Below are 71582 nucleotides of genomic sequence, written 5' to 3'. Positions count from 1 at the left end.
AAGACTGAATGTCCTCGTGCCTTTTCCCTCTCTGTCAGAGATGCCATAGTACAGTACGAGTTCCCCTTCAAATGCCTTTTGCCACCATTTTAATTTCTGTTTATTTTCCTATAGCTCAGACAAGATGCAGACCTAAGCTGAGCCTGACTCCTGGAGGAAAACAGGAGCCATGTTCATGAGAAGCAACTCCCATCACTCCTCTGCCCAGCCAATACTGCAGCCTTCCCAAAATTAGGTTTTCAAACAGGGGCTTTGAGCTCCTGCTTTTTCTTTGAAAACAGACCTTCTGTTTGAAAACCTCCCTTCAGGGAGGGAGAAGCCCTTCTGGTTTTGCTGTTCCCTTCCTGCAGCTCCAGCCCTCAGGCCACATCACCCAACCCTCCACGGCAGAACTGCCTTCCTGCACATTGGAAGCCTGCTTAAATCTGTCGCAGATTCCACTCAGGAGAACTGGCCACATGGCGGGGTCCAGAGCCCAGGCCCAGTGTCAGCATGTCTGAAGTTTGAGTTCTAAGTGCACAAGGAGCAAAACCAAACCCTATGCCCAGAACCACCTGTAATGGTTCTGTTCTCATTGCAGACAAGCCCAGTGTCTCTAACACAATGTTTTCCCCCCTCAGTGAACAATAAAAAAGCTTTTGAAATATTACACAGTATGTAGTGGAAGCACTACACACTTCCAAAGAGCAGCCTTTTCTGGGTCATCTTCAGAGCAGAGAAGCATTCCCATCTTAATTCAGCACCTCACTTCCACCAGTCGCCACCACCGAGTCTGAAACAGGAAGGCGAGCACAGCGCTCCACTGTGCCATCTCCTCTGGCCTGGGACTGGTCTGCCCAGCTACAAGGCAGCATTGGTCAAGTCCCACTTCCTGATCACAGCACAGTTTCTCCCAGATCCAGCTTGACCGTCAGCTGCTTTCCAGGCTGGAAGAAATGCCATAAAAGCCAGTCAGTTGGGATCTTCTACTGCCTGATTTCAAGTCCAGAAGAAACAGCCACTCTTTCTCACCCTACCAAGTTACACCGGTTGGCAGCAAAGAGAACACCACAAGAAACACAGGAAAGATGCAGTCTGGTGACTTGGGAACCGGTGACTCCTGGAGACTCTTGGTGCCCGGAGAAGTCTGTTTCCTTCATCTCCTCCTCTGCAGGACAAGCTGAGGAGTGCCTGTCTTGGAGGGGCATTGCAAGGACTTGCTGTTGAATGTTTTGAATAACAGGATTGTGACAGAGCCACTCAGAAAAAGTCATTAGTAGCACAAACTAAATAGCTTGTGCTCTCTCATGCTGCCACTGAGAAGGATGCACTCCTCTTCCAGCAGACAGCTATTTTTGTTTGGCTCTGAATGAGACAGCCAGCCTTTGGCAACACGATCATGATTGCACATGACAACAAACTCATCAAAAAAAGTGTAAATGAGGTCATGTTTAAACCATGAGACCACACTTGCCCCCCTCCCCCCCATCAGAGGACAGGTTACACCTGATCTGTCTGGTACTCAGAGGCTTCTGATAAACTTTCAGAAAAGCTCAGAAAGTTTTCCTGGTACTCAGAGCAAACAATCTCAAATCTGTAGTGCCTAAACTCCACTGCGAAGGTGCCAAAGTAACACAGGAAGCACATCACCAGGCCCCACTGGATCCTGGAAGCATGCATGTGGATGCCCTGCGCCATGAGGATGAAATCTGGATGAGGAAAGTCAAGGAGAACTAGTGGGAACAGAGACACCGACCAAAATGACAGAAAGCCAACAGGGAAGACAATAAAATCTTAACAAAGTCACCCAGATGATAGTCAACCCAGCCAGCCATCCTCAAGAGAGTGTGAATACAGTGCCAGAGATGGAAGGGATGTCAGGTGTCCAACAATGCCCATGGAGCGCAGCAGTTCTCCTATACAGACCAGGGCTTCCTGATCCCAGTTCAGGCTGATAAACATTTAGAGGGAAAGACTTGGGCGCAAGAGAAGTCAACAACTTGCTTGAATGTCGAACTAGCCTGTGACAGAGCCAGCAAGCTGGGGATCTGGCTGTGGCCCCCCACGTAGCAGGAGCCTCCCAGTGGAAACTGGATCAGATCTCTGCATTGCAGGCAATGGGAACACCTTTCAACCTACACTGTGTAATCTTTCATTCTCTTTAGATCACCTGCAAAATCATCCTTTTCTGTGAAATCCAGAAGCATCAGTCTACACAGTACAGCATGTTATACTGAAAGGAAAAAGAGCACTGTCAGAGCCAGTAACTGTCCTCCAGGCTCATATACCTGTGTGCTTGGACCGCATATTGCCTGGCATCAGGGTCTCACTGCTGTGCCTCAGGTTGTGTTGGAGTACTCCATAAAAGCTATTCTCAGCTCCCCTAAAGCAGAGGACACCTTCCTGACCTGAGGACCTGCTCTAGCCCAATGCACATCTCTAAACCTACCAGGTCTCCTGTCTCTCAGGATTTCCTCTGCACTCAAGAATGCAGGATCATACTTTTTTCACAGGTAAAACAAACAAACAAGCAGCCTCTCCCATGCTTTAACTGCACAAAGCAGGTAATCAGAGACTTTTAATCTTGGGCTTAGTGTAAGCAGCCAAAGCTTCATTTCAGCAAACAGCATTCTGTGTCGGGCTTTAAGGATCTTCTACTTTCCCTGTAGTGCAAAGGTTATGCACAAGCTGCATGGGATGGGGAACCAGCCTCAAGCCTTTGCAAAGTCAGTGTGGGGTGGGAGGGGAATGGGACTCCTGCTTCAGCCAGCTGCCCTCCACAGAGGGTCCAACGCCTTCGGTGCCAAGGAGCCAGCTGGGGAGGGCTGGGTTGGGAGTACCCAGCATGTCAGTACAGGAGCAGCTACGCCCTGGCTTACCTGGCTGCTCCTGCTCCTGCTCCCAGCCTGGCAGAAACCTCCGAAGACAGCAGTGCAGCAGGAGCCTGGCCCAGACACATCCTGGAGGAGCTATGGGCTTGGGGCAAGCAGAGGAGGGGAGCACCACAAGAACTGGGCAAACTCCCACATTACATACACCAAATGTGTATCAGCTACAAACTTCCAAGGAAGCTTAAGAGGCGATTGATAGTACATCTTCACACCAATCTGCTATTCCTCTGGACACTGGCTGAAATGCTCAAAAACAGCCAAGTGACTAAGGAATTGTTTTAAGAACAGGCAAATCCCCCCAAACAAGGGGATTAGCTTATTGCTTACCATTTATTCCTGCCCTCTTGCTTATCCCAGCACTAACGTTGATGCAACTATGCAGTGAATGCATCCACCCTAAACAAACACCCAGGGCACATGAGTGCTGGTGTGAACAGAAAGGCTGGAGGGGGGCTGACAGGCACAAGGTGGAGAGGAAGAGACATGTACATCCAGTCTGAGTCACCACAGACCCCACATCCCAAATCCCATTTGTAAAGCACGTACTTTTACCCAAAGTCCACATGACCGAGCAGCTTTTGACTGTGATAACCGTCTTAAAAGGCAGAGCTGGATGTAGCACCCTGGAGCATTTCAACAAACAAATCAAAGTCTTCTCATCTTCAGAAACCTTCTTCCCTTGTTCCTTTGTTCTCCTGAGAATTTTTATCTCAGTATTTTGCATACTCTTAAATGCTATTGTGTAGGTAAGCAGTGGTACCATTAAATCACACAGATACTATTCAATATTATAACCACTTTGGATATCACTAGGAAGTTTTAGAAACATTTATGAAGGAAATGAGCCCATCTGTGAAGCAGGGCATCCTAGTAAAACACAAGTAGCAAAATGAGACAATGAGAGGATCATGCCATGAAGACAAGCTAAGTAGCATTCCTAAATGCTTTGAGATCCTAGGACAGGTGTGAGAAGAGCCAATGTTCCCTGCTGCAGAGTGTCGGACACGTATGATACCTGGCTTCCTAGGGAGTGGGACAAAAGGATACAGAACACAACGCAGAGGGTGATGCTGGCCGACAGGGCAACTCGTGGAATACCAACTTTCCGTCCCTCGTTCTTCAGGTTGATCTTGAGGGTGAGGACAGACTGGATCCAGCACGCCAAGGTCCCAAAGCCAAAGGTCAGTGATGTGCCCACATTGTGGATCTCCTCATCATTGGAAAGCTAGGAACAAAGAAAATGGTGATTGTTTGGACACAACAGGAATTATCTGCTAGCTACCTTGGATTGCCGCTGGGGTGGGATAAAGGAGTGTGGGAGTCACTGGGGTGTGAGACAGAGATGCTGTATCATTTCTTCTGGCAGCAGTCCAAGCTGTAACATAACCAAGATGAGTTGACAGCTGTCACAGTGAAGCAGATCATCTGCCCAAAGCTCAAGCACAGTGGAAAATGCAGTTGCCTGGGGACTGCCTCCACAGCTCCCTGACAAGACTCACCAACACAGAGCTCAGAAAGAAATCCTTCCCTGGCTTGATGTGATGGCCAGGGCAGGCAAGGACAACCTGCTGGGGTATTGTACAGCTCCCTGCAATGGATCCAAACTGTGCAATCTTCAGTGCCAGCTGCATGGAGCAGTGCTGCCTGGGGCAGAGAGTAGCCAGAGCCCTGACACCTCCATTGAGCTAGCACAAGCCAAAACACAGACACATGCTCCTGGTTTGGCAAGTTTCTCCCACCAAAAAGCTTGACTGCCTGTTCCCCTCCTGCCCATTCTTGACCATTGGAGTCTGAGGCAATATGAACCCAACCCCTCTGGAGTGCAAGTGCTTCTCTGTTCCTTGGGCTCCTGTGCCTCACGGGGCTCAGTGACTGTGCAATACTGCAAGGCAGAAGGACAGACAATTTCAATGAGCAAGATTCTGCAAAGAGATCCGTTGAGGCTGCAAAACCATTCAGAAAGCCCAGCATGGACAAGACTTAAGCCAAACTTAAGCCTTTTCCCTCTGCCTCTGAGGCTTTTCTAGAAAAGAAACCAGCAGCCTGTAATTCCTCCCTGCAGCCTTGATTTGTTCAGTGATTTAACAAATTCTCACCAAACAAGACACAATCTACAAGGTAACAGTCTAGTTACTGTGCCTCCACTGACCTGTCCCTCTCCTCCCTTCCTTGAGGTTTTTTTCAAGGGTAGGTTCAAATCATAGTACAGGCAAAAATGGGATTGAGCTAACTTTCTCAAGGTAGCCTGCACTGCAAGGGACTCACAGCCATAACGTCCCTCTAACACACCCAATCTGTAATTTTCCAGAAATATGACTTAATGCCACATCCAGCTTAGCAGTCAGGCAGGGAAAAGCATGGACTAAGGTCTCATTACCACACGCTTTCATGGTTTGGCAGAAGTTCTAAGCAAGGATACAGGTAACTAACAAGGAGTGCATAATTAGTTGAGAATTTACAACCAGCAATGATTCACAGTATCCATTTTTAAATAAAAATAATTTGCTCTGAGGAGCGAAAAATGGAAGGAGAGGTTGAAACTGCTTTCTAGTGCCTGACTGGTACTAGAAATACTGACACCTAGACAAGGCTGTTACAAAAGTCTCACAGCTCCTAGCTGGGAGGCTCTAGTAAAAAAAACAGACTCCAAGTTTTTGGCTTGTGCTGTGGAGTTAGGAACACCAGGTACAAAACAGTCAAATTATCTCATACCTCATTAAAAAAAAAAAAAAAGAAAAAGACTGTAAAGGACACAAAGTTTCTGCAATTGCTCCACAAACCAAACAGGTACTCTTCACACAACAAGTACCTTTTCTGTATTGGCAGGAAAAAATTTCCCTGTCTGCAAAGCCAGGAAAGAACCCAGCCTACACTGACCCTTCTCAGTTCCTGTCATTACTGGGGGTCATCACTTGCACCCCAGTGAGAGACAGAGCATCAGAGACCGTAAAGGGATGGGGAAACCAAGTGCCACTGACTCTAATGCCTTGATTTTCACTGCAGAACTAACAGACACACTCGTGATCACAGTGGACACCCAACCCTGCAGAGCAACACTGTGGCACTGACAGCTTGTTTGTTTGCATTATATTGCTGAACAGATCGAGAATTGGATGGACCTCATAGAATCATACAATAGTTTGGGTTGGAAGGGCCCTCTAAAGGTCATCTAGTCCAACCCCCCTGCAGTGAGCAGGGACATCTTCAACTAGATCAGGTGGCTCAGAGCCCCGTCCAACCTGACCTTGAATGTCTCCAGTGGTGGGGCATCTACCACCTCTCCAGGTAACCTGTTCCAGTGTTTCACCACCCTCATTGTGAAAAATTTCTTCCTGTATCTAGTCTAAACTAAAAGAGGGTAGATTTAAAACCATTACCCTTGTCCTATTGCAACAGGCCTTGCTTAGAAGTCCCCTTTAAGTATGGAAGGCTGCAATAAAGTCTCCCTGGAGCCTTCTCTTCTCCAGGCTGTGAACAACCCCAACTCTCTCAGCCTGTCTTCATAGGAGAGGTCTTCCATACCTCTATCATTTTTGTGGCCTCCTCTGGACCCTCTCCAACAGGTCCATGTCTTTCCTGTGCTGGGGGCTCCAGAGCTGGACGCAGGACTCCAGGTGGGGTCTCACCAGAGCAGAGTAGAGTGGCAAAATCACCTCCCTCCACCTGTTGGCCATGCTTCTTTGGATGCAGCCCAGGACACGGTTGGCTTTCCGGGCTGGGAGCGCACATTGCCAGCTCATGTCCAGCTCTTCATCCACCAGTACACCCAAGTCCTTCTTGGCAGGGCTGCTCTCAATCCCTTCATCCTCCAGCCTGTACTGATACCGGGGGTTGCCCCAACCCAGGTGCATGACCCTGCACTTGGCCTTGTTGAACCTTATGAGGTTCACATGGGCCCATTCCTTGAGCTTGTCCAGGTCCCTCTGGATGGCATCCTGTCCCTCAGGTGTGTCAACCGCACCACTCAGCTTGGTGTTGTCTGCAAACTTGCTGAGGGTGCACTTGATCACACTATGTCATTGGTAACGATATTAAAAAGTACTGCTCCAAATATGGACCCCTGAGGGACACCATTCATCACCGATCTCCATCTGGACATTGAGCTGTTGACCACTACCCTCTGGGTGTGACCATCCAACAAATTCCTCATCCACTAAACAGTCCACCCATCAAATCTGTACGTCCAATTCAGAGAGAAAGATGTTGCGGCCAACCATCTCAAAGGCCTTAACAGAAGTCCAGACACATGACATCAGTAGCTCTTCCCTTGTCCACTGATGTGGTCACTCAATCATAGAAGGCCACTAGGTTGGTCAGGCAGGACTTACCCTTGGTGAAGCCACGCTGGCTGTCTCGAATCACCTCCCTGCCCTCCATGTGCCTTAGCATAGCTTCTAGGAGGATCTGTTCCATGATCTTCCCAGGCACAGAGGTGAGGCTGACAGATCGGTAGTTCCCAGGGTCCTCCTTGCTACCCTTTTTAAAAATGGGTGCAATGTTTCCTTCTTTTCAGTCTCCAGGGACTTCACCTGACTGCCATGACTTTTCAAATATCATGAAGAGTGGCTTGGCAACTACATCAGCCAATTCCCTCAGGACTCTGGGGTGCATCTCATCAGGTCCCACTGACTTATGTATGTTCAGGTTCCTCAGGTGGTCTTACACCTGATCTTCTCTTACGGTGGGAGGGACTTTGCTCCTCCAGTCCCCATCTTGCAGGCCATCCTCTCAAGAGGTGTGGGAAGAGACTCAAACTGAAGACTGAGGCAAAGAAGTCATTGAGTACCTCAGACTTCTCCTCGTCCGTTGTTACCAGTCTGCCGGTCTTGTTCATCAAGGGGGTTACGCTTTCTTTGACCGTCCTTTTCTGTCTGACATACCTGTAGAAGCCCTTCTATTATTCTTTGTGTCCCTTGCCAAGTTCAGCTCCAGCCTCACCCTGGCCTTCCTGACCCCATCCCTACACAACTGGGCAGTGTCCCTGTACTCATCGCAGGATACCTGTTGCTGCTTCCAGTGCCTGTGCATTTCCTTCTTGCCCTTTATTTTGACCAGCAGGTCTCGACTCAGCCATGCTGGTCTCTTGCCTTTGTTTCCTGATTTCTTAGACCTGGAGATCAAGAGCTCTTGCGCTCTACTGAAAGCACATTCCAGGCACCCATCACATTATTAGTCGTAGCGCTCCTCTGCTGTGTCCCTCTCGTGGCCAATCTGAGGACAAGCAGGAAGTACCTTTAAACAACGTGTGTTTTAAATGAAGCACACTGAACTGTCTGCTATATCTGTTTGGGCAGCTGTGCATCTGTTCACACAGATGTGTACATAAAGTTTCAGCTCAAGACTTTTACCCAGGACCATCTGTGCCAAACCCCAGGGCTCGAGAGACTCAACAGGTTCCCTGCTCTGGCTTTCGGCAGGTCAAGTGTATGCATGCAGCTGCATATCCTGCTGGGAATACGTGAAAAATGATTGTGACCCTTCATCTCAGCATGTCACTGGAGCCACGTAAGCAGCTGATAGAGGCGGCAGAACAGGTACAAGGAGGGCTGGGGCACAGCTGGACATGTTACTTCCTGAGCTCACACCACAGGTAGTTCAAAGACCTAAGGAGATCTGCTAGAAAAGCAGGAACCTCACAGCATGGACACAGCAGTCGAAGCCTGGAGTGCAGTACCTGAAAATTGCCGAGTAGGGTCATCCCAAAAGAGGCCAAGCATAACGCCACCAGGCCGCTGATGTTCAGCCAAGGGTTTAACACCTTTGGCTTCAGCTGAATGAAGCGCAGGACAGCCACGACAAGCGCTGAAAAGGAAACAGAATGCAAGGTGCATCATTAGGTAGAACATGCTGCAGTAACGACCTAGCTGGAGACTCACGGACCCTTCACCCTCCTTCCATCCAGAGGGGAGTACTCCCTGCAGGCTGGCTAGCTTAGTGCTTCTGCATGGCCCCCTCCTGCTTAGTCATGGACAAGACTAAGCACAGGAAGCATTTCTCTTGTAATGCAGTTATGCTGAGCTCCCACGCTTCCTTTTCTCATGATGTTTTGTCTAGGAGCTGGGTTGCAAATTTTCTGGAGGAAAGAGCACCTTCCTATTTGCCTGTGAGGTTCCCAGAACACAGTCTCTCACATACACACCATGCATTCATATTGCAGCAGCTGGGCTTGCATCAAGTTTCACTCCACTCACGAGCACTGTGCTCTCTTGGAGGAGATATATCAAACCCTACCTGTATTAGAAAATGTATGAATGACACATACGTATTTCTGCAAGTTTTACCATAATGCCCACTGCCTCTTCTCCTCCTCTGGAACAAGTTGCTGGTGCCACAAACATAAGCCAAAATATTGTACTAATTTTTCGTGAAGACTGGGAGAGCAGTCCTTCCAATCTTACAATTAGCCCAAGTGCTATGATATGATATATATGATACATGATGTCATATGATATGACACAATCCCAGGAGATATTCTTACCATCCCTAGGGAATGCTGCATGGAACAACACAGAAAACCAGGCAATCAGTTGGCCTTCAGATGGCATTCAAACCAGACCACTAAAAAGCAATTTAATTAAACAGGGAAATTTGCTGGTTGCTGCTAAACACCTTCTTATTGCTTATGCTCAGACTGATAGCATGCAGGTCATATTGTTGTAAATTTTCTGCATTATCAAATTTAATCTATATTTTCAATAAAAACCCTGGTGTAATACCAAAAACATGGCTTAGAAAAATAAGGGCACTCTAAGTGAAAAATATCCACTTTTATCCAAACTGCAAAGACGTTTTATTTCATTCTCTCACAATTTGCTATAGTGAATCAATCCACTCCAAATCCTTGAAAATGAGAGAACATTGCTCCCCCAAAACAGAATTTCTGTTTTTCATCCCCAGGTAATAGTTTGGGACAACCATCCTGTGACTACTTGAGCTCATGTGCAGGAACCTTTAAATTTTTATTTCTACAGGACAGGATCCTGAAATTATGCAATCTTTTCCCAAAACACTGATGGGAATCACAAAAGGGAATTAAAAGATCACCTTCCAGCATTACAATGGCATTTTCAATATTCAGTAATGCCTATGTTTCTAGCAGGATTCTGTAGTTTACCTCTTCTATAGCAAGGGCTTTGACACAACTAACGTGGCCAGAGGTACAATGTAAAAGCAGTTCTCAGAAGCACTCAATACAGAGAGGAAAGCTTGGCTTTATCCACAAAGCAGAGATAGAATAGAGTATTTCATCTGGAAGGGACCTACAACAATCATCTAGTCCAACTGCCTGACCACTTCAGGGCTGACCAAAAGTTAAAGCATGTTATTAAGGGCATTGTCCAAATGCCTCTTAATCACTGACAGGCTTGGGGCATCAACCACCTCTCTGGGAAGTGTGTTTGACCACCCTCTTGGTAAAGAAATGCTTCCTAATGTTCAGTCTAAACCTGCCCTGATGCAGCTTTGAACCGTTCCCACATGTCCTACCACTGGATAGCAGGGAGAAGAGATCTGCACCTCCCTTTCCCCTTCCCCTCCTCAGGAAGCTGTAGAGCGATGAGGTTGCCCCTCAGCAACTTTTCTTTTCTCCAAACTAGACAAAAGTCCTTAGACGCTCCTCATAGGATATTCCTTCCAGCCCTTTCGCCAGCTTTGTTGCTGTCCTCCGGACGCATTCAAGGACCTTCACATTCTTCCTGAATTGTGGGACCCAGAACCACACACAGTACTCAAGGTGAGGCTGCACCAACACTGAATACAGCAGGATAATCACCTTTTTTGACCGACAGGTTATACTGTGTTTGATGTACCCACGATGCGATTTGCCCTCTTGGCTGCCCAGGGTACACTGCTGACTCATATTGAGCCTGCTGTCAACCAGCACCCCCGGGTCCCATTCTGCAGGGCTGCTCTCCAGCCACTCCTCTCCCGACTTATACCTGTGCTCAGCATTACTCCATCCTAGGTGCAGAATCCAGCACTTGGACTTGTTAAATTTCATCCCATTAATCATTGCCCAATGGTCCAATCAATCCAGATCCCTCTCCAAGGCATCTTGTCCCTCAAAACAGTCACCAGCACCTCCCATTTTGGTATCATCAGCAAACTTGCTAATGGTGCATTCAACTCCTGCATCCCAGTCGTTGATAAACATATTGAACAGAACTGGCCCTAGAATTGAATGCTGAGGAGCACCGCTGGTGACCGGTCACCAGCCACATGTAGCCCCATTTACTACAACCCTTTGGACCATGCCCTTTGGCCAGTTCTTCACCCAGTGCACTGCGTACCTGCTCATGTCACAGTTGGAGAACTTGTCCAGAAAGATGCTGTGAGGCAGAGTATCAAAAGCCTTACTAAAATCCAGAAAAACTACATCCACTGCTTCCCCTTCATCCACTAGATGGGTGGCCTTAGAAGGATATCAAATTAGTTAAACAGGACTTTTCCTTTGTGAAGCCATGTTGACTGTACCTGATGATTGCATTGTTCTTTAAATGCCTTTCCATAGTACAATGCCAAATTAGTTAAACAGGACTTTTCCTTTGTGAAGCCATGTTGACTGTATCTGATGATTGCATTGTTCTTTAAATGCCTTTCCATAGTACTCAGTATCATCTTCTCCATAATTTTTCCAGGAACTGAGGTTAGGCTAACGGTTCTGTGGTTTCCCGGGTCTTCCCTCACACCCTTCTTGCAGATTGCCAGAATAACACTGGCTAGCTTCCTGTCAGCGGGGACCTTCCCAGACTCCTAAGACCTTTGGTAGATGATGGAGAGTGGTCCTGCCATAACATCCACTAGCTCCTTCAGTACTCTGGGATGAATCCCATCAGGCCCCAGGGACTTGGGAACGTTCAGTTGATACAGCTGGTCCCTTCCAATTTCAGTGTCCGCAAATGGAAAGTCACTGTTCCCATACTTGTGGTCCTCTGACTCAGGGAATTGGGCAGTCCAAGGTCTATCAGTATTATTAGAGACTGAGGCAAAAAAAGCATTGAATGCCTCTGCTTTTTCTTCATCCCTATTTGTCAGATGACCATCTTCAACAAGTTTCAGTCCAATGTTTTCCTTAGACCTTCCCTTGCTATTAACATGCTTAAAAAAGCCCTTCATGTGTGACACAACACTGGCCAGTTTCAACTCTAAATGAGCTTTGGCCTTTTGTGTCTTCTCCCTGCGTATACAAACCACATCTCCGTAATCTTTCTGCAAAGCCTGACCTCACTTCCAGAGATCATACAGTTTCTTTTTCCTCTTGAGCTCCATGAGGAGTTCCCTGTTCAGCCAAGCTGGTCTTCTCTCCCCCTTGCTTGACTTACGACATGGGGGGATTGCCTGCTCCTGTGCTTTTAAAAGGTGGTTCTTAAAAACTGACCAGCACTCGTGGACTCCTAAGCCCTCAAAAGCAGATTCCCAGGGTACTCTGCTAAACAGCTCCCTTGAATAGCTTAAAGTTTGCTTTCTTGAAGTGGCCAAGACAGCCACCTACCATCACATCTCCCATGACACATTTGCAGTCAGGACGTTCCTAGGTTACATTTCTTCTTGCAATGGGAAGAAGCAGCCAATGAAAGCATACAGTACAGCTTAGCTTCAAAAAGCTGCATGTCTTTTGTTTGCCTGCCCTTCTTCACACCAGCTGCAACTGCTATCCTCATGTCCACGCAGATCACACGGTGAGTGATCATCAAGTCCATTCCTGCCCTTCCATAAAACCCTCAGACTCACTTGGACTTGGTGCAGGTGCACAGAGGCTGCCTGAACAGAGTGGTTTGCAGAAAAAATGGGACCTTACCTGGAAGCAGTTGAAAAGGCAGGTGTGTTTCACTACTGTCAAACAGCCATAAGAAGTAGCATGCTATGTACATGTTAAGTGGTTTCGCGGTCAGAAATTTAAATCATATCATCATAATCACATTGCACTGGGTGTCAGACATACAAATAACATGTGTGCAAGACCCTGCCTTAGCACAAACTGGAGCCAGAATTATTTCTACTAATTGAGACCCTGTCTCAATATGTAAATCAAGATCTAAACTTGAAACAAAGCCATACAGGGAAACAAAGTATAAGGATGCCTAAACTCCACCCTGAAGTGATACTTGAAAATAAGTCAAGGTTCGTGATTAAACATATTTTACCAAGTTTTACATCCCAAGCCTCATCTTCATTACATCGGACTAAGATTGTTAAGGTATCTTACTCATGCACATACAGGTCTGAATTAATTTCAAAGCTGAACTCAACTGAATTTCCCAGTTTTCCAAAAAGAAACATCATGCCTTTCACAGGCAGCAGAGGCAGAACCCACACTTCAAGAGAATAGCTCAGAGCAAAACTGAAAGCACAATAAATCACCCCATATAGGAAAAGATAAATGCAAGTACTACTAAAGAAGAGCAAATCAAGGTTAAAATAATGAATTATTTGTCATTTAAGTTTGGGATAATTTGTTCATAATATGTACAGGTAAAGGTAACAGTTTTAAGAACCAAACAGAGATCTTTTTTCAAGTACTTTTCAAGTATTTCTTCTTTTTGTGGTGTTTCCCTCTTATTTCCACTGCTGGAAAATGCCAGTAAACTTCCACAGATTTAGCAATGGAATTTAGGAAGGGGTGGGGTAAGGGAGCCTTCAGCACGGATGATATTTTGCAAAATCAGTTGCTGCATTTGCTGATATTCCCACACGATTATCTCACATTCACAGCATATAACAAAAACCCACCACAAAAAAACAGTCACACAGATTCAAGGCTAAGATGAGACAATTAAAAACATGACAATTATTAGAAATTACATGACAATGATTAGAAACAATGATTAGAAACATGACAATGATTAGAAACCAATACAATTCAAATGCATCCAGCTTCATTCTGTCTTTCTACAAATGAAGACAAAAGAATACTGTCTTAATCAGTAGTAATCACAGTTGAAATTATTTCAGATCATGAGATTCCAGAACAACATGTATAGGATATTACTTATGTTTCAGTGACTTCTTAAAACAAATTATGAGAGAGAAAGAAACATTCCCCTTGTGGTTCCTACCTAGAAACGCTGCCATGTTCATGACTTGGCTAAACACGCAGCTTGCAGGAGGTGTGTCACCTGCAACACTTGGAAAATATAAAGTGTATCATTGTAGTTCTAGGATGGTAAAGAGACAGAAATAACAACCATTAATCAGAATAGTAATTGGAAGAAAATCAGTCACTTACTTACCTTATATAAGGTGGTCTTTTGGAACCAGGTTTCCTAAGAAACATAAACGCATAAGAACAAAGATACAAGATCTTCTTTCCCATTTAGATTTCATTGGTTTACTATTTTAAAGAAACAAGTGATTGACCATAAAGCCCACAACCAGCTCTTACCTATCTGGTACATTTAGTGGGAGAATTTTGTTATCCTCCACTGCTATAAAGTACCTGTCAAAAAAGAAAAGAAAAAGATTAAAACAGTGTAAAACCTCATCCTGCCTTCAAGTCCAAATACACTCAAATAACACAGTAAATGTCTCAAAGCCCAATGGCAGGATCTGCTAAAGGCAGCCTGCGTTTCTGCTCAAGCAGGCAGTTTTTCTCACTTCTCAGCCTAACTATCTGCCTTCCTTTGTGTTGCATCTGTTTTGCATGGTCAGGTAGACAAACAGGATCACTGAACTGAGCTGCCTTAAAAATAACCAACCAGGGGAATGTTTCCATTTTTAATCTGAATCATTTGATTCATCTGGTTTACCATGGTCCCCACTTCGCAAAAGCTGTTTTAATACAGAGAGAGAGGATGGGACAAGAAGAACAACAAGCAATAGGTGTCAAACAAATGGCTTAAGTTGTCCCTGCTGCTGAAAAACAACATTCACAGACCATGGCCAAAGCCAAATCCTACAATATAACTTGCCTCTCAGGCTGAGCATAGCTGCTGATCACACATTTATTGCTCCCAAAGTCATGCTGCAGTTGTCTGCCTACATGCTTGGAGACAGCCCAGCTCAGGGAAATATATGTCTCCTGTGCATTTTGGCAAGAAGTGTTAGTGAGAAAGTGAGGTGTCAGCATTAAGCTGCTGGCAGGTTGTCACTACAGTGTTGAATGCTGGGGATTTTGAGTTTGCACCCCAAAGCAGGGCCTAAACACTCTCCAAGAACTCTGCTGAGTCATTTAAAGAAAACATAATGAAAGGGAATTTTTGCATTTTTGTCTGTCTCTTTTCAGGCAGCTCCCAGTAACATGTGCCAGGAAGAAGGCAAGGTCAGGAACTTGGCCTGGTGAGCACAAAAACTCAGGGATAAAAATGCGATCCTCCAAGCCATGAACTGGCATGGACTGGCCCCTGCCTCTGTCATGTGCCTTCCCAGCCCCACAGCAGCTCAAGGACAGAGCATCCCCGAAAGACTCTCCGTACTGAGACACAGCCTACACCACAGCAGTACTTCTGACTGCCCCAGCCTAACTCACTCTCCCAAATAACCAACAGGAGATAACTTACACTATCCATAATCCAGCTGATGTAAACAGGGTAAACACGAGAGGTAAAAACATCCATACACTGCATTTCTTCCCATCCATACCTGCTAGAAACAAAGAACAAAGTAAAAACAAAAGAAAGAGGACAGAGGTACCCACCCACCTCAGCCCCCCCTCTTTTGAAAGCAGGAAGAGCATCCATACAGCAGATGCTGAAGCATCCCAAGATCAAGCTCCTAATGGCTAGGCAGCAGGCGCTGCAAACCTTTCATTCTGCCATTACTGGCTTAAGGGGTTAAGTTGCTGTACACAGGCAGCATCATCTGCACTGTGCATAAAAACCAAGGCACAAAGAACCTGGAGCTGTGGAGGGGGAGACTTTTCAGACACACCTACAGAATTTGAGTGGTTTTCAAAGTATTTTTCTTAAGCACTTTGCACAAGGTGACACAGCAAGACCCACAGCCCTAATTCCCTGCTACTTCCCATAGGCACAAGGCAGGGCAGCCTCCTTCCCAGGATCATTACCAATTCCACACATGCTGCCTTAGCAAAGCCTGCAGCATGAAGGGAGAACGATGCACGTGCTGTCTCCTCATTTCCACAAAGCACATGACCAGCTCCCACCCTGGCTGCAGCGATCAGCTAAAAATAGCATTTGGCCACCCCCAGAGCGGAGCCGAGCTCGAGTGCTAGCACCTAGAGTACTGTCATGACAAGGCGTTACAAACAGCATCAGCTCTTGACACGTAGGCACTGTGAAACCTTGCAGCAAGGATGCTGCACATACCACCTCCTGAGGAAGTATTTGTCCTCCAACAAAGATCATGCTGGAAGAGCATCTGAGATGCTGGGGCCATCCTTGTAACATGTGCAATTCAGAAACGCTGCTATGCTACGCTGTGCTGCAGACACAGAGAGTCCTACATCTCTCTCTGAGTCCTTTGACAACAGATCAAATCTTTCCTCATGGTCTGTCCTCCTCCATGCATGTTCCTCCAGACACTGGCACAGCCAAGAGACACAGAGAGTGAATAATGCAAGGCTCACAGCTCCAGCACCTGCTTTACTTTCACCAGGGCAGCAGCACCCATGCCCCTGCGCTCTGCCTCCTCCTCCCTCCTATAGCCTGCTGCAGGGCAGGCATTTCCTTGGGTCACCAAGGTCCCCACAGGACAGCAAGGCACCCTGAGGTGCCATGGCAGCCTGCTTATACTTGCAGCTCAGTTACCTCATCCAGGTCCTTAAAGCAATGACTCTTCCCTTTGCTCCAGAGAAGAAAGCGCCCATGTTGTCACTCTCCTCAGCTCCCCGGGTCTTCCTACATCTGCAGCACTGGACCCATGGTCTCTCTGGGCTGCTGCCCTGCTCTCTCCCCACTGTGAGGACCCACTCTCACTGTGTCACAGCCAGCCCCCGGCTCACCACTCCCACAAGACAGCCCTGGAATGCAAAGGCAATGCTGGCTGGGCACTGCTCAGGGCCCCAGCCACCAACTCCCACCCTGCCCTACAGGAAAGAGTTGAGGTGTGGCTCCCCAGACCCTGCAGAAGGCATGGCAGCCTCACACCTGCCCCGACAGGTCAGCTGTCCTGTCTTCCCTGTACATTGCCTGGCAGGGGTACAAACAACACCCTTGCAGTACCCCAGGCCACACCACACTTGCACAAACCATGAGGCCATGATTTGCTGCTGTCTGTACAGATAGCCTCAAGGGAGGCTGAATTGCAACCCTAAAAGACAGAAAAGCAATCACATAAGGTCTCTTCCCTGACCTGTGTGCAGCGAGAACTGCAGACAGGGAGCATAAAATGGTGGAAGTATTAAGTACATCAATTTAAAAGGCAGTCAGCTCCAGCACCTATACAGATCTTTAGCATGGTATAACAGATCAGAAGAAATTACCAATGAGGGTGGATTGGATTTCCCCACCCATCTCATCTGTATTCCTCTCCTCTCGCACAGGAGACACAAAGCGTTTCACAGCACTGTTCCCCACACGGCCCCTGCTGTAGCAGTTGCAACTGTTCCGTGAAGTGCTGTCATTGCCTTTTCCTCCCACAGCCCACCAACATGCAGCAGCATCCCTTAGCGGGTGTTGGCCATTGCTCTGGTACCCAGAGACCCATACCAGCAATGTCAAGGACTGTTTCCAAGTGGCAGCTGCTTCACATGCTGCAGGGCCACATCCCTGCCGGACCCTAGCAGCACACTGCCCAAGTGCCAGCGCCCCACACAAGGGAACCACAGCTGTATCCAAGTTCCCTGCTCCTGTCTTGGCTGAAGGGGAGCAGGCAGGTAATGTCACCTCCTGTTACAACCAGTTTTTCCTCTGCAACATAATTACTGCTAATGCAGTGCTCATCCTCTTTTCTCTGGTGGTGGCTGGCCAAGCCAAGGTAACACAATTCTTTCAGGTCAGGGGGTGGCAGATCTTTATTTACCCTTCCCCTCTGGAAAGGTACAAAGAATTCATTTGTGCAATAAAAGCAAATACTAGACATAACACTTGTCTTCATTAACAGGTTGCCATAGCTCCTCCACCTTTCAGCACACCTCCCAGTCAAGAAATAGCAGCCTTCACAAGCTATTTCAGCATTGTCTGTTGTGTAGAGAGGGAGGTGGCGCAGGGTTTTTCTCCCAGGCAGAGCAGTGAGGCAGTGCACAGGGACTCCACGCCAGGATGAGGTGGGGAAATGCAAAAATGCTATCCAGATAACCATTACTTTGTGCTGTGTTCTGCAATGGAGGGGGCAGAACTGGTGCCCAGCCTCATCAAAGTCAGTGCAACATGGCTACAGATTCACTTCCTTGGAAAATAGCCCTGTGTTTAATATTCACTGTGCCACAGAGAGTCCCCTTCTATTGACCACTGACAGAAAGTGACATCTGAAATCATTGCACATTAAATAAATGACTAGCACAGAGCACAGCATCCCAATAGGGGATCCATAGCATAATCCCAAGCCAGGTCCATAGTTCAGAGAAACACGTTCATTTCAGCCCGTTATAAAGAAACACCTAGAGAACCTACCCCTTGCACACCTCTCATCACAGCTAGTTGGGTTCACACCAAGGAGGAAGGACAGCACTCCTGGGGAGTACAACAATGACCTGCATGGGGCCAGGTCTTCACCAGAGCTCAGTGCAGGCAGGGCTGGACCTATCGGAAAATAAGGACTCTACTTCAGGCTGGCCAGCTTCACAGGGTGTCAAGCTCTGTGCAAGCTTGCCTCTGACAGTAGGCAGCAAGAATTGACCGAGAAAGGATGTTGCCACTATGCACCCTCCTCTGACAGGCTCTACAGCGAGGCATGGGTGCCGGACAGCATGATCAAATACTCGCTGGCACACCCTTGGAAGGAGTGCAGGGGGCAATGGCTGGATCAGCCCACACAGGAGGAGCGAGCTGCCTGCATCTGATGGATGAAATACAAAGGCAGGAAAGAAGGGTCCCTTTCCCCCATGTCCCCAAATGGCAACACCTTTTAAAGCTGTCCATTGGCACATCCCACACATCCCCCATGTGAGCAGAACATGGTTTAAAACTAGGACTCAGCTCCTGCACATTTCTCATTTACTTCCTGCTGTGTTATTCCAGTGCCAGGAACAGAATGACATGTAACCTCACTTCCTTCCAAAGAAGAAACCCGAAGCATGTGCCAAACCGGCCTAGCTTTGCACTAGTGTTCAGCGGATATCATTCTCAGCAGTTGCTTCTGGGTTAATCTGTCCTCTTCAGGGATGGCCCCGATATTCATGTCTTCAAGCCGAGAGACCTCTGTGTACACTAAGACCAGCAGCTCTAACAGCAGCCAGGAACAAGAGAACAAGGAACCCAAATAACAGCCTCCCCTGCAGCACCACAGCAGTTTAGCCAAAATAAAACGCTGAGCACAACAGCCAAAATAACCTAAATTCTCTGTGGGAAACACAGAAACAATTTCTTTGACACCTAATTGCTCCACAGGGGTGATATCAAGCCAGCCTTCCTCTGCACAGCTCTGTTCTGCATTGCTGCCCTGACCAGTGGTGCCAAATCTGAGCAGTCAACTCCAGCTGGCGACAACAGCCACCTCCGCTGTTCATGTTTTCCCAAATAAACACACTGCATCCAGGAGGCAGCTGGTAATTGCGCACACCCATTCGTCTTCCAGTTTCAAGGCTTGCACAGGAAGGCCTTCAGCAACTGAAAGCCCTTGTGGTACAATGGATTCACAAGGCTAATAACAATGTGCTTTAAGCTTTGCAGTTGACCCCAGCCTGAGTCAGCCCACCTTCCCAAAAGTACACGCTGTGGTTTTCCAGTCCCTCTTGACTCACAGTCTCACAGCAGCATTGCAAAAACCCTGTTGAGGTGCACTCCTGCTGCCAGATGTCATGGGTCATTGAGGTATGTCTTGAGAATTTCTCTCAATGCAGACTTACTCCCTTATCTCCATTCCTATTTTTATGTTTAAATCTGCTCAGACTGCCAGCTATTTGCTCTGCTTTTATTACCATTGCCCCACTATAACCCTCAACTAATTAAGCTCCCATTCCTCTAATGTACACACTTTAATTACAGCAGGCAGCTCACCAAACGTATACTGCTGCTTGCTCAAAGTTCATTTAATGTGGGCATCTTAATTTCATCTGTCAAGCAAAGTTACAGGCTCTTCCTGAAGTTGCTTTCTCCAGAGAACATGAACGTAAGGAAGGACGAAATTACCATGTTAACAGAGTCATATGTCTTTTTTAAGACTAGAGCATGCAGATACATTTCAAGGGCCCATACACAAGCTGCATAATAAGCTAGAGCAACACTCCTGCATTTCATAGCACTAGGCCATTGAGTCATTTCAGAAAACCGGTACAGAGCCAGAAGCACTCAGAGAAGGAGGATAACTGTTCAAAACATATGGCAAGTCATAAAGAATTGCTGCCAGTCAGCAAAAATCAAAGGGGAACAAACACAAGTTGTCTTTTGGGGGAGACCACTACAGATCTCTGTTGCTTTTAAAAGCCAAAATAACTACAGTCACTTGATACCTAATCACCGTAAGTGAGCAGATACAAACCAGCACATTACATAACCTGCCACCCACAAGCCACAAATGCCAACATAACAAAGCAGAGTGTTTTCAGGTTTATCTGAAGTTTCCCAGCCTGAGCACACAACGAGAGCGATAAGGCATGCCAGAGACTTGTAAATAAGTTAACAAAATAGTGGGGTAGCAGCAAAAGAAGCAATCCCCTTCATTAGCAGGGTATGATGCTCTGCTTGCTCCAGGTACCCACCTACCATCTCAAGGAGGTACAGAAATCCCATTTTCATTTCTAAAAGGTAGGAATTGGAAAAGGTAAAGACATCTCCAGGTTGCACATAGCAGAAGCAGGAGATGCTTCAATAATCCTGCAACGATGTTAAGAGGCAATGCTTTCACCCACAGAAACATTCAAACATACTTCTTGTCTCATTTCACACATTCAGCGTGTGAAATGCATTCAGTGTGCTAATGAAATGCTCTGGGCAACAGAAACCTAATGGAGAAAGGCGAAGCACACCAAAAAACAGGAGCAGGAAAGGCTATATTAGCATCCACTTGCCCTCACTGTCCTTCAAAGTTTCCTTGGGAAGCTGTCTTCTAGGGTTGTGTAAAATTGTTATCAGTTCTGTAAATATATATATATTCAGCCTTTCCTGAATGCCTTGGTAAGAAGACCATGTGACCAACAGCATGTCATACCCAGTGACACTCCTGAAGCACCGCCGGGTCCCGAGGCCAGCGTCACCCCTCTGTAGCCTCCTGTCCTTCAAAGAGTGCCCTTGGTATGCTGCTTCCTGCTGCCGCACAACCTTGGCCCTCAATTGCACACGAGTACTTACAGGCCATTTAGGGACCGGTGTTGAGCTGCTGTGTTACAGCCAGAGACGTCGACTGTAAACTCTTTTAGGCTGAGTCTGCCTTTCTCACATTTGGCATTGTACAAACCAGACTCGTCCTGCTGCAAGACCAGGCTCCTGGATGTTATAAAAGAAGAATGAATACAATTTGTCACCTTAGGACCAAAGGGGTGTTTTGCAGGCTTTGACAGCACTATGCTCTGACACATGCACCTACATCAGCCCACACTGACTTCCATGAGGTCCCGCTTGTACCATGAGCAAGGCTTGGAAGTCATGGCCCTCGGCCTGCAATGGGCAAAGGAACCAGAGGCAGGGGCTGGGTAAGGCAGAAGGTACACATCCAGACCAGATAGAAAGAGCTGGGTCAGCAGGTGGTGAAACCAGCCAGGAGCAGCCAGGGCTTAGAGTGAGACTCACAGCAAGCTGACGAGCACTGCATTTTGCAGGTGCTGTGTGTTTGTTCACCCCAGGGACCCCATTCTGCTTGGGAGTACCCACTGCAAGATTCAGTCCTCCTGGCTCCTCGTGACCTTCGGAGCTGCGTGAGCCAGGCGGCAACCAGCCCCCAGAGAGTTCTCACAGTGCGAGTGTGTTGGACTGCTCACGTCCCAGGGCAGACGCCTTACTGCCTCTCCAAGAGCAGAGATGCTCAAGACTGGGGCCACTTTAGCCAGATGTGGTGGGTTGACCCTGGCTGGAGACCAGGTGCCCAGTGAAGCCGCTGTGTCACTCTACTGGACAGGGGAGAGAAAATGGGTTGAGATAAGGACAGGGAGACATCACTTACCAATTACCATCACAGGCAAAACAGACTCAACTTGGGGACATTAGTTTAAGTTATTATCAATCAAATCAAAATAGGATAATGAGAAATAAACCCAAATCTTAAAAAAACACCTTCCTCTGACCTCTCCCTTCTTCCCTGGTTTAACTTCACTCACGATTTCTCTACCTCCTCCCCTACAGTGGCGCAGGGGGATGGGGAATGGGTGTTACGGTCAGTTCATCACATGTTGTCTCTGCCGCTCCTTCCTCCTCAGGAGGAGGACTCCTCACATTCTTCCCTTGCTCCAGCGTGGGGTCCCTTCCACGGGAGACAGTCATCCACAAGCTTCTCCAACATGAGTCCTTCCCACGGGCTGCAGTTCTTCATCAACTGCTCCAGCCTGGGTACCTTCCACGGGGTGCCATCCTTCAGGAACAGACTGCTCCAGCCTGGGTCCCCCCATGGGTGCCGTCCTTCAGGAACAGACTGCTCCAGCCTGGGTCCCCCATGGGGTCACAAGTCCTGCCAGCAAATCTGCTCCAGCGTGGGCTCCTCTCTCCACGGGTCTACAGGTCCTGCCAGGAGCCTGCTCCAGCGTGGGCCTTCCATGGGGTCATGGCCTCCTTTGGGCATCCCTCTGCTCCGGCGTGGGGTCCTCCATGGGCTGCAGGTGGATATCTGCTGCAGCGTGGAGCTCCATGTGCTGCAGAGGCACAGCTGGCCTCACCATGGGCTTCCCCAGGGGCTGCAGGGGAATCTCTGCTCTGGCACCTGGAGCACCTCTTCCCCCTCCTTCTGCACTGACCTCGATATCTGCAAAGTGGTTTTTCTCACATATTCTCACTCCTCTTTTATCCGGCTGCAGTTGCCATTGCACAGGTTTTTTCCCCCCTTCTTAAATATGTTATCAGAGAGGCGCTGTCACCGTTGCCAGCTGGCTCAGCTTTGGGCAGCGGCGGGTCTGTCTTGGAGCTGGCTGACATTGGCTCTGTGGGACACAGGGGAAGCTTCTAGCAGCTTCTCACAGAAGCCACCCCGGTAGCCCCTACTGCTACCAAACACTTGCCATGCAAACCCAATATACCAGACCTCTCCTGAGACGCAAGGGAAGTCTCTAGCAGAGAGCCTCAACACAGACCCAGCTCTACAGCCCCATACACATCGCCACCATCCCCTTGCACGATTAGCCAACCCTTTGGTCTGGGAGGCTTGTGAGAACAGCACTTACCCCAAAGTCCCAGCCAAACCCTATAGAGCTGCTGGAAAATGAGGAGGGCTATTTATCTCATAAAATAAAAGACAGCAGGGTGTCCCTGCTTCAGCTATGCTGTGAGGAGAGAGTCTCAGGAACCATCTTCTTGCTCTGCAAGTAATACAAAAATGCAGGCTGATGTTGTGGCAAAGCCCAGAAAATCTGAGGCACCATGCAGACAGGTTGTCCAGTGATCATCCTCCACCTTAACCACACCAGTCTAATGACTGCTGCCTGAACTAGAAACAAGTAGAACGGGTGTTTCTCTTCCCATAAGGTATGGTGATCTTGACAGTGTATTATAGATTGATAGAGGTCTGTGGAGGTGTTTCATTTGCTCTTCCGTTCCAAAAACACAAATGCCTTGAAGCATTTCCAATGTGCCTGAGAAAGCAAAGCCAAGACACACACACATCACAACGGAAGGGGGTAGGAAGCCTGCCTGAAAGGTTTGTCTCATTATCAGGAAAACAATGTAAGTGCTGGGAGCGGCAAAGAACACACAATAGCGAGGTAAAACCTGGCAAAGAAAGACAGATATGTCATGTCAACTTGCAGATAGCTTTGAAGGTAAGGAAAGACAGACTAAGCCCAGAAGAGCAGACTTCGCAGAGCAGTTATTCCTGGTTATATTGTCTCCTTCGTAGTTTATGGATGCGAGGGTGCATGCCCTGGAAAGCCAGAACAGTTCCAGGCTTCCCTCCCTTTGCTACCCTGCCACTGTTTTTTTCCCCAACAAACACAAAACACACACACTCAAGCTACAGAGCTTCCCATGCAGTGTAAGCAGGGCTTTTCCCAACTGCTCACCTCGTCTTTCACCTATCTTTTTCCCTTCTACCCCTCTTTTATTCAGTTTGGAAGCACAAGCTCCTTTCTTCACTGCACTTTACAGCTCTACACTTTTGAAGAGATGCACTGTCCCCAAAGCAGCATTTCCTTCAGCTACACCAGTGGGCACCACCAGCAGAAGCATAAATACCAAGCATTCTGCACTTGTCCGCCATAGGGAAAAGGCCTTGTGAGCTTTTACGAAGTGTGGTATAGCACACAGAGCTTTCTCAGGACAGTTTTTCCTCACGAACCTCTTCAGCCTGAGGACTCGTGCCTCCACCACTACTCAAATGGCAAAGTGAGGTCCTCTTCCCTGGCCAAAGCCCCAGAGAAGCAGCAACAAGATGATGGGCTGGAGGGTGAGCTACAATGAATGGATGTGCGGTACCCATGACTTGGCTTTTGTCATTACTTTAAGGTAGCCTTATCTGGCATAGAGATTGTCAAGGGTACAAACTACCATGTTAGTCTTTCGGCTCCATTTAGACCTGCAGAAATCATTTGCCCTGAGACAAGAAAAAGGTAAGCAATCATACATAGGCATTTCTGTGGCGTTCATCACTGCCTCGCCTTATTTGTAGGAATTAGTTACATTTATTTACCAGACCCAGGCTGCTGCAACTATAAGTTGCTGTTTGCAGGGTGCTCGGGTGAACTACAGGAGAAAGGTGCTATACAGCGTTTCACCTCATGCAGACCTGTTGCAAACACAACGGACAGAGGGGACCAGGGAACAGCCTCCACCTGTTAAACAGGGGCCAAGCCTGCAAGTCTGCTGTGACCAGCCTCTCCATCACATCCAGAAGGCTTAAAACTTCTGCAGTCTTTTGAAATATTTTCAGAGACAGACTTCCCTATAGTGCAAGAGACCACATTAAACCACCTTTAAGTGGCCCTCAGCTGGGCCAAGACCACACTGGGGAGGCACCCTCTGACAAACTTGTGGCAATCTCCAGTGGCTTGGCCAGGCAAAGTGCAAAGTCCACTCCTGCAGTCCTGTGGTGCCAAAATTGACAGGCCACTGGCTCTTCTGGCTCAGGCAGCTACCACTATTAGTCCCAGCAGTTCCTTATGGGGAGCAGGAAATAAGACCGGGAGGGCAGATGTTCTTTCCCCAACTACCTGGATTTGCCCCGGCTCAGGAAATAGAGAGGAGGATGCCGGGTACTCCCCCCACCATTGCAGCAGACCAGCCCAAGTCCCCTAGGCTTTTCCTCCCTTCCTGCTGCCCCCCGTCGGGGAGGCAGCCCAGACCTCTCCTAATGGCACCAGGAAGCACCTCGACCTCCCCTCCCACCAGACTTGCCGAACATGCTGCCTGTTCCACAGGGGAGCACAGCTCAGCAGCTCCTGGGTGCTGGGGAGAAGGCCTCTGCTTTTCTGTGCAGCGAATAGGGTAGAGTGGGCTTCCCTCCTGTCTGGGGCATGGGAGCAGCCCTCTGCAAAGGAGCCAGGTCTGCATGCCTGCCAAAGGCAAACACTTCTCAACTGAGCACACAGCACTCTTACAGAGAGAGTGCTGCTCTAGCAGGCACCTCTCCCCTGCAGGCACAACCATCCAGAGGCAACCTCAGCATTAAAAATCTGCATTAAACCCCACAGAAGGTGGGTTTTATAGCAATCTATAGCTGTTTTAACAGTTCCTTTCATGGCTTTTGAAGCTTCATCAGTGTCTCTTCTTCTCCTCTCTCCCCCCATTCACTCCACTCTTCTCGCTCCACCTGTTCCAAATGTGCTTTGCTTCCCTTCCACCCCTCTCATCCCACCTTCAACCCTGCACTTCAGGTGACCACTTCGGCAACCTGCAGGGACACAAGGCAAGGGAAGCCACACACCTAGAGACCTTTGCAAGTCTTCCTGAGACAGAAGAAAATATCATTACTCCCATTTTAGACAACAGGGCCAGTGAGTTGCTTGGCAAGAGGTTACATGGGAAATCGGTGGCACAGAGGAACATGCATTCAGAGTCCTGGTCTAAGCCCTCTACCACAGCAGCAGCCTCCTCACCTGCCAGCCATCCCCCCTCACACCTTATTCCTCCCAATATATTGCTTAGGAACATCTCTCTGGTTTCCCACAGACCTCTCTGTTTCTTCGCTCCCATTCATCCTGCAATCAGAGCTTCTTGTTTCATCTTGGACCACAGGATCAGGATCTTAAAGTGCCTCTGTTGGGCCAAACCGCAATCTTGCAGTCTCAGGCTGCCCGGAAATAGCTTGGGGGAGGAGAGGAAACCGTGGACATGACACTTCCTCCAAGAAAAAACAATTGAAAATGTTGGTGCTCATACAAGCACACATCCCTGCTCTGCATCTCAAAAGCAAATGCTGCAGCACCAAGAATCTTAAAAGGGAAAATGAAACAACTGCACTGACTTCCACCACCCAGGCACAGAAAATGCCAACAGCTGGGCATGAAGAACAGCACAAGAAAATAATTTGACTTTTAACAGTACAACAGTGAAAACAGGAGCCACATATTTGTCAAACTTTTTACCTTGTTACCCAAAGGCAGAAAGTCAGCAAGAATGAAGTCCCCTTCTTTTAGGCAGTTTTATGCATTTGAGCAAGACCCAACAGGCAGTCAGTGTGTTGGGATATACCTTTCACACACTTCCCTCGTCCATATTGAGTTGCTATTCATAATTAACCATACATGTGTATGTTGCTATGGTATAAGGACTGCTCAAATATTGATCAGATAATCCTTAAGGTCACTTTCCCAAGCAGCTTTGTTTAAAAAAAAAAAAAAAAAGCAGCAGAGGGGAAGATTAGCTCAGAATTTCTCCAACCTTCCAACTCGAGGGCTCTGAATCAATGGTCTGGCACAAGCATGCAGCTCTAAGAAAAAACTAAGACTGAGATCCCAAGTGACCCCATCATTACCCTGGGACATTAGCACCCCGCATCGGCTTGTCTCTATCACTCAGAGGCAGGATCTCGCCCGTCCTTCCCTGAGGGACCACAGCAGAGCCGAACCGCCTTTCTCAAAACCTCTTCCCCTCCCAGGAATTTAAGGGGATACAGCCTGCATATCAAGCATCCCGACAGGATGTGGGGAAGGCAGGACTGTCCCACGCCACAGCGTAAACCCAGGTGAGTTTCTCCACAGGCCCCTGTGCAAAGAGGTCCTGTCGACCTCTATCATCATCAGATCCCTCGGCCCTGAAAGGATGCCGCGGAGGGGGCTCATGGGCATGAGGGATCCCGAAATCATGACCTCGGAGATCTCTTCCATAGCTGGGCCCTTCAGGCCCTGGGTCAAGCGGCTCTAGTCCTAGTCTCATCTACCCTGTGCCTACCTGCCGTAAATCAGCAAGCTCCAGGACAGCACTGGGATTTCAGCTCTGCCTCAGCGCTGCACCACCTGCGGTGCTGCCCCACGCCGGGCCAGCCCCTGCTGCCAGCCGCTCGGGGAGGGGAGCGCTCGCCATCCGCAGCCTCTCGGCAACGCCGCGGCAGGCAGCTCGCCTGCTCTCCACGGCGCGGGTCGCCCTCCCGCGGGGCTCCCCGACCACCACCTCCCGCCGGGGACACCCAGATCACGACCGGGGAGGAAGGCGACTGGGCAGCGGGAGTGACGATTCGCGGGGCGGTGCGACAGAACGGCGACAGCACGACAGGGAAGGGGCGAAAGGGGCGGGGGTGTCTCGCGCTCCCAACGGCCTTTCCCAGCCGCTGCGGGGGCGGCTCCTACCTGCGGGCAGCTCCGCTGGTGGCTGTGGCCCCGGCGACGGCGAGCTGGCTGGGCTGAGGGGGCCGGGCTGGGCCCGGGGAGGTGGCTCGGCATCGCCTCCGCCCCGCCCCGGACAGGCGGGGACTGCAGCCGCCGCGGCGGCGGCTCGGGGAGGCCATTGGCGGCCGCGGCGCTTTGGTGAAGTCGGTTGTCGGTAAAACCGGTCGCGCCCTGATCGCTGGTTTTGGGGTGGTGCGGCGCGACCATAGCCCCTCCTGGAACCTCAGAGCACCCCTCGGGCATAGCTGTCCCTTGGCGAGCCAATCTCCGCCAAAAACAAACTCCGGGCTGTGCCCGAGCACCGTGCACCGGCCCTCTGGCTGCACACTGCCCCTGGCATAGCCATGAGATGGGCTGTAAATCGGCCAATTTGGTTCCTTCTCTGTCCCCTTCCCTGCCCTCCCCTCCCCAGTCTCAGCAGCACGTACCCAGCATGCGGCTCTGGGTATGTCTTCTGCTCCAAAGCCCCCAGAGACACTGAAGAGAGTGCACCACCCAAAACCAGCAGCGACATCTTTGCAGTTTTCCTTGAAAGTGGTGCCCATTTGCTAAGTATTTTAGAAGACTTGAAAGAAGCAGCCACCCAGTAGCAAGAGACCCCAGGAACAGCCCTGCCAGTCTGTCCTCTTCCACCCCCTTTCCCTTTCCTACTGGCTTTGCGGTCTCTGTAAAACATCTCTGTGGTTGGAATTTTGAGAGGAAACATTCCCAGAAAAACAGTTTGGTGATAACCATTTGGGAACATTTCCTGGAGTGGAGGGATCCCTTTGCTGTCTGACCTTAGTGGGATCAAGTCAACGCGAATGCTACCACTTTTTTCTCCTCTCCCTCCCCTCTCTCTGCCAGGATGCAGTATGACTGATGTTATTTATTGACTCTCTTGTTTCTTCTCCTAAAACCCAAATAAGGTGGGACTTACTCAAAGTTTTGCCCTGGTTCACTTATGAACCGACACAAGACAGCCACCCATCTAAATCCACGCCAGCCCCCATAAGTTATCTGAGTTATACATCAGCAATTTATCAGTATTTTATATACTGTCTTTCTAGTGGCCAAGCAATGCTCCTTCACCTTGCAGCTTTGGCCCTCATGGCACACTATTAAAAGATTTTGTCTCTTTGATCCCACGGGATTATGAACCCCTCAAAGCATAAGGTCCTCAGAGCAAGTGCAGCACCATCAGGTCCCCTGAGCACTTACCAAAGCGGCCGCATTTCTGCGGTGGTGGCACTGCCAAAGTTGAGGACAGCTGCTCTCGCAGAAAGGCAACCATTGTGTTTGTTAAAACACTTCTCTGTGTTTTAAAGACGGAAGGAGCTATTTTTAGAGCTGAAATAACATTCTTCCTGCTCTGGTATTTCAAATTTTGGACTAATCCTGGACTAATAAATGGCTCCTCAGAGCATTTGCTTTTTGCAAGTCAGGTTTTCCCTCTCTGTGCACCTGACGCTGCCCCATGGCACTGCCACACTAAGGAGCTGCAGGCCATGCACAACAAGCGACTGCCGGGCACAGTTTTCCTTGAGCAAGGATGTACTATTGCCCCAGTGTCACCAAACCAGGCCCCAAAATCAGGTGCCTGGAAAAAAGCATGCTTGAAGTATCAGTGTTAACCACATACCTGACTGCAAGGCTTCCTGCGATAGCAAAAGTCAAGAAGCTCACTTTAAAAGTAACAGGGGGGAGGCCTTTGAGTTCAGTAACCTTCGGCTTTCAGCAGCTGAGGCTGAAGAAGACCTTCTGTCAAACAGGTGAGAAGTGACAGTGCTCAGCCCCAGCAATTTTGGCCAGAAAGGAAAATGCAGCAACTAATCAGAAACCACCCTAGGCACTTCACCTCTGCTGTCAGCCAATGCTTGAAGGAAAACAATGCAGCATATGGGATTTTAAAGCAATTTCATTTTTGGCGAACTCTGAGCGTCTGAGACATTTTGTTCACAGCTCTTTTTAGAGCAGATTGTGTCCCTGTGAATGCTGGAAAATGCACGATACTGACAGGCCCACCAAAGATCTCTCACAAATTAAAAAGTCACGGGTTAAAAAAAGAGCACAGCCTGGGGACAGCAAGCATGTGCTGGAGCCCACACAGTGCAGGACACAACAGGGGTGCAGGGAGGCACCAGCTGTCAAGGGGTGGTGTTACATTATCCCACGGGAGGGTTTCCTACAATCCCTTCTTCATGGGACACGAGCTTCACAGGAGAAGCAGCACCTCTCCCATGAACCTCATCCTGCAGCATCCCCCTGCCAAGGGGTGTGTGGGTGCAAAGGTAGGCAGGGAGGTAGGTCACATGGCATGTTGCTTTTGAACTGCATCCCATGATAATGCATCACCCACCTCCCTCACAGTAACACTGCACATCCCAAAGTCCGCTGCAAGCTCACCTTGACCTGTGGAAAGTTTTTCTTTCCATGTCTCTACCAACACTACCTTGGCAAAGATGAGTAGCCACGAGTACGTTCCCCCATCTCGTTTGGGGTTACACCTGGCTTTCCCAGGAGTGGGTGTGCTGAAGGCTGACACTGATGTCCCTCCCTGCCCACCCCATGTCTTCAAAGACACAATTGCAATGACACTGGTGCACAGATGTGACAACGCTCCTGGGATGCTGTGAGCAGTGCATGATGTCTTCTGCCCCAGTCCTTACAGGATTTTCCTGCTGGGCCACTGAGACCCACTGGGGATCTGCCTGGCAATTCGCCCAGCCTGGGAACGGGACCTGCTCCAATACAAGCAAATGTTCAAAATTATGGCTTGGCTTTGCTGTCTAATACTTTCTCCCCCAATGCCTCAGACCATGTGCGTGTTCTCTGTCCAAATTCACCAGGTCAGTGCGCTTCATGGGGACTGAACTCTGAGCCATCTCCGCATCTGCTTTCTTCCAGCAACAGAGAAGTGGGAAGGCTGAGCCCCTATGACCTGATATCAAGTAGCAGGATCAGGCCTCAGGAATTTTATTTTTCATGTAGAAGGGAGAACTTACCGCAGAGCTAACACCTGCCCTTGCAGACCTCACTCGCAACTCAGGAAGAAACAAAGCAACCTCGCTCCCCTCAGTCCCTCTGCAGTCCTCCCCAGGGTGATATTACCATTGAAGACTGGCTACAGTTTTACTGGGCTGTTTTTTGGCGGGAGGTACACAGAGGTGAGCAACATGGAACAGGGAATTGCTTTGAGTTTGCTTTCATCCCTGGGAAATGTACGTCTTCTGATTTACCACCTGTTTTTCCTGTCCTGCTCCTTTCCACTCCAAAGCTGGTGCAAGGCTGGGCAAGAAACTACACCCACCCAGACACAGGAGCAGCAGGGAAAAGGGGCCAGGAATCACTCAGCAGCAGCCATCTGAGCTGCTCCATACCTTGATGCACGGGCTAAATACAGTGCCTAAGCAACAGTTTCTCAGCTTAAGTGTTAACTCTCATTTCATTAGCCAGATCATCTCTCATCAAAGCCATCTGTTCCTTTATCCAGCTTTTCAAATATTGTGACAGACTTCATTTCTCAAAATGCCCCGCTGCTAAACAGACCCCATCTGAGCATGTGCACCCTTGGTTTGGCATTAACAGGTGTGCTCAGGAGTTGCTGGACAGGCAGTCATCTGCAAAGTGCTCACTCTCACCCTAACAAATACCCCCAAGATGAAGTGCTCCCTATTCCAAGCTCACCCATATGATCCCAACTGAGAAAAATTCACCTGGATTTGGGACTGGAGCAGCAAATTGAAGTGACCTATCTGATCTCACTGCAAGAAAGTGACACCATCTAAATGGTAGGATGGGAAATGGAGAAAATGGATACAGAATTTCAAATTTTTTTCCATAAAAAGAGAAGTAAAAAAAATTACTGCTGTGATGGCAAATACATGGGATAAACAGGACTTGCCCATTGAGATGGTCAGGGTCCAAACTCTAGGGAGGAAACCTTGAAGTGCCAGTGTGTGCAGATGAGAGCTGCAGGCTGGTGTGCCCTGGCTCCAACAGGCAGATGTTCTGGCCTAGCAGGAGGACAGTCCTATACGAAGCAGAGAAAACACTGTAAAAAAGGCAATTTTTTTTTTTTTTAAGACTAATGAGTTTTAGTAAAATAATGATTTCCTATTATTATGCTATAAATGCTAATGGAATTATGTCAGCCAGGAAAATTTAGTATCCCCAGTAAATACTGGGGTTAGGCATTACCGTGCAGGGATGGTAGGCACCGTTTCACCTATAGTTTTTATCTGTGACACTCACTGGAGCTTTCCCCCGGGCATCTTCCAAGGCCTGCAAAAGGGAATTTCTTTTTTTTTTTTGGCCTTGCTTGCAGGCTTTGCTGCTCCTCTGCCTCTCCTGGCTGGTGGATATAACTTTAGAGATGTAGCTGGTGTGGCACAGCGGCCCACCTTTACCTACTCTGGGGCCCTACCTTTGCTCCCTGCCTTTTTGGCTTTAACCCCAGCTTGGCCATGGCTGGCGCAGGAAGCGGGGAGCAGCGCATACCTCCTGGCGCCAGGCTGCAAACTGTTCACCTCCCTGGGACTTGCGATGGCTGTACCAAAGCCAGCAGGATGGGATGGGTATGGTGGCAATTGGCACACAGAGCAGCTAGACAGGCCTGCTGGGGTCACCTGGTTGCAGATTAGCAAAACCAGAGTGGGAATTCTGCTATCATTTTCTCAGAAAAAGCCTAAATCAGGCTTTAACTCTCCAGGAAGTGGAACAGCAGGACATGCACTCAGTGTATGCAATGTCCCCCATGTGCGAGGGGTGCTTTTAATAGCAAAAGCCTCCAAACCACCCGGTGGGCAGCTGTGCCCATGCAGGGGCACCCCTGGCTGCTCCACAAACTCAGCACTTTGCTAGGTTTCAGGAGTTTTGTTTTTTCCCCGTATTCCCCCCTGTCTAGTGGGGCTGGCATTGCTGGGTGTGTGGTCCCTGGCAGCCTGAGGTTTCAGCTCCCAGGCTGGGCACTACTGAGCCAGAACCATTGCAGGGGCTGAGGCATGTGGGCACCATGTCAGCAAATGTCTCCTTTCCCACTGGTCTCTGCTGTCGTTTTTTCTTTCCATGCTTCTTTTAAAATAAGATCTTAAGGGAAACTGTACCTTGAGTCCCAGAAGCACCCCAGAAAGCGGTGAAAAGGAGCCCCATAACTCCCTGTGAGGCCCTTACTACATAAGGGTACAGCTACAAAACAGTCCAGGAGCAAAAATACTGAGGTAATACAAGTCCAGCCTGGCCATGCCTTTGGGACCACAGTCTGGGAGCTGATACATCATCAACCATTAAAATTCCCTCCAAACTAAGAGCCCTCCCAGCTGCAAATACCCCAAACATTGGCTGACCAGAGCCCACAGGTCTGTCACCATGTTTCCAGCCTGGCATGGACTCCCAGGCTGATGTGGCCACAAAAGACCTCTCAGGAGACTTTTTTTTTCCTGGGAGCTTCCCACCCCAATAGGTCAATAGAATACCTGAAGTCAGAGTGCATTTCCCACCTGCTGGGCTTATTTCCAGAAAGCCGTGTTCTAGCTGCTGATCTCTGCGCCAGCCAGAGGACAGCAGTCGCCTTGCGCTTGCAAGCTGCTGAGAGAGACAGGGATGCAGACATCACCCCGGGTTACAAGGGAGCAGCAGAGCCACTGGAAGGACTGGTCAGAAGTCCGCCCCCAACGGCCCAAGCAGCCTTCTCTGCATCCCCACTGCGCAGAGCCGGACTGCCACCAGCTTTCCCGAGCGTGCCACTGGGGCTGCCAAGTGGGAGATGGCACAGGAGATGTCTGCTCCACTTGGCTGCTTTTCAGGGACTTGCAAACCCTGATGCATTTCTTCAGTGCCAGCACTTACCCTCTCACTGCAGCCCCTTTCTCGAGGCGTAACTCCAGAACCAGCAGGTTTTGCTCATGCTTGCCTCCCACCCTGGAGGATTACCTGAATGCAGCCCACCCTATCCACCCAACTGCGGCAGAGACAGCGTTAGAGACGTAGAGCCTGGAAGCTCCTCTGTAGTCAGCTATCACAACCTTGGCCTCACGCCACACCCTGACGGTCGTGTTTGCACACAGCCCTGAAAAGAGTTTCATCAATGTTTGCGTGGCTGAGTACACACTGTAAGTTACAGCTGAAATCCTCCTTCTGTGATTGTGCCAAGTCAAGGCAGGCATAGCATTTCCTCGAGACACCCCATGACAGAAAGCAGGTGACCTTCTTGGGAGTTTCTGCTGTGGAAGGAGCTCACAATTCCTGAGTCAACACTGCATTTCCCAAGGGCCCCACCAGTTCTGAGAAAAAAGGTAAAAAAGATCCAGTCCCTGCCATGTGCCAAAGCTGAGAGCTTGGAAACACTCAACGCAACACTGCATGGGACAGCATACAAACATCTTTTGTTCTCAGTCCTGCTTGGTGTTATTACAGATGGTTCAATGTGTTGAGAACAGAGTTAGAGACAACAGAAGATCAGGCACTGTCAGACCATCAGGTCTTAGGAAAGTTTGGCAGTCACTGTATCCTTGGCTTAGCCCAGCCTGCAGCCAGCCACCCATCGACCAGCAGCCCCTCAATGCTTTCACGCTGCTTAGAAAGCATTAGTGGGGCCCTTGACTACCAGATCAGCAGGAGAGGTGCCAAAGTCCACAGAAATGAGTGTAGCTCATGCCTTGGTACCCACCTTACAAAGGGTCATGACTGCCCCGTATCACTGCGTGCAGCTGTAGGTGGATCCAGCAGCTGCCCTGGAAGACAGCTGGGGCCCCTCCTGCCTCCCAGAGACCCTACATCTTCTTGAGGAAGGGGAGACCACACTAGACAACATGGCCAAAATTACTTCCAAAACAAAACAAAATCAAAACAAACATGCAAAAAAATCAAAACCAATAAGCAAATAAGGAAAGGCATGGAAGTATTCACTGTTTCACCAAAATTCAAGGTGTTCTCTTCAAAAATCTAATTTTCCTGCAAAGGCTAACTTACACTTTTTGATCAAGTCCACCACATGGAGAAGGTAATCTACAGAACCAGGAATTCAGGTAGTACAAGCTCCAGGATAAGACATTTGATGGAGGAGCTTTTCCTTTTCTGAATGGTTTTTCTTTACTTACTTTCAGTTTTTCAAAACCATGGGTAACTTGCCAATGGTTTCACAATCTCAGATCCCTGAATACCACTGGAAGTGCTGTTGCTGATGAAGTCTTATACCCACAGGGGAAAAAAAAAAAGAAAATATTAACTTCTTGTAATTCAGGTAGTCAGAGAGGTTCAGAAGAGCATGTACCTCTTTGCAGGGCCAGTTATTCACCTTACTTGTACTGTTCACCTTCCTGTACTTGACAGGAATCATCTTAAAGAAGTTGAAGTAATAGTCCAAGTCCAATAGTAATAAGGAAGTACAAAATAAAAAAAAGTATCTAAAGTATGATAAAGGTCAACAGGAAGATGTGTATCTAAGGGCCTGTAAAGTGCATTCACTGCAGTTCTCCAGCCAGGAAATTGCACAAACAAAATGATGGGAGCAGCAGCAATATTAGGCATTTGTGCATCTTCCCAGCTTCGCTCCTACACTCAAACATCAAGTCCAAACCCATTCCCTGCATCATTTAGAAGGTGGGTTCCCAATGATTTTTGCTGCTCTCTAACTGCCCATCAACCACATGAAGAACGAAGCAACAGCATCATCTTTCTAACCAGCAGGTCAGAAACTGCCCAGCTCCGGGAGCCTGTTTCCACCTTCTTCTGCAGGCACTGTAGGGGATGGTGGGGAGACATCTCCTACTTGTGTGCGTGTAATTCCCATGTCTGTCAAATGTCCCTGACCCCAGGATGAATATACATCAAGACACGACTTCTGTCACACCCAGGTCTTCAGCAGAAACAAGGAGAACTTAGAGCAAAGTCTAAACAAAATACTTAATATTTTTGGTCAGAATGTTGTCCTGCAGTCACACTGGGCTGATGTTTTGCTATTGAAGTGGGATTTTCACATGCAAGAACTTGCCATGGTCACCCTTCAAGCTTAGGTCAGCTTGAATTTCCTTCTTCCCCTCTATCAGCTTGGCCACTAAGCCCAAAATAATCAAATCTCTTGGTGCCCTTCCATTTGACACCACTCCTCTTCCACTGACAAGGAAAACAGAAATGCTGAGCAGGCAGGTATTTTGGAAACACTGTACCAAGTGAATAGCTGGAAATGCCAAGTGAAACACTGCTGTAATTCTGATGTGTGATGCACAAACCCCTTAGCTTGGCTTTTGGAGACGTTTCAAAATAAAACACAGTGGCCAGGCTAACTCGTAACTGTTTATTGTAAATCACCCAAGAGTTTACACATCATTAATGGCAAAGTAACACTGTTAAAACACGTGCTGGACGAAATACAGAATAAAGACAACTCTTTTATATTATATGGTATCATTTAAAAAACAAGAAAGAGAACAAAAAACAAACCATTTTGGTTTTTTTCCAGTTGTACATCTTTCCTGAAAATATCTGGGCCTGAGTCTCAGTTATCTTCAGATCCCTGCCTTGCCCAGGGCATGGGGCCACACAGCTGGGAAACAGGCACTCCCTCTCTGAGGGGCAAGGTGGTAACCTTCTTTATAAATGAAAATCATGCCCTCTATCTTCAAAAGTGCTCCAGTGCTGACAGTACAAAGCCTCTCTCCTGCACTGGCTAACATCTGACACAAAGGGCTGTATGTCCCATTAATTCCACATGCCTTTTTTTAAAATTATTTTTTCTTTTTTTTTTCCCCCCCTTTCTTTTATTTAAACAAGGCAACTGTTAAAATTCAGAAGCTACATAACTGTCTTTATATTTTGCTCAGAAACCAATGGATGTTGCATGCAGCTGAAATATTAGTAAGTAGAGACTGTGACTTAGATAAAGGTCAGTTTTCTAAGACCTGCTAGTCAAAGGCAGAAAAAGAAATTAAGAGGCCTCTTGTACAAAAGGAGCTAAAATACGCATGCATCGATGGCCATGACCGATTAGAATATAACTTAGGTCTCCAGACATTGAAACCGAAGCTTTATTTGGCATAAGACATGGTTGAGCTCTATACCTTTACAAATTACAATCTATATGCAACAATAAAGGAATCATCTCAACATAGCATCTGTTGGTATTTTGGCCTGTATAGAGACTAATCTTCAACACAAAAGCCTGCTCAGTAATAGATGGTTTTCATATTTAGCAAAGACAGCAGCGCACCGGGCTGGCTGAAAGGGCTAACAAAAAGAAGAAAGCAGGTTTTCAAACTAACATCTAACTAAATTTAGGCTGATTTTTCCTCTTGGACATCTCATTTTTCATTGGTGCTGTCACTGTCCTTTCCATTACTCTGTAGTTGAAACAGCACATTGGGCCCTGCCCCATCCCCTTAAAGAGATGTGTCTCAAAAGCATACTTCATTAACAGTAGAAACAAAACTCTTCCTAACTGCACTTGGAAAGGATAGTTAGTTCCTCCAACCTGCCAAAGTTTACCATGAACAAGCAAATTACAATGTATTTCAGACATGAACTACAGTGACTAAAATCAAATCTCTCTCCCGTTTAACTATAATATTAAATAATACGTAACATTTTACACTTAATAGTCTGAAGTTTGAATATAACACAGCTAATAAAGAAAAAAAAAAAAAACCAGGGCCGAATCTGTTCCTGAGGAATTAATTTGGCCCAACTGATCTGAAAAAACTAATTTTACTCAGAGGAAAATAAATCCACCACAGACACAGGGGTGCGCGCACACCCACCCACGTGTACGACAGTCCTGGCACAGAGAAGTGTTACTTTTCAAGCACTGCCATCTCCAGTCCTTTCCTTGCGAGCCTGGATCATCTCCTTCGGAGCCTGCTTGCGGTCAGTGACCAACCCCAACCAAAACATGAAGTCAATGAACCAGGTGGTGGGATTGAACTTCAGGCCCAGCTCACTGGCTGAGTAGTCAAATGGGAAGGTGTGGTGGTAGTTGTGGAAACCCTCACCTGAAAAACAGAGAGGGAGTTTGAAGACCACATGCCTGGCGTGTTTATGAACTTAGGAACGTGCTCGGGCAGGACATCCCAACACCCATTTCCCAAGTCCAGAATACAGCACAGGTTATGCTCCACCCCTGGCTATGGGAGACCTCTGGGGCAGACCCACAATGGACTCCATTTCAGTGCTTTGCGCTCTTCTCCCCAGTAGGAAGAGGCATGTCCCACCCCTTATGCTCAGGGAAGAAAACTGTAAGTGCTTCAAGAGGGGAGATGCACAACTGAGTAAGAAGCAGAGTCACTTACTTCTGCTGCACCAGACGACTGCTGAGAAAAGAGGATTGCTATTGTGAACACGTCTCTGGCCAGAGACTACATGGCATTACTTCCATGTGGGCACCATCAGTAGAACAAGGGAGCCTTCCTCTAGGATGCGCAAGCTCCAGCCTCCTCCAAGCCCTGGCTCCAAGTGGTGTCCAGTTGCAGGTGCCCAAAGCCCCGACCATGGTGAAACAGGATGGGATGTCGCTGAGTTTGCAAAGCTCTACCCAGGGCTACAGCACTTACCAATGGCTCCCAGAGTGACAAAGGTATTCTGCCTGGGGTTGATGTACTTGTCGTAAGGGCGGTTGCCGTACATGTGAGCAGCGCTGTTGACCAGCCAGGTGACATTGAGGGAGATGGTGTACCGGAGGATGGAGGCAAGGAAGTAGGCATTCCACAGACTCTCACCCCAGAGGTACCATGGCACAAAGGTAGGGATCACAAAGCACATCAGCACAACAGAACTCTTGTAATACCTGTAAGGAAAGAAAAAGACACCATTACTGTGGTGGGAATGACAGCTGTGATGAAGTGGGGTTGCATCACTGGAGACACAGCTCTGTCAGAAATCCCTGGCATAACCTGGGCCGGCCCTGTAACTGGGGCAGCAGGTAACATTTCAGACATCCACAATCATGACATAATTTTTCCAAGCGCAATTCAAAATGCCAAGACAACCCAAAATCCCAAAGCAGCAGGTAACCGTGGAGCTGAACAGCTGAGACCCAGTCCCAAAGCAAACCTCCTAAGTTGAGCACCTTTAAACCTGGGGAAGTGCAGAGCTAGCTAGGGTCCAGCTTGGGGATAGGAAAAGCCCAGGACTTGGCGAGGCATTGGTGGAGCTGTGTTGGAAACATGTTCACTGCCAAGAGCTTGCAAAGACTTCCCCTCGTGCTCAGATCAGAAGGAAACCTGCAGCACAGGGGAGGAGCAGCAACTTTCTATACCACTGCTGTGTGAGCTCCAACAGTGGCAGCAGACCCAAATCAGCTACCGAGACCCACAGGCACCCCAACAAGAGTGAGGAGAAAGATGCACCTTGGCCTGGGTGCCAGGATTACTGCTGCTCTCCCAGCTCACTGGCTGGCACAAGCCCTGTCACCCATTCCATATATTGGACAAAACCAGTGTGCAGTCTAAAACGGGGAGGGACGACGCTAAACAGTCTGAGAACAAACAGGAAAGCTTTATAGTACAGCTAAAGCCACGTGCCCAGGCAAGGCAGGGAAGAGAGCGTAGGATGAAGAGAGCACAGAGTTGAAGAGCAGAGACCATAGCGGGAGAAACAGAGAAAAATCATGCTGGGGGAATTAATCCAAGGCACGTGGAGAAAGGGAGCAGCTCAGCAAGAAGTGGGATGGTAAAGCCAAAAGCAAGATAGGAAATAAATGACTCTAAATGGAGAACAGGCTAACAGCACTCAGAAGGAGAGACCAGCAAGAGAGTTCAGCTTGGGAGCCACCTACAGTGTGTCCCCAGCTCAAGAGGAAACAAAGCCCCATCATCTTCGTTGAGCCCTTCCACTTCCCTGGAGCCTAGATTTACTACAGCCCACAGTGATCCTGGGATATCATCATCAAAGCAAGCTGCCACATGAAATTGGAGCGGTAGGCTGAGGTGACAGGATTTTGAAGGGTGCAGAAAGAAAAGAAATGGAAAGTAAGACCCATCTTATTTGTGCCCATATGACAGGTTTAAAATAGACCCCTGTTTCTGGAAGGTATGAGGAAGGACAGAGTTTGGATTTATTAAACAGTTATTAAAACTTTCCATTTGCTCAAATTTTTTCCGATAGGAAGAACTGTCAATTTGGTTTGACAAAAAACCAAAAAAATTTCAATTAAAACCCACAGAGGATTGGAAAAATGTTAATATTTAGTATATAGTTAATATAGTATTTTTAGAAGAAAGAAAATTTCCATGAACATAGTTCTCATCTATAATACACTAGCTAGTTTTGGTCGTCTTGTGTATGAAATAAATTAATCTCTTGCCCTGCAAGTTCTTTGTCTGACATTTTTTGTTGTTGTTTGGAGGTTGTGCCTCACATGCTGGGCTCCAGAAGATCTGCAGCTTTCCAGTAACACCAACTAAGGTGGAAAGACAGTATCTCCTCAGTTCTCCCACAGAAGTCTATCTTTGCTTACCCAAGCTAAGGCTCTCCAAGGGAAACAGTCCCCATCCTTAGCTCCACCAAAGATAACAGATAATTTCCCACTCATCTGACTGACTTCTGAACCATGCTGTAGATAAAGTTTGCGAACCTCATCAATTCAAGGCCAGGTTTTAAGCAGAGCTGGAGAAGAAAAGTATTTTCCAGTCCAGAAAACTCCTTCAAAGTTCAAAGCCTCTCCCATGCCAGGAAAAGAAAATGAAATATGAAAACAGCTTATCAGGCACCAATTAAAATCAGTCTGTGAGATGCAAGAAGCCCAGACTGAACTCTTTGATGAAGACGTGAGATCTCACATCTGAACGAGCACAAACTATGTTTTCTCTGTCTCTCTTTGACTTGAAATAGCCACCCTGTAATGAGAAACCTCCTTACCTGGAGTTCAGGGGAACCAATGCTTGAAGAGCACTGTTTTCACCAAATGAAAAATTTGTCATGAAGACACGTCACCTGTGAGCCTGTCTTTCACATTACATGCAGGATTATTGCTCTGTTATTAACAGTCAGCCATGCCTGGCACAGTACTGTGATTTCAGCTGAAGTGATGTGGTTTTAAACTGATTGAGTGGTATGTCATCCACAGCTCACCAGCACCACTGAATTCAGCAAAGCTAACAGTCTGGCCTTAAAATGAAACATGACAAAGAAGGGTTTATTATGATTCTTACTGATCTGACCTGCCAGGTTTTCTATGCTGTCAAAAAACAACACATGAACCTTAATAGAAAGTAGAAACCTGATTTTTTTTATCCCAGATGAGGCAAGGTAAACTCCAAAGTCCTAAATTCAAATCCAGAGTAGAGATATTTGCTAAAACAACTCCCCTGCAGAAAACATACTTCTTCACTATACATTTGCAGCATAACCAAAGCAGTAAAGCCTGCTTCTTGTGGGATGCTGTTGTCTTGGAAAAAGTAATAACACATCCAAGAGGAGCTGCAGCAACCAGCAAGGGAGCCTTTGCAAACAGGCACTGCCGACTGAGGAACCAGTAAAAGCAACAATATGTAGAGGGCAGTGAATTCCTCATTCCTGGAGCTCTTCTGATGCAGGGGTAACTCTGCTAGTGCACAGATTTCTTTAACGCAAAAAAGAAACTCATTTCTGGGCTCAGCTGACTGCTCCCCTCACCCACAAAACACTCAGAAATGAGTTTATGTGGTTTGCCGAAGTACCTCGACCAAACGCTTGCAGGCAGAGACAGTCCTCTTGTGCCTAAAATACTGGCACTCACACAGAGGACAAAGCATGTTGCTCAATTCCCACCTCTTGCAGAGTGTGGAGCAAACTGAACTAGGTCTGTGCTAATTCTCAAGGGAGATAATTAATCCTGTAAAGAATGAAAATCATGGGAGAGGAAGTGCTTAGTCTGCACTGGTCCACAGGTACCAAAGGTGAGTTTGCAGAATGAGATGTGCACTTCTGCATGAAGGCAGCTAACAGCACTTGCTCCAACGATGAGAAGATCAAGAGCAACTTCTGCTGTGACTATTTTCACAGCCAGCCCTGGCTTTTTGGAAATGGAAAGGGACAAGGACACGGCTCACTTGTGCAGCAGAGCCTGCAGGGCCAGTCAGCAAGCGGCAGCTACATGGCAACAGTGGGGGCAAGAGGGACAGCAGTCCTAATGCCTGCAATCAAGGTGGCAGGGATATCTTGGGGAAGAAAAGGTAAAGATAAAAATCAGGAATGAGCCACAACTAGACAACCAGGTGGAGGGACCTTGCACAAGGGCCCAGCACTCCTACTTACTTTCTTTGGAACCTGACAACGGGGTCATCCAGCAGGTCAGTGAAATCCAGTTTCCTCCCCTTCTCTATAACATCTCGGTGCTTGCGCACGAACAGCCAGCCGATATGGGAGAAGAAGAAGCCACGGCGGGCATTGTGTGGGTCTGCATCCGTCTCCGAGTACTTGTGGTGCACACGGTGGTCTCTGCTCCACTCATAAATGTCGTTCTGCACAGAAAGTAGGGCAGGGTGAGAGGAGAGAGGCCGGGTGCTGCTCCAGCAGTACCACTTCCAGCTCCTTCCCCACACAGTAACAGCAATGAGCCCCTCTCTGATGCTCATCAAAAAAAGGTTATCAACTAAAGAGAGCCTGAGGGACCCCAGCTTTGCAGACAGCCAGTCTATCACACTGCTCCTGTCAGGGCCTACACAAAATGGGACATGCTCTGGGAACTGGTGACAGATTGGACATGTCCTAGGGCTGGAGATGGCTGTAAAGCAACAGCCTCTTGGGAGTTACCATCATCAGCCTGCCCTGGTCCTGTGTCCTCCCTGGGTGTTCACTGTGTGAGGATGGACACTGCGCTGGAGGGACCAGGTACATACATGTTTACACTATTATTTTATGACCCTGCCATGAGGGAAGCTTGCATATTTATTTTCAGGGCACTACTGTGCAGAGACACTCAGTTCTGGCATCCTTTTTCTAAGCTAGTTGTGGCTGGTTACCACTGACACCCTCCAGGCACAAACACAACTCTGAAAATGGGACAGAGCTTGTGGAACACTACATGTGCCTTTTCCTGACCTGAAGAGGAGCTGAACTTGCTCAGCCTTTTGGAGGGATGCGTCTTCCACAGTAAAACCAGCACCTCCATTTAAATTACTGCTTTGCCTGCAGGGATGTGTACAAGAGCACAGCCTTCCAGTACTACAGGAAAAATGGGGAGAAACTCTTTATCAGGTAATGTAGTGATGGGATGAGGCACAGTGGTTTTAAACTGAAAGAGGGTAATTTAGATTAGGTATTAGGAAGAAATTTCTTACTGTGAGGGTGGCAAGACACTGGAACAGGCTGCCCAGAGAAGTTGTGGATGCCCCCTCCCTGGAAGCATTTAAGGCCAGGTCGGATGAGGCTTTGAACAACCTAATCTAGTGGAAGGTGTCCCTTCCCATGGCAGGGGGGTTGGAACTAGATGATCTTTAAGGTCCTTTCTAACCCAAACCAGTCTATGATTCTACTATTAAGATATCAAAGGAAAGATGCCTATTTTATGGGAAATCAAGTCTTGCATTTGCAGCCAGGGTGGAATAAAAGTCTCAGACCCATAACATGAGCTCAGCATTGGATCAGATACAAAGCAAGTTCAGTCTTGTCTCTGCTTAAGCTGTCAGCCGATAAGGGTCACTGACATGCCTTATGGCTGTAAATGGGATTATGTGGATTGCAGGGAGGAAGGGATGGACCCCAATTTCAAACTTGGATCTGTAAAGTGAGACCTTCTGAGTTTACTCAGCCAAAGGGATTTCAGCCTCCCAGTTTGCTCTGCAGTATGCAACGGCTATTTGTCTAAACTGGTAGTTTGTGCAGTGGTGCCAAGCTACTAGTGGCAGGGTATTGTAAGCATGTGTAACATTTGCAAAACTCAGGCCACAGACTCATCTGTGAATTGAATTGCCCTACACGAGCACCAAAACATGGACATGTTAGTTAATGCCCAGATCCACAAGAGTGAACCTTAATCAGAGAATGCTTACCAGAGTCTGCTTTCCTCTACTATTTCCACCTTTGCACAGCCAGGGAGGTACATAAGCAGTAATACCCAAAGGAAGGGCGGGCATCGGTTACTTTTAGGGACAGCAATAGCACCCACAACCACCAACCACAGCAGCTTTGCTGCCAGCAGAACTGAGCAAACCATTTGTGGTGTCTGTGAAGTAACCGCAGCGCGGCAGCCATCATGGCACTGAATATACTTGCAGGACATAGTAAGCCCAGGCTAATGACAACTGTGTGTATCTATATTTTGTGACACAAAAGCCCTAATGTTGAAAGCATTGCAGAAATCATGTCTCTTAGCTGCCAATATTTGAGAGAAAGCATTGAGGCCGCCTGTGCTGCTGAGGGGACTCCAGGAACAACTGCAAAGAGCAGCTAAAGAATACAGCTCAAATGCCTGTGTGTCCAATTTCAGCCTTGAAAAGATGAACTCTCTCTGCAAGATCCCACAGGGACAGGTGAAGAAAAGCCCCAGAAAGATCTCAGCTCCACTGCACTCGGTTGTGCTCAGCCCTGTACTGTTGTCAGCTATGGCCGCAGGGACACTGGGAGTGGGCTGGGGATGATGGGAACAGTTTTCTGCAGCCCTGACTCATCCAAGCCATTGAGAGGAGGCAGTGAAGATCAGCCCCTTACCAATGCTCCAGTATGTCGCACCTTAACTATCTCATTGCACAAGAGAACAAAGTAAACTGAGTGAAGCAAAGGAAGTCACCAAACTCCTCAGTGAGAGCAAGGGGAGATATTCACCTTGCTGCCATCTTATTTTTTTTCTGCAGAGAAATCCAAGGGAATGAAAGCATCTACACTGCTTCCAGTGGCTTCAGCGGGAATATCCAGAAGACTAGAAAATGCGAAGATTAAGTCATTTAAAAATGACAGAGTTATGCAAGAAACACACCTAGAAAAGGTCCTCTTCCTTAACCAGAAATAATTTTTCAAGTGAGACTATTGATCAGTTTGTCACAACAGCACTTGATAAAATTATTTGTGGGACAGCAGATAACCAGGTAACCAGGTCAAAGCAATAATACTGTGGTAAATTAACTTGTCTTTTCATACCATAGCAAAAATCTACAGGGCTGGTAAGAAAAATTATTCCCTATATGAAAGGGTTAGGAAGCTGTGAAACAACTGAATTGCATCTAATTAAAAACCACAAAATGCTAAGAGGAAATAAAGGCCAGCAGCCAGAACTGTTGGCAATAAATACACTAAGAACTGGAGCATAGCACGTGTAAATATGCTCTGAGCATATTAATAGCTACCATTTTTCAGGAACACATCACTTTTGATGAAGTTTCAGGCAAACACAGGAGTGAAATCACTTCCAAAGCAGGGAGTGACAGCATCATGTTGTGACAGTGATGCAGACATGAGGTTTCATTAGCAGGTCCATAAATAAACCTGCAGACCAAAACACGACAACAAACTGGGCTACGTAACAACCTGTTGTGGTTTAACTGCAGCTGGCAACTAAGTACCACACAGACGCTCACTCACTCTTCCCCCCACCCTGGTGGGATGGGGAGGAGAATTGGAAAAAAAAAACAACCAAAAAATGGTAAAAAAAAAAACCCAACCAAATTGTGGGTTGAGATAAAGACAGTTTAACAGGACAGCAAGGGAAGAGAAAATAATAATAATAGAATGTACAAAACAAGTAGGGCACAATACAATTGCTCACCACCCACTGGCCAATGCCCAGCCAGTTCCCAAGCTGTGGTCACCACCTCTCAACGCCCCCCAGTTTATATACTGAGCATGATGTTATATGGTATGGAATACCCCTTTGGCCAGTTTGGGTCAGCTGTCCTGGCTGTGCTCCCTCCCAGTTTCCTTTCCCACTTTCCACCTCCGCAGTGGCATAGCACAGGAAGCTGAAAAGTCCTTGACTTAATATAAACACTACTTAGCAACAATAAAACATCAGTGTGTTATCAACACTATTCTCATACTAAATCCAAAACACAGCACTATATCAGCTACTAGGAAGAAAATTAACTCTATCCCAGCTGAAACCAGGACACAAGCTCAGTGTGCTGACGCAAATCTCCATACAACCACTGTTGCTGTGTGCAAATGCTCACAGCACAACCCCAGCTGAACAACACGTTTCACAGAGATGGCCAGGAGCGACGGTGCAATGCAGTTAGCAGAGGAGACAGCAGCACATCCCAATTGAGATGCTGAACATTAAACACTAGGAGATCAAGTAGACTTAAGCCAGGTATGACCTATTTCTGCAACTGATGTGACCGCAAGAAGCACTGTTAATTTCAATTTTGTGAGAGCTTCACTCTAGATGGCAAACACAGCTCAGCATGCTCCAACCATAAAAAAATGCACCAGGCAACTGGGCAAAAATGGCTGTATCTGATGGTGTTTCAAAGGAAGTATGGCATGTCACAGCCCATGCAGCATCAAGATAAAACTCTTCAGCAGTTTCCCTTGCCCTTCAAGAAGTCTGTGTATTTCCTCAATATTCAGCATCCAAGGATGTTGTAGGTATCTCCAATGCTACCTCGTCTTCCCAAAGCCAACATGAGGGAGATGGACCTGAAAACTCATTCAGTGTCCGCTCATGGTGGTGAAAAAACAGCCTTTAGCAGCCAATGGATGCCACGGGCTTCAGACTACTTAAGATTTAAGAGCAGGTGATTTGGTCTTTCATTTTCTTTCCAATACGAAGGGCACAAAAGTGGCTTGAAGCTACTTTGAAGTACTTCCCTGCCTCAGAATCACACCATGTCCTCAGCCAAAAGCAGTGATGAGGCCAATGCAGCTGAGAGCAAAACCCATAGCAACAGGGGAACAGAATGTAATGAAATGCCAATGTACAGTCTCATTGCAACCAGCTCGACACATTCATTTAAATTACCTATGAAAGATAAGATTGGCTGTAAAACAGGAGGACAGTAACAGAGGGTTCTCAAAACAGTTGTTTAAAACGCTGAGCAAAGGGCTTGTAAAAGCTCTGCAAGGAACCAAGCAGCACAAAGCAGCTGGAATATGGCTCAGAATAAAGGAAGCCTACAGTCAAAATGGACACATTCCCATATTCAAGCAAAAGCACTGTGTTCTGTGTAATGTCTAGAGGGATTAACTAGATTAATTCTTTCCACCTTAAAAAAAAAAAAAGATAAATCAAAGATGATAAATGAACAGTACAGAAGTGGGTAAAGGGACTCTTTTCATCTTCTGTCAAGGTACGTGAACGAGAAGGCAACCAAACAGACTGAAGGGAAAAAGTTGAAAACTCAAGGCACAACACACATGTAGTACTTAATGCCACAAGGGTTTACGGCAGCCAAGCTCAGTAAGTTTAATGTTAGTACAGGTTTGTATCTCTATTTTAAACAGCTAAAGGAGTAACTACACACCAAGAAGATCCTGGTTCTGGGCTAACTCCTAGCTGGGTGTTACACAAACAATTTTGAGGCCTATCAGTATAAGTACAGAGCTAGTAACATGCTTCTTTGCAAATGTATTTGAATTTTACTGGTGAAAAATGCTGCATAAAACAGAGGTAAATTAAGATTGTGAAAGGATGCCTGCTCTCCTTTCTGGGCACATCAAAATCTCCAACTGCCTGGATGGACAAAGAGAGTTGATTACGCAGACATATTTGCATTAAGTTGGCCCTTACAAAAATTTCCACGTTGTCCTGTGAAGTGTGAGGCCTGACCTATGCCACAGATAGGCTGCTGGGGTGCTGAGCCCCTGATCTGGGCATGTTCCACTTAGTAATTAAGTAAGTATTACTCCTGGACTGTCTAATGCATACTGTTACATGGGTGGTGAGAGAGGCGCTGCATCCCCTGAGCCAGCAGAATGTGTTATCAGCAAACGTCTTTCTGCCAGTATTTTTTTTTTTTTTCTGTCTCTAAGCTGAGGGGATCCCTGCACAGGAGAGAAAGCTGACTGGAGGCCAAGAATTTGGATGGGCAACCACAACCCCACCTGGAAAGCCATGGAGTTAGCTGCAGCCAGAAAGATCCGCAAAGGCAGCTTGGCTTTGTAGGAACGGTGGCTCCACAGGCGATGCGCACCAGCCGTCACGCCCAGGGCTGTCATCAGGAAACAGAAATATGCTGAAAGACACAAAAACAAAACACAGGATGTGCCAGGGGCCAACTGCCATTATTTTTGCTTCCTTTGATGTAAAGATGATCCTTGCCCCTGCCTGCCGATGCTTGCAGGGTCACTCAGGCTAGGCAGACAGCAGGTGAGGTTCTCAGCCCATCCCTGCTGCCCCACAGCCCTAGGGACATGTCTTTTCACTTCCCGCCTGTCCCCATTTAACCAGTGTGCTGTTCAGGAGAGTTTGGCAGCACTGAAGCACCATGCTGTGACACGTTCACATAGTATGCTTTGACCAAGTACAGTGGAGTGGAAGTTCATCACTCATGACAGAAGAGTAGAAACAACTCTTCTAATAGGACACTGCCAGCCTCCTCCAGACAGGTCTTTGCTCGAGTCTGATCTGCCAGCTAGTTTAAGAGCATCATGTCCCGCCCCTAAAGATAAGACCTGCGTCAGAGTTTCCACAATAAAGACTTCCAGGGACAGAGGGAATCGTTGGCTGGGGCAGCAGAACAAGACAGTGGACCCAGGCCCGCCTGCTCGAGCCATGCACCTATGCACTGATTGCTTCTCCTTTGATATGTTTGCTGGTTTTGTCTCTAGCGTCTTTCAATTCCTGTGTGATGGATGATCCATAGCCTGAGTTGTTTTGACTTGTAACAAAAGAGGAGACTATGGGAAAAGGTTGGAAGAACAGTGCGTTAGAGCTGCCCCTCCTCTTGGAGAGAGGCTGGAAGGAAAACAGGAATAGCTAGGAGGAAAGTATTACATGAAAGTCCCAAATAAACTACACGACTTAAAACCACTCACATTCAAGCTGTCATATACTCTTATGTCTCTCTCCCATAGGTGTTGGGAGATGTTCCATGTCTCATCCTATGCCTGAAGAGTACAGATTCATTTTACAAGTGTAAAATTAAAACAGGAGTGTATCCAAACAGTAAGAATATTACTGGACAACCTCAAATGAGTTTGCACGATCTGAAGCAATGCGCTGTTTAGCCAGGGCTCCCTGCCACCCTACACACACAGGCATGTTTTGGTTTAAACAGACTATTTCAAATACCTAAATAGAGTTACTGAAACAAAAAGGCAAAACCCTATCCCCAAAAAGGGGTCTTCTACTTGTGTCTGTGTCTGCACAGCAGTCTGTCCAGCAGGGAACCCTGTTAGACACACAGTGGCTAGAAAGGAATTCACAATCAGCTTTTCCCAGTATGTAATGTAAAACATCTATCTTTGCAAAAAGAAAACAAAAATATATCTATGTAGGTGCGTGTCTACTGTATCCCTCTATCAACTCCCAACTAACAGTGCTTGAAATTACAGCATCTAAAAGAAAATATAATAGAAATATATTCGGTAAAATAACAGCGCAACCATATTTCATGTTGATTGTCACCCCTGCGGACTGAAGGAGTAAATGGACCTTATCCACTCTATTCGTGGATCAATCAAAAACAGATTTACCCAAACATTATGTATATGGCCCAAATTCTTGTCATCTCCTGCGCAGCAAACCAAAGCCTTTCTTACAAAATGCAACAAGCAAATGGAATCAGAATGGTCCTAGTAAAGATGATACATCTCTAAAACCAGCTTTGGACACCATCACCTAAGAAGCAATTCTTTTCAGCAGACTGCAGTGTTCAAGCTACTCCCAGAAAAGGCTCATCTGTGTAGTTGAGCCCAGTGTGCTGAAGTCTATTGCCAAATTCAGACTTCTGCCTGAAGGGAGGTACAGAAATGAAGTGAAAATCATGCATGCTCTCTGCACATTATTTACAGATTTTGCTGAATTATAGATTACTCTCAGATCAGAAAAAATGCCGACACCACAACAACTCGCACTCCAGTCTCTGCTGCAGTCTTGCAGTTCTTGCACATGCCTTGTCAGTGCAAGGACTTGGTCTTCTATGAAATTAGGGAAAACCTATCCTGTCATTTTCTGTATGTGACATTGAGCTGTGCAGAAACATCACTAAGTAAGGCCTTCCAAATCACTCAAATGACTGTAATTGTGGGAACGGATCTGTGACACACAGAATACTGACATTATCCAGCTAACATAAAAATATTAAGGTTATAATCCTGAATCATTACAAGAACATATTGTCTGTTGGGCTTTCTGACTAGTTAACCTCCTGCTAGTCACAGGAGCTGAAATCTCCTGTCTTCAGCAGTCTCTTTGCTTTCTTAAAGCACAGAGGGGCTTTTCTCCCACTTCAAAGCAACAGATTATTTAGTTGACCAAGTGCTTCTCAAGGCACCCATCCATCTTAATCATGATTGATTGCTTAAAACCAGAATTAAATATAAGTGGGTAGAATGAGACTTACGCAACTTTAAGGCTGCTTTTGCTTTCCTTCTCTGTCCAGTGCAAGAAAGAGGCTGAGTGGTAGGCAACGTACAGACCACATGAAATAGCTGCACTGAATAGAAGGGATTTATGCCACTTGATGATTCAGCTCTTATAGAGCTCAGCTTAACAGAGACCCTTTCATCCAGCCCACTCCACACTACCAGCATTGCAGCACAATGGACAACAGTATTTTGGGAGTCTGGGGGCTGCCCTAGGGTCTACATGCCACCCTGTCTCCATACCTTTGAACAGCACCTTCCAGCCCAGGTCCCCTACCAACATTCCTGATTCACACCTCCTGGGAAGCCCTGTGCTACAAGCGGGAGGAGGATTTATCCAAAACATTTCTGCAGGAGCCCTGCTGCCGCACAGGCAGCCTTGCAGGTAGCATGTCTCCAGCCATCAACCAGGAGCAGGCAAGCTCAGCTGTACTTCAGGACAGGGACTGCCTGGTGGTGTGCCACAGCGAAAGGAGGGGGACTCGCGTTTCAGAGGGGGCAGCTGGCATGCCCAGCTCTCCCTACAGCCACGGCGGGGAACAAGCTGACCCTGGCCTGGATGGCTCAGCAAAGGGAGAGGCAGAAAGGCCAACCCAGAAGGAGTGCCAGACCCTCCCAGGAACATGCTGTCCTGATCAAATGGGGCTTTCCCAGGGATTTCCCAGGGCTTCCCTGGACCATGACCACAAGCTCCATCCTCCTGCCCCTCCAGCCCTGACTTGCCAGCCCCAGCCACTACTGCAGTGATCAAGCTAAAACGGCTGGGGCTTATACCACACAACATGCCTACTTTTTGACTTTGAAGAGGAGGAATCGTAACAGCAGGAATTTTCCTCATATAAATCCTGAGGGCTGAAACATCTCCACAAACAAACTTACTCAGCAGTTTGGTAACCAGAGCAGAAACAAATCCTGTCAGACAAATGCACTGTACAGTGATACCAGATTTCTGTGGTTCTTACAGGAATTAGGGTGCATGAAAATATTACTTGGCACTAATTCCCAATGTATAAATAGCCAAGATGGCAAATATTTGTCATGTACAGACATGTCTCAAGTTTTCCTTTGCAGAATTAATTATGAACTCAAACCAAAAATCAGACTATAAACCATTTGATTTTACATTAATTATGCACAGCTACAGTTATTACATGAGAAGAGAACCGGGCTCATTTTTGGGGGCTGGAGAGTGTGTGTGTGTGTGTATGGGGTGAACATCTCCATGAAACACAAAAGGATTACACTATGGAGCAAAGTGGCAACCCACCATACCGAAAACTCCCTCTTATTCCTGCAACTAAACAGGTCTCCTAAGTAATAAAGAGTAAAAAACACAGTTGTTGCAGAAAAAGAAGGGGAAAAAACCAGAAAAACCACAAGAAAAGTAACAATAAAATACCTGGAATCCAAACAGTTAATGATACAGTTCTTTTTAATTTAGTGAGGGTACTTAATATACAAAAAGGAAGCTGCTAAAATAGCCAGATTAGTCTTCTGCATGTTTTAATGAGCTAACTCTGCAACTGAGATGACTTATCAAAGCAAAACACACCCACAAGGAAACTGCAGTATTTCACACTTCACCTATAGACTGCAGACTGAGCAGTGTATCCATGTATATTAGCTTCACACATGATCACAGGCCACTGGAGACTCCAAATTCAGAGCACAGATGACCATCTTGTGGAGGAGGAATAATATACTGCTTTTCCTCCCCTCAACTGGTGCTGCAGTACCGGCAGGAGCGCAGCTTGGGAGGGGGCTGTGCTGGAGTGTGGTGGAGGAGGATGTCAGCAGCCATTGATGATGGATGTGAAGGAAGAACAGCAAGCTAGCAGCATCCCCACCTCCCCAAGATGCCCAGCTATGAGGCCAAGAGGCATTTCCACAGGGCTGTCCTCACCAGGAGGCCAAGCTGACACTGGCTGCACAGACAGGGCTCTGTGAAACAAGAGGTGCTTGATGGATAAGGATGGAGCTAGAAAAGGGCTGGGTGAGGACTCGCTAACCACAAGCCTGGGGATGGAGCACACATTGCACCTGGGCAGGCAGGGCCAGCATCTAAGAGAGCCAGGGCATGGGAGTTCCACCAACAGTACAGCAGTCTGAGCAGGAGCTCTGAAGCCACCTGACAAAAGGTTGTGTCATACTAATACCAAAGTAAATGAAAGAAAGGAAAAAAAAAATATAAAAGGAAAATAGTGGAATGAGGACTTCAAGAAAAAAAAATTAAAACCAAAAAGCTAACACAACAGAAAAAGCTGTCTGGAGACATGTGGGATGAGAGAGGAAACAGAACAGCCAATGAACAGATCTGTGAAAGACAGTGGGCTTAAGACTGGTATTTCTGGTGTTGTGAAAAGCAAGCTAGAGCTGTGCAGCTCACAGTTTCATACTAAAGCCAGAGGGAGAGGAGGACGATACTTTCAAGCCATCTTCTGATCATTTATTCAGTTTTGCCTTACTCATGGATTGAAGGCAGTGCAGAGCATCTGCTTCGCTGAGCTGCTGGCAGGGAGGCATCTGCCTGGCATGGAGCCAAAGTGTGCCACTAGGCTGGGAATGCATCCGGCACTGACTCCACGGCTCTGCGGTCCACCTTATGCCTGCAGTACGGTTCTCCTGCCACACACAGACCCAAAAGCAGCCCCTTCTCAGCATCAACCCCCAATTACCATGTTCAGTGTGAGAGTTCAGATCTACTCTGTTAATGGAGATAACCATGTTATTAGGCATGTGTCATCCTCACATACCTCTGTACCTTCTGGATACTGTGGCACTGCATGGCAAGGAGCTCCACAGGTCTGCAGGGCCCTCTAGGGCCTTTGCTCCTGCTTCTGCTACTGTAAAATTGTTTCTTTTGAGAATTTACTCAGAACAAGAGCTGAATTATCCTCCCTAGCCCCTAGGATGGTGTGGGAGTGCTGTGTGCCATGCCTACTGCTCCCCAGAGCAATAGCTAGCTTTGCCTGGACAGGGCCCCAAATTTACATAGTTTTAGAGCATCTCAGCTGGCTAAGGTTTGCTTTGAATTGCTATCTACTCAAAGCAATGACTGCAGGAGTTTTCGCTTTGGGCAAGCCCACTTTTCTCCCATTTATCTGAACATGCTGGTTTCAGGAAAATTCCCTAGAAACGTAGCCTCTGGACCTCCTTTTACAGTAATGGTCAGAGACATGCCCACAGCTGTCCTCAGCTATGCTCATCCAGGTGCCCATCGCAGCCAGGAGAGTGCCCACAGCTGTGCAGAAAGGCCCAGGAGGTAGCTCCGATCTCATCACCCCACCAGCTCCGTCCTTGAGCACAGGCAGCTGGGCTGCAGCACCAGCCAGAGCCCTCTGCCAGGGCCACAGCTCTACTCCCAACACGTACCAAACCAGTGTCGCCAGCCAACAGCTCTAACTGCAGTCCCAGTTAAGACCCAAAACTCTGCAGGGAGGTTTAGGGCTTGCTGCAGGTCCGGCAGAAATCTGAGGCTGGGGTTCAAGTACCTCAAACAGCAGGGCCCAAGAGCTCTGGGCACTGCACAACTCAAACACCAAGCCCAGAGCTGACTTTGACTGGATGGTAAACCAGGATCTGTTTCAAGGAAGGATGATTTAATCCAGTAGAGCAGAGGTTTTAAGTGGGTTCCTCCTTGTTTCTCCCTACTCTTTCTCAAGACCTCAACACAGGATTACTCCCAAACACAGGAGTTTCACTTCCTTCCTACATTGTCTCCACACTCTCCCTGCTAGTTCTGCAATGCACAAACCCCGTGTTAATGGAGTAAACTGGTGCAAAATGCCTCCATGGGGAGCTGGGCCCCAACGCGTCGCTCCCCTCGGCAGGTAGCACGCCTTGCCCCCTGCAGCCCCGCAGAAGCACAGCGTCCGACCGCGCTCGACAGAGCACAGCATAAGCAAAATGCTTCTGAACTGGCGCAGTGGGAGAAGCATTTGAGAGAGGGAACAAAGCGGACGAAGGGGAAGAGAAAACAAGTAAGCCTGTGCAAAAGGACAAGAGAGAACCAGAGCACGGCGACAGGGAGTGGATACAAGAGAGACAAGATATACGAGGTTAAACTACCATGCAATCGGGGAGCTGGCAGGTTGCTAGGCTTCCAAGTACGCTGAGCCTGTGCACAGATGCTATTTATGGGAACATGCCAGAATCAACAGGCAGAACATTTTTATTCAACATCCTTATTAATGACCTGAAACAAAGGCAAACAGCATATTAATTACAACTGCAGATCATGCTAAATTTGGAGCAGCAGTGAGAGCTAAGAAACACAAAACAATCCACGCAGAAACAGGGAAAGTAAGGCTCAAAATAAAGATCCGCCTGGATAGAAAAAGCGAAGTAATGTAGTTCAGGGAGCAATAACTGCAGACAGGGATCTGCAACGAGGATTACAGGCTTGGGGAGGTGGGAGGCTGCAAGGAGGATCACCAACAGCTCATAAAAAATTCACAGCATGCAGTATGATAAGGCAGCAAGACATCAGTGTGATCTTGAACAGCAGGCAGAGAGGTATCATCTCACTGTCAGAGAGAAGCAATGAATGCTATACCAGACAAACCGTTTAAAAATGGATGGCATAGGAGATCAACACCATAAATCATCTGAGCCTTTTTTTTCAGAACAGCTCATTACCCCATGGCAGGATTTACAGAAAAACTTCACTATGCCTAGTGCCAAACTCTTCTGAAAGCCTGAGTGCCCAGGGCACTGACCTCTTATGAAGATAGAGGGAAATATTGCCACAGTCTGTAGCTACTTCACAGGCATCAGGAAGTCATCCTCTGCTCTAAGTGGTTGCTTAAACTGGAACAGATCTCTCCCCCCCCCCCCCAAATTTCAGTTCTGTTGCATGCTGAATATCAAAATTAGAACCTCTCTGTTTCTGAAACCGGGGACCACATTAGAAACATGGTATGTATTTACTGTTTGTGAATCCAGCAGATTCCAGATTGCTTTTTACTTTTAACTGGTGATAAAAAAACCCCAAATCAGCCAAAACAAGAAGCACAACAAGCACTGGGTTCACTCTGCACCTCTGAACAGACAATGCTGGCTCCTGAAAGAGGTGAGATGACTGGACATCCTTTTTAGGCACATATTACATGGAGACACCGTGTCAGATAGCAACTATCTGCATGTCACCAATGTCAAACATAACCTAGTTATATGAAGCAAATTGCAATTATCTCTGAGGGACAAAACACCAGACATAAAAACACTAGTGGTGAAACAAAATCAATTGCACATTCACAATGGCGCTACTGTCAATATATAAAACATCTTTAAAATACATAATAATGTCACACGACCATTCCTGTGGGGTGATGACACGCAAAGCAAGGCACCAACGCTCACCCAGTGCCTGCAATCCCTGCATGTGCAGTGGGGGCGAGGAGAGGAGGGATAGCAGGGCCAGGAGCAGAGAAGGGAGTCGGCCCTTGCCAGTCCCACTGCTGGCATCTCTCTGATACGTGCCTAAAAACCTCACAGTCCCTTGCAGAAGTAAGGGATTTGGACACTACATTCAACCATAGCATGGTGACTACTTTGAACCTGACACAAGTTTGGAGAGCCGTCATCCTCGCAGTTTGGTCTAGGCGAGTTGTACCAACCACAGATCCTACCACAGTCCCATTTTCTAGACAGACTTTGGAACTAGGCAAGTTTTGTGAACATTTGAGCTTTTTTGCATGTTACAAAATGCAACAAATGTTTTTTCTGGGCCTCATGCAGCAAATCACTGACTCAGTTTTAAGTCAACTTGATGACACATCTTAGGTCAGCTGGCGTGGGGATTACTACATGAAGTGCCAGGAAGCAGGGCAGGAACTCTCAGACCACCTGGGTCTCACCAGTACCTGCGATGGGGAAAAACACGTCAGGGAAAGTGCTGGCCACTCCAAACAAGACAGATGACATACCTTATGAGATCAGAACAGTGGCTCACCTAGCCCAATACTTTTTCCCAACAGGGGTAAGAGGACTTGCTATTCAAAGACAAAAGAAAAAAAAAATTAAAAGGGGAAAAAAGACAACACAGCCCAGCTACTGTTGCATTAGCAGTGCCTGCACACTGGTGGACCTCAATATGTGGCATTTTGCACAGAGTACGTAGAAAGTATAAAGGCTGGAAGCTGTCCCAGGGTTATCATCACACTTGCTCTTACCAGGAGGGTGACAGATCTTGGATCAAGATAGCCACCAAGGCTCAGGGCCTTGGTTATATGTCCCGTTCTGAGGACATCAGCCCCATTTACTCGGGTGCTGATGCAGAGCGCCGTGCAGAGAGTTCAGAACAAGCTGCACAAGCATTGTTCTCTCCTAGGACTGGCCACAATCACTGACACCTATAGCCCCAACACAGACTTCAGCAGTTGCTGTTCCCATGGCCTCAAGTCAGCAGGTAGGGGACCCCCAGCCAGATCCCTCTTCAGACCGCTGGGCACTTGCTCCGTCTCCCCACAGCATCCCACTCAACAGGGACTCTGGCAGACAGAAAGATCAGCCAGCAAAGCAAGCCAGGAGCACGAACAATTGAACATGGACCAGAAAAGCATCCAGTGCATTCACTGTGGTGAGAACACAGGGTTAGAAGAAATCTGCATAGCCACAAAAAACACACCCTGTCTGCACCTCTTGTCAGAGTGCACATGATGTCTGGTTGCGGTTGCCTTTCTCCCAAGCTCTGTGTCACAGCCTCTGCCACAGCTGCTTCCTGCCAGCCCCCAGTGCAAAGCCCCGTGCACACCCAACCTGCACCATTATTTTATATCTGCTCAGGCGGCTGTCCCTTGAGTGGTGTCTTCAGCTTTCAGTTGCTGTCATGGAAACCTTAGCTCTCCTACTGCCATAATTTTGAGGACAGCTTCAGAAGCATACAGCACCCTCGTTCTGCTGGAGGTCTCACTGCTGGGCGATGACATTCCCAACACTGTTTAGCCTACAAGATCTGATGCATTCCCAGCACCAGCTTTACATTCATCAAAGGCTTACACATTTTTGCGCGCACACACACACAGACACACACACACAGAGTGTCTCTCGCAGTCCAAGGATCAGGAGGCAAGATCTTATGGAGGCAGGAGGGAGTAATTTCTTAAGAAGACACAAATTCTACTGACACTAATGGCCGAGAAAGCACATCTTTTGCTTGGGGAAGAAAAACTAACAAGCACAAGGGCTGTGCTTCACCTGTAGACATCTGTTACCTCTTCAACAGTAAGGCAGCTGAAAACAACTCACCTTAAAAATGCTGTTGCATGATGAAGACATCTTGTGACATGACACCGTTTGGTGGAAATACTCTCTCCACAGCTGGAGTAGCCAGCAAAGTCTCAGGCAAACCTCTGTGTGACAAAGCCTGGCAAGAAATTTTAATCTCAGCACAGGCCATTTTTTTTTCATCCCTGTATATAAAGAGATACCCCAACTTGACTTATTTGTATAAATAGCTATTTGAGGATTAAAAATAACAGGAATGGACATGCAACATTTGTCCATTTCCACATCAGCATTTTACCTTCAGACATCAAAATTGCTTGCTAGGGAATTCTAATAACCGAACGCATAAAACCCAAGATCTTCCATCAGACTACAAGAACTGGATGAGAAATAGAAACAGCGAGTTGCTCAAGCACATAGTGAGCATCACAAAGCTGACTGATCGCCATAAATATGTAACATATCTGTATCTTACAGTTAGGATTTTTCCTTTCTAAAAATTAAATTACATCTGCATATCCTGCACGCGCCTTTTCCTAAGTTGTGGATTTTTGCTGTTATTCAGTGGCAGATTTAGGACAAATAAACCACGTCAGCTAATCTGACCAAACCTGGGTAAACACTTCCAGTAGCATTGAGTGGTACCTAACTCCATTCCCACTGAAATTCAGGGCAGCACTGCCATCCATTTCAGTAGCTGCACCACGCTTGGTCTCTTCTGAATACCTCACGATCCTCCACTTCACTATGCAAACAAACAGCAGTAGAAGATTCTCTCCTGATTCAACATCAGGGCTCAGGCCAGAAATGCAACCAATAATTTCATGGTGCCTGGTACCGCAATGCTTTTTTTGCACTCTTGTTAGATAACACCAAGTTTTGGGATATATTTTCTTAAAACGTGTGTCTGCTCCAAAAGGGAAGTCTTCCTATGCCAAATTAGACACTTGGTCTATCCAAACACCTCATTTAAAAATGCTGGTTGATGTCACACACTGCATTGGTGGGAGGGCCAGGGTCAACATGCGGAATTATTAGAACTAGATTAGATATCAAGTCTCCAGTACACATCTCTACTTCTGTCACCCTCCAGGGCAACCTTGGAGATCTCTTCCTCTACAGTGGAGAGACATAAGGAGCAGTAACACAGCATTTAATCCACATCATCCTACAAAAAAAGCCTCATTTCCTGACCTGGGACTACATTTACTAAGGAGGGAGAAATGTTCCACCTTAGTCCCTAAATTGCTGCCAAGAAGAAATGTTGAATTGGTGCTCTGGCCCTGAGGTCACTGGGAAGGAAACACTTCCCTGATAGCAGAGTCAATTGGCCAACCCGCTGTTTGCTGAGCCCTGCTACCTGTCAAAAGGCTGGCATGAAAAGCACCTTGGGCTGGATTCAAACTAGCGACTGAGAATTAAAAAGCACCAGCGTGCAGCAGCACCAGCGCCCTGAGCCGCCCACTGCACAGCGCATGCCAGCTCTCACAGGGAGACGTGCATTCCTGTGAAGACCAAATGTGTGAAATCTCAGGCCAGAAGCGGGTTCATCTAAAATTAGATCTACACATTCTCTGAGCTACTCCAAATTGAGCCAAGCGAGAAAGAGATAAAAGGAAGCACATCAAAGGCAAAGGGGAAGCGGAGTTTTAGAGCTGCAGAGAAGGCGAGTTCAGACAAGGCCCTTCTCCTGCCCCACTGTACTGTGGTGGAGGAGCTCCAGAAGAAGGTCTCTGCCGCATCCTCTTGGCCCTGCCATCACCAGCTTGTGAAATCCTGGCTGTCTCTGCCTTGGAGGCACATGCCTGCGTATGCATTTTCAGGAATATTCCCCAGAGCCAGCCCTTTTGGCCGAGTATACAAAAGACTTTATTCCGGTTGGAATAGCAGAAGTGTTCACATTGACAACTGCAGCCAATGTGACATAAATAAAGCCAGCAGAGCAACGGAAATCGCATCTGACAGCAAGTATTCCAGCAAATGCTAAAATTCCCCTGGGAAGCAAATACAGATACCCTGATCTCACCAGCAGCTGCAGATTGCCTTAAGATACCCAACAGTTTATATATATTTTTAGATCAAAAGGCTGGAAGATGCTCTGGTTTCTCTGAAATTTTTGATGCTTATGTGTAGCCTCTGTCAGCTCAGCTGAATCCTGCGTCATCACAAAACCATGGGCAGATTTCACTTCTCTCCCAGTGACCTCACTGCTGTCCTCAATCCACATGCCAGCTAGAGCTGTGGTGGTTTTTTAGTGCTCTATAAACGCCAGGAAAGAATTAATGCAAATTTTTCTCCGTTTTCAAGGTCAGAGCAAAGAGATAGTGTGGTTAAGCCATTAGCACAGCACTCCAGAGCCCTGCATTCAGCAGGCAGGTCTGCCTCAAGGAAGAAGGATTATTCAGCAGCCCTGCCCATCACTGGCCAAAGCTTGCCCTGTATGCAGCTGGGCACACAGTGGGGGAATGGCTTCATCCCACTATTCATGCTGTGCGTGCTGGCAAGACCACCCAAAGCACAGTGTCACAGAAAAGCAGCTTTTCAGCTATTAGAAACAAAGATGTGGCGTGATACATACTTGTGATTTGGTGTGATGGTTTAACCCCAGCTGGCAAATAAGCACCACGCAGCTGCTTGCTCACTCCCCTCATGGCAGGGAGGGGGAGAGAATTGGAAGAGTAAAAGTGAGAAAACCCATGGGTTGAGATAAAGACAGTTTAATAGGTAAAGCAAAAGCCACGCACACAAGCAAAGCAAAACCAAACAAGGAATTCATTCACCACTTCCCATCAGCAGGCAGGTATTCAGCCATCTCCAGGCAAGCAGGGCTCCATCACGCATAACAGTTACTTGGGAAGACAAACTCCATCACTCCAAAGAGAGCCCCCCCTTCCTTCTTCTTCCCGCAGCTTTATATGCTGAGCATGACGTCATATGGTATGGGATATCCCTTTGGCCAGTTGGGGTCAGCTGTCCCAGCTGTGTCCCCTCCCAACTTCTTGTGCACCCCCAGCCTCCTTGCTGGTGGGGTGGGGTGAAAAGCAGAAAAGGCCTTGACTCTGTGTAAGCCCTGCTCAGCAGTGACTAGAACATCCCTGTATTATCAACACGGTTGTCGGTACAAATCCAAAACACAGCCCCATACTAATTACGAAGAAAATTATCCCAGCCAAAACCAGCACATTTGGGCAAACTGAAAGCTTCTGCCTTTTTATGATCTCTAGGCATGGGGCACAGGAAAGGAGCAGGGCTCAACGAGGAGCTGAAGTGAACTTCTGAACTGCTGGGCCTCCAGGGACGATTCCCTGGGGAGGCAGCAGCACCTTTGTCCCAGATCTCCAGCGAACAGGATCCGTTGCACAGGAACACCCTGCTCCAACCTGGTGCCCTACCAGGCCAGCCAGCAGCTGCTGAAGCTGAGCTCTGATGGCTTTGACTTCTCAGGACTTCAGACTCTGGATGATGTTGCCATCCGTCTGCCATCACTGCATCCTGCCCAGATGCTTTGTCCCTGCTTCACTTATATGCTGTCAGCTCTTGCACCTTTTCCTCCCCTTTCTCTTGCACCTTTTCCCCCCCTTTCCAAAACCAAACAGAGCTCAGGGAAAAACACATTGCAAAAAATGGCCTTTCCCAGTTTTCTCTCCTTCTGGCATTTTGAGCCTCAGAGCTGGGCTGCAAGCGCTATACCTCATTAAAATTAAAAGGCACAAGCCTCTTGCATCCAGCCAACCATGCAGCAGGCAGGTCAGTTACCCAGAGCCATCAGGTTAGAGGATGGTGCCAGGGAAAAGGAGAACACCTTTGTCTCCAGCACAGCAGGCAGGTTGATGCTGTTGGCTCTGCAGGGGCACTGACTGGATCATTGCCCACCACACTCCCCGAAAAACAGCCCTAGCCCAGACCAGCTCTGCTCCCACAGTGAGCTCTGGAACAGCGAGAAGGCCCACACACCAGGTCTCTGCCTCCACCTACCCAGCAAGATGTTTTCCCATACTCCACCCCACACCCCCCCATGTATAGACTGCATAAGGAGGCCGGCTTTCATCTCCCTGCTGATTAGGGGCCAGGCAGTTTTCAGTCAACCCAAGCACACAAGTCTATCCCTTTGCATCAAAGATAGGAGTCAAAGCCAAGGGAAAACAACAAGAGCAGCCTTGCTATGGATCCTGCAAGGACATCTGGCCTCACTTGCATGCCTGCCTCACTGCAGCTGAATCCAACTGGCTGCAGCAGGGGAAGGAGCACCTCAGAACAAAAATGATCATCTACAATCACCATCACAACTGATTGTTTCAGTTGTATAGTTGACTATAAAGGTCCTGTTTTCCATATCTACAGCCAAATGCATTCTGGAAAGAAGTTATAACCTCATGGTGCTGGCCAAAAATAAATTATTAAAAGGCAAAACGCCTTTTCTTACCTTCAATCCCCTACAAAATACAGGGTTTCTGACGTTTTCATAAGACGTGCTGCCATTTCCAACCTGTGCTGTTACCCAACACCCATTTCCTTTCTCCAGTGCCCTGGTAGTGGCTCTGCGTGAAGTATCACCCAAAGAGAGTAACAGGCATGAAGTGGGAGCCCAGGACTGCTCTCCCTCCACCCCATGTGTTGCCAGGGCTCAAAGAACCTATTTCCAGTCTGTCCTCTTGGGACCTGCTTTTACTGCTCTGCCCCAGCACTTTTCTACATGCTTATGCAGCCCTTCTGCATCCCAACTGCTCCCACTCCATTTATGAAGAACATGAAATAAGCCTCAGAAACCAGCTTCTCCCCAAGCTCTCAGGTGTCCAGGAGGGCACAGTGAGCTTGTATGTCCACCCCAGCCCTGGACTGCAGCAACTGCTGGTTAGAGCAGCACAAACCCCTTCCAGGTCCCTTCTCCCTTGCTTCTGAAATGCCAGCTAAGGGCCCTGGCAGAAGTCCCTTCACAGATTCAGCTGTGTGGCCCTGATAGGAGACATCCTGTGAACCACTCGAGATGCAGAGGGCAGCGTAGGAGCAGCCAAACACTGCAACCCCTTCCACTGACATAGCAGGATCCCACAGACACAGAAGGCATTACAGTGAGGCTGGGTTGGGAAGGATATGAAACACTCAAAAATTTAAAGTCAGCCAAAGAATAGAGCCAAAGAGCCAGGCAAAGAAAGAGTCCAATCAAGAAGAGCTCCCCCATTTGCCAAGGCCAGGTTATTTTATTCTGAGCCACTCTCAGAACATCATCTGAGAAGCCACTGGCCAAAAATAAGTCAAGAAAGATCCTCATTTCAGTCTTCCTCCAGAGATCCCCATCCTTCTGGTGCTGAGGTCCCTGCACAAGAGACAGAGCATGCAGGATTCCTGACGCCAGCATCTGACAAACAGCCCGGCCCCCTGTTTCATATCAGCCTTGCTTTACTTAGCATGGTAATTGTTCATGTTTCAGCTCTCCAGTGGTGCAGCACATTTTATTGTTAGCCTACATGGTAAAAATAAAATCTGATTGCAATAAATTGCTTGGCTTCAATTATAACATCACTGTTAATTACAAGTGCAACTGTAATTGCAGGGAGGGAAGGCAGAGTGGCAGTGATGATGATGCATCCTACATTCTGGTGGGTTAGCCGATGTTTTCCAGCCCAGCCCTCCCAGGGGAGAGAGCAACGCTTTTGCCTCCTTGACAGCAGTTGCAGCAATCCCAAACAAGCAGGTCTGTATGGCCCATACTGCTCTGCCTGGTGACATCTCCTGGAGAAGGGACATCTGATCTACTCCCAGCCCCCTGAGACTTCCTCTGATGCTGACACAACTCTGACCGATACATTCCCTCTACTTGGAGTGAAGTCCATCCTGACTCATCCACGGAAACTCCTCAGAGACTGTATACTGCCATCCGCACCTGAACATAGAACCAAAGACAAAAAGCTAGAGCCACAGATCTCTGTTGCCTCCACAGAGCCTGCCTGCACCAGCTCAGGAGCTGATGGGCCAGGGCTTGAGAAGGCATCTCACACTTCTACTGACCTTGAATGGGCTTCTGTGTGTTTCACACAGCCAGCTCTGGGGGTGCAACAAACCTCCCCTGCTCTTTCCTTCATGGGGCTTCTTCAGAGGGATGCTTCTCCCAACCCTCCGATGTCAGGGGGCAGCCCAGAAGCCAACAATCCCTGTAAAATTTAGTAGGAATAGACAGAGGGATTTCTACCTTTGCTGGATCCAGCTCTCATTGCCGTCCTCATTGCACAGGTCCAAAGGAAAGAGTATTTGAGGTTCTTCTGGTTTGCCTGGAGCACAGCTCAGAGCAGCCAAGGGCCCAGCAGTGCTTCGTGCCGGGGGAACATCCCGGTGTCTAATCACAAACAGCTGCACTACTCACTCACCCATTCACGCTGCCCAACTGCAAGAACTTGTTAGGAGTGTCATGAACCCACCTCCTGAGAACAACAGGACCAAAGGGCCATCGTATGCATCTAGGGCTCAGCATGCACACGCTCTGCACCCACACAGACATCAGATTTTTTTCTCCAGTCCTTTATAGTGCCCATGGTGACCACGTGACATGCAGCACACAAAACAGAGGGAAACAAAACAGAGCACCACCATTGCACTGGGGATGAAATCAAGATGGGGAACAAAAATACATACTTACAGCTGAACATCGTGAAGTTCACAGACAAGACCTTAAGGAATCAGCTCCAGCAATAATTAAAACCAGAGAGGAGTGAACGCTGGGGCAGGGAAAACATCTGACAGGCAGGAGTGTCCTCAGCGGGATCTGGAGCAGGTCCAGGACCACGCTGATGTCTGTGTGTTGCTAAGTGGAGGGCGTGTTCCCCAGCTCTAGAACGGACACAGCTCAGACCGTTCCCAGACGTGAAAGGCTAGGGAACAGCACGTTACAGCCACCCCCAGCTCCAGGGCATTTGGCATTTTTAAGGAGAGAAGTGCCGTTTGAGAAAAGACTCTGTTCCCATCAAAGATGATGGGAGTTCAGCTCTTGATGCTAGGGAGGAAGGAACAAGCCAAGAACTTGAGTATTAAGAGGGACAGCCGTAAAACAACGCTTTCAAACATGGCAGGGGTGGAAAACCCAGTCCAAACCCACTCTGAAGATAAGCAGGGCTATTCCCTGGTGCTGATGTGCACCTCAGAGATGCAATTCCCATTCTGAAGGTTCATCTCTTCTCTGCTTATGTAGTGGACCAGCTGCTACCTTGAACTGCTGAAAGCACAGCAGATCCAGGGGCTGATGGATAACAAGGCTGGCCTCCTGTATGCCACAGAAACCTCCCAGAGCTGCTTGCTGCTCGCTGCTCATGGGCGGGACAGCTCTGTGAGCCAGCAGACAGGAGAACTCTCCTGGGAGTAAGGCAAGGTAGGGTCCTTCTGTTCATTAAGCCCCTCCTGCCAATGTGGCTGCAGACACCTCCTTAGAGGTGTCTAAGAGGAAAGCATTCACTGTTTCCTGACCCAAAACCTTGCCTACAGAAATCACGTGAGCATAACCACTTTGCAGGACCCAGAGGGTGCTCCTGCCAGAGCGGCAGCAGGAGTGACAGTAAGAAAAGTTTTAATCAAGTGTCTCCATGCCACATCTGTGAAACGAAGAAAATATTTCCACTCTCCTTTGTCCGCAGAGGATTCAGAGGTACCAAGTAGAACTTCCTTGGAGCTAGGATTTTTTATTTACAGCCATCTGTGCAGAGTTTCTAACACTACGCACAGAAATGGTTAATGACTAAAACCAGTTGATAAAGAAAAAGCCAGTAGATGGCACTCAAGAATATGCAAGACTTACAAAACGTGCAAGACAAATAAAACTTGCATCTGCAGTGCACAACAGCAACATGTGCCTCATTATATAGAGACGCTACCAGAAGGGCTGAGAAACAGGTGATGATCTTGGTGGTGCCCTCCAGGCACCACAGTAACCCAAAGTGCAAAGACCACAATTGCTTTAATCTCTCTTATAAAAAGGATCCAAGCAGCAGGATTTGGATTCAGAGCTGTGCCTGGGAGCAGCTTGCGTTCTGGCAAGGATGCAGCTGGGCAGCACTGCTGCTCCGTCTGCGCTCTCAGCCAGCCTGCGCTCAAGCACAGGGGAAAGCTGTGGGTAAGCATGGCACAGGGCCCACCACGGCTGAACACAATCAATCTGGCATTCTCGAGCACTAAAATGTCTCCTAAACACTGTTCAAATAATAGCAACAAGCCTCCCCTCCCATATGAGCACCATTAAAGCAAGGCCACCCTCCTCCCCGATCCCAGGCTCTGGCAAGCCATAGCAGTGTGTGAAACGAAACCCATTTGGCTATCAGGCAGCTCTGCGAAACACATCCAGATGATAGAGTAGGTGGCCATGCCTGTGCCAGTTTTTTAAGTTGTTAGTACTAGTAATGCTCGGTAGCCTGAAAGAAAAGATTTTACAGCAGGTAAAGAGCTTAACCTTTTGTGGGGTTTTTCTATTTCCTATAATGCATTTGGCTACCTTAAGTGCTTCCTCACAAGTCCCCTGTGAACACTAAAAAGCACCAAACAAAATCTGAGACTCTTACACATCACATGATCTCCCAGAATGGAGCCTTTAAGAAAAAGAAGCTATCTTGAGCCCATCAAAAATCCTGTTAGCACCAGAAACATTGGGCCCTGCAATGAAATGTGCTGATAATTTTTTCTGTACAGGGATTTCAGAGTTTTTTGCTTTGCTTTCCTAACCCAAACAGATAACCTCGCTGGGACTGCAACAGGATGGAGCTGGCTGGAGCAAAGAGGTTCCCGGTTAAGCAGCATCAATTTAATGGCACATTACAAACTTAGGGGATGAGCAGCACACAGAGTTTCCTACCAAGTGGCCTGTGGAAAGAGGTGCAGCATGTCCAGCCCAAGAAGAGGCCATTGACAAACCACAGCCATATCCACAGCCCCAGCTGGCCACAAGGACCCCTTTGCATGAGTTCATTCCTGGGGAACCTGCATGCCTGGCCCAGCCAGCAGACCCATCGCGCCACTCCCTGGCTTCTGGCCCCACTAACAGCGAGGTGCTCCCGCCCTGCTTCGGTTCCTGACGCGAGTCTGCAGAGAATGGCAATCTCTCCCCTTCAAACTTCTCCACAGAGGGTGCTAAGCACCAGGAGCCCAAAGTCCTGCAAAAGCCAGTGGACAAAGAGAGACCTGAAGGGGAAGATCCACGTGCCAGATCGCTGGAGTCTGGGCTGCACCATGCTCTGGGCTTTGCAGAATGGCTGGTGAACACTTGCCAAACCTGCTGGCTGTGCCCAGCAAGCCTACTGGTGGGACTGCGGGCAGACAAGACTTGAGACACATTTCCTCAACAGTTTCCCCCTGCTTCCAGTCTGAGCGCAGGGATGCCCCAAAGCAGCAGCTGTCAGCTACGAAACAGCACAGACGTGGACAGCAAAGTGCCAAGAGGAAGGAGGGAGCACATATTGCAAGCTGCCTGGCTCTGGATCAGGAGGGAAAGGGGAAAGCAACAAGGTCTTTTCTGCACACCCCTGCACCAAACCACAAGTCACGTTAGAAAAGAGCAAGGTGAGAGGGCTCCCAGTGAGCGCAGTTGGGCTGGCAGTATGGAGGACATTTCGAAGGCACAGTGCCAGTGGGATGTGCTGGGACAGCTACATGGCTGTCCCGTGGGCACAGGCCAGGGCTGCTCGATGCCTTGCACATATCATCTGCTGCCTCTTGGGTCAAGGCTGCTCCCAGCTTGTGGAAAATTTTGACATGGGTAATTTTATTGTTCATCTTGGGCTGAAACCAAATTCCATGGAGGCACTTGGATGGCCCCTGAAAGCCTATCTTTTAACCAGTTTATCTGCACATCCCTTGAAGGGTAACCCAATTCGTGGTGCCCACTGGGTGAGGTGGCTGCACCACCCAGAACGCTGTTTGAGATCTCTTGTGCAACCTCAGCTCCATGTCGGGTGAGGGAAGCTGTTAAGGCAGGCCTCAAAGTGTTAGTGCAGGAGGTGATGGGAACAGGGGAGCACAGATAATCCTGAGTAAACAAACCAGCTGAGCCTTTGCTTGGCAGCATTTTTCCATTGTCTGTTATGTACAGCTGGACAAATGTCAATAAATTACCAATGGAAATGAGCCCTCTGAGCAGGCAGTTTGGCTTGGACAGCTGTTTTTGAGGTGGCACAGTGGCCTTTCAGCTCCACTTAGCAAGCAGTGGTGAAGCAGGGACTACCAACTGCCTTCAGGGGTGGGAAGGAAGAAAGCAGGCCCTGCACAGAGGGAAGGAAGCACTCTGTCTGCCCAGCCAAGAGCCCACCAAGACATAGATGTTTTGGGGAGGAGAAAGTAGAAAGCCAAGCAGGCAGTGGTGAGTCATGGGAAGCTGCCCGCTTCCTGCCAGACACCACGAAGGTCACACCCAGCACTGGCGAGCCAGTCTCCACACACTTGCTTCCTGCGGCTTACCCACAGGGGAGCAGTGGTGGGGAGCACTGCACTGAGCAATGCAAGGACTTGCATCGCTGGGAAGCTTCCCAAGTCCTAGGCAAGCTTGGGAAGAAAAAGAAAACCACAGATGGATGCAGCGACGGCTGCAGCTCCTCCATCCGCACCCTTCAGTGCATGCCCACCTCTGCACTACCCAGCACTACACCCTTACCTGCCACCCAACTTTGCCGCTCCGCCAGCCCTGCTCCGAAGGCTGGCTGGCAGCCACCACCCACAGAAAGGCAGTCTCACAGCTGCTCTGCACAGTGAAGGAGATGTGGAGAAATGGGGAGGGCAAGGGACACAACTGATTAACACTTCTTCTTTCTGACACAGCTTTACTGGTTGGCTCCTTCCAGAGTGAAGCGAGGTGGGTTTGTTAACTTCAGCAACAGCAATCCTGCTTTTGTCTACTCTGAGAGAGTCTCTCAGAGGGACCTTGGACACAAGACTCCACAGTGACAACAAGCTACTTTTGTCTGACATATTCTGCAGGAGGTCTTGCATTCTCACCGTGCTCACCACGTCTGAGAGAGGCAGACCCTGCAGCAACCAGCTGTGAGAGCAGAACGCAGCATCCAACTGGCCAGGACAGCTAGAGCCAATGCACCCACTTCCTGCTGTGAAGCCCCTGTAAAAGCCACCCGGCAAACTCCCATAAAAACTTTGTGCTCTGCTTTAAGGTGGCTGTTAAAAATAATGATGTTGAGAAATGGCAGGCTCTCGCGTTCAGAAAGAAAGGCATTAAGTTGCAAAGTCGTTGAGACCTGTTTATTATTTAGCATCTGTTTAATTTCAACTAGAAAAAAATACCTTGGAGGATGGAGGGCTGAAATTGGTAATTCAATCCTTTGGCTCCATCCTTAGGGATTTTTGTAATTAAGACACAGTGAAATCAGAGATGATTTCAATTTGTCTTCTTGGAAAGGCAAAACAGATAAAAAGAAAGCCCACCTGCCCACACACTATGGGACCTAAAAGAGTTGAAAGCAGACCACAGGCTGTGTGTTCTGGCCACGCAGCTCCTGCAGGCTCTCCTGGCCTCCCCAGCCAAGGTAAGGCCAAGGTAAACTATGAAATCAGCCTGAACACGACCAGGAATAAGGAGGGGAGTAGTGCTCACAGAAGGAAACTAAGCAAAACACAACCACCACCCCCAACTTCTGGTCCCGAGTGAGCCAGCTAACAGTTTATGAAAACCAGGCAGCCAGTCAAATACCAGGTCCCCACCAGGGACCCAGAAACAGTTTCCCAGTTAAGAACTTGTCCAAGGATGGTAACTGACAGAGGGTTCATTTTGCAGCTGCAAACAGCAATTTCTGAAGGTTTAAGACAGACTGAACATCAATAGCTGAACCAGTGAAAAAACAGATTTAGGAGCCCCTCAAACACAAGAAATAAACCTGATTTCTAAAGCATTTGGCTGGGGCTTTTCAAGAGTCACCTCAACATTACTGATGGCAGCCCAACAACCAGAATTCCCCATCTGTGAATTGCCTACAGCAGAGACCCTTCTTTCCGCTATTCGTACAAGAGAATCCCAGGCCATTACATTCTCCATTCACCCAAAATCTTCCCAAAGCAGGTCTTTTACACAAGAAATTGCACCAGCTGTAAGTAGCGCTCAAGTTTTTACATACTTAATACACAATTCTGCTGGGTGAAGGATAATGCTGATATCCACCATCTATTAGTCTCATAAACCCTGAGAAACCTTGCACAATACCACAGTGGTTCTATGTAGCTCTTCCCCCAGAATTGTTCTTTTGTGGAGAAAAGAGAACCTCACTGTAGGATGGAAGTAAAGATGCTTTGTTTCATATTCTCTTTCCCAAACCAAATCTTCAGCTTTTCACAGCTAGGCAAGACAACAGATGCAGCAAGCCACCTCACCTTGGAAAGCACAGCTAGGCTTATTTTCTCCTTGCCAGCGTCTTACAGCTCTTCCTTGACTTTTAAACCTTCCCTAATGAGAAGATGTATCACCTTCCCCAAGAGACAAAGAACAGGGTGATTTTCTACTCCCAACCGGAGCAGAAAGACATGGGTGTTCATAAAGTAACAAGAGGAAGCTGCAAAGGGAAGACAAACGTGTTCTCCATCCCACTTTAAAACCGAAGTATCAGCTGCCTGACTTTCTCTGGTTTGTTTTTTGTTTTTTTAAACTAAGAAACCCGATAAATGCAACCGGAGGGAGAGTGCCTCCTGTTTCTACAGCAACCGAGGGCCCGGCGCGGCGCTGGCAATGGCATCCCGGGAGCGGCGGGGGGGCACGGGAACAAAAAGCGGCGGATGCTGCGGGCAGCGCAGGGGTCTCCGCCGCCCCCGGCGCTCAGCGGGCCGCCCGGCCCACGTCCGCCCGCGAACGCGCGCGACTCGCCACGCGAAACGCAGCGAAGTGACTGCACAAACAGGGGATAAATACATATAAAACAAGAGGCGGCTGGCTCCCCCACCGCCGGCCCCGCAGGGCCCGCGGGGGAAACCCTCCGCCCCGCGTCGGGCGAGGGCTGCACCCGGGTCCCGGCCGCCCGTAAGCCGCTCCCTCGTCCCCCGCCCCACCTGTGGCGCAGCGGAGCTCCGCGCCGCCCACCGCACTCACCCCAGAGGAGGGTGAGGAGCTGCGCCCGCGGCACCAGGCTGAGCGCGTAGACGGCGCCCAGGTGCAGCAGCCCCATCAACACCACGTTGCGCCAGACGATGGCCTGCCCGCAGCCCGCCGTGCCCGCATCGCCGCTCGCCGCCCGCCGGGACCCGGCCATCTCGCCGGCGGGGCGCTAGGAGCGGCGGCGGCCCCCGCGCAGCGCGACCGGGGAGCAGCTAGGGGCGGCCGGGCCGCGCCGCCGCATCTGTTGCTGCCGCCGCCTCCATGGAGCTCCCGCGGCGCCGGCTGCGCCCATACAGCGACGGGGGACGGGCGGGGGGGCGGCCGCCGGCCCTGCATAGTGACAGCCAATGGCGAGCGCGGACCGCCCCGCCCCGCCCCCGGCGCCGCCGAGGGACCGCCCCTCGGGGCGCCCCAGAGGCCGCGCCGTCGCTCGCGGCGGTTCCGCTAGTGGCTGCTCGAGCGCGTGTGGGGACCTCCCCAGCCGGCCCTCGCGGTCCCGGTCCCGGTCCCGGTCCCGGTCCCGGTCCCGATCCCGATCCCGATCCTGCCGAGGGGAGGGCCGGTTTGCTGGCGGGCGTCAGCCGGGGCTCCGCTCTTGGTGGCCGAGAGGTACAGGCCTCCGTCCGCCCTGCCTGCGCCTCTTCAGACGGCTGCCCTTGAAGAACGGCGGGTGCCTCTCCTGCCGACTGCCTGAGAGTGTGAGGAGGCAAATGCTCCCCGAGGGAGACGGATTTCGAAGACGTTTAATTTTGGAAGCCCTTGAAACCGGCATAGAAGATGCCGCAGGTGCGAGGAAGGAGCAGATATTCAAGAGCTAGTTAATAAAGTTTATCTGATTGGGAGTAACAAGGTGGGCACTGTAAACAACAACAAAAAAAAGACAGCAAGCTTTTAATCAGCAGTGCATACCTGAATGAGGAGCGTGCCACACTTTTTGTTTACTCTGTCCCACGACGGATGGAGTACTGTTTCAGTGTTCAGATGTGGTTTCCTGGGGACGCTGTTCCCCCACGCTACCACAGTGTCCGGTTGCAAGCCGCTGCGGGAGGAAGGACCCACGTTACTCAGGATGCCA

At 48.3% G+C, this 71582-nt stretch overlaps 2 protein-coding genes across 2 annotated transcripts; both read right to left on the bottom strand.

Annotated features, from left to right (window-relative positions):
- Positions 1 to 1479: 1479 nt before the first annotated feature.
- Positions 1480 to 15595, bottom strand: TMEM150C (transmembrane protein 150C; the record flags this gene model as incomplete). Its single annotated transcript, XM_081999507.1, has 7 exons — positions 15365 to 15595; positions 14251 to 14304; positions 14099 to 14131; positions 13925 to 13992; positions 8545 to 8672; positions 3918 to 4095; positions 1480 to 1688 (listed from the first exon to the last, which is right to left on the bottom strand). The coding sequence occupies exons 1-7, from the start codon at positions 15538 to 15540 to the stop codon at positions 1480 to 1482; spliced, it is 846 nt and encodes a 281-aa protein (XP_081855633.1). The 5' UTR covers positions 15541 to 15595.
- Positions 15596 to 36851: 21256 nt separating this feature from the next.
- Positions 36852 to 70863, bottom strand: SCD5 (stearoyl-CoA desaturase 5). Its single transcript, XM_081999138.1, has 5 exons — positions 70502 to 70863; positions 47743 to 47873; positions 42022 to 42227; positions 38340 to 38572; positions 36852 to 37781 (listed from the first exon to the last, which is right to left on the bottom strand). Exons 1-5 carry the CDS (start codon positions 70659 to 70661, stop codon positions 37591 to 37593), a joined length of 921 nt encoding a protein of 306 aa, XP_081855264.1. The 5' UTR covers positions 70662 to 70863; the 3' UTR covers positions 36852 to 37590.
- Positions 70864 to 71582: the final 719 nt, after the last annotated feature.

Source organism: Phaethon aethereus (assembly GCF_964289735.1).
Source record: "Phaethon aethereus genome assembly, chromosome: 4".
NCBI lineage: Eukaryota > Metazoa > Chordata > Aves > Phaethontiformes > Phaethontidae > Phaethon > Phaethon aethereus.
This window is presented reverse-complemented; position numbering and strand designations above follow the sequence as displayed.

Excerpts from the sequence above, each read along its gene's own strand:
- SCD5 (XM_081999138.1), bottom strand. The coding sequence starts at position 70,661 with ATGGCCGGGTCCCGGCGGGCGGCGAGCGGCGATGCGGGCACGGCGGGC. Across the intron at positions 42,228-47,742 it reads CTAACTCCATGGCTTTCCAG|AACGACATTTATGAGTGGAG; the intron begins GTGGGGTTGTGG and ends CTTTCTGTGCAG. Across the intron at positions 38,573-42,021 it reads GTTGTCAGGTTCCAAAGAAA|GTATTACAAGAGTTCTGTTG; the intron begins GTAAGTAGGAGT and ends CTTTCCTTACAG.